This window comes from Macaca nemestrina, chromosome 14 (genome assembly GCF_043159975.1).
Source record: "Macaca nemestrina isolate mMacNem1 chromosome 14, mMacNem.hap1, whole genome shotgun sequence".
Classification (NCBI taxonomy): Eukaryota; Metazoa; Chordata; class Mammalia; order Primates; family Cercopithecidae; genus Macaca; species Macaca nemestrina.
In genome coordinates, this window is record NC_092138.1 from 110,191,835 (window position 1) to 110,260,079 (window position 68,245).

Genomic DNA, 68,245 nt, shown 5'->3' on the forward strand with positions numbered 1-68,245 from the left:
GCCATGCTGGTCTCGAACTCCTGACCTCGTGATCTGCCTGCCTTGGCCTCCCAAAATGCTGGGATTATAAGCATGAGCCACCACGCCCAGCCAGATCCTGTGTTAAAAAAAAAAAAAAGAAAAAAAAAATGTCTTAACCTTCAGAAAGTATCAGGATTACTGAGGGCTTGTTTACAATGCATAGTCTTAGAGACCTCCCTCCAGGTTTTGAGTAAGACCTGGGATTGGGTACACTTAACAAATGCCTCAGGTAATTCTTTTTTTTTCTTTTTTCTTTTTTTTTTTTGAGATTGAGTCTTGCTCTGTCACCCAGGCTGGAGTGCAATGGCATGATCTCAGCTCACTGCAACCTCTGTCTCCCAGGTTCAAGCGATTCTCCTCCTGCAGCCTCCTGAGTAGCTGGGATTACAGGTGTGTGCCACCACACCCAGCTCATTTTTGTATTTTTAAGAGAGATAGGGTTTCACCATGTTGGTCAGGCTGGCCTCAAACTCCTGACCTCGTGATCTGCCCACCTCAGCCTCCCAAAGTGCTGGGATTACAGGCATGAGCCACGGTGTCTGCCTCAGGTAATTCTTCAAAGTCCCAAACACTGCCTTAAACCAGGAATAGACTGACTTCTACTGTAAATGGGCCAGAGAGTAAACACCTTTGGCTTTGTGGGCCAGATGTCTCTGTAACTACTCAACTCTTGCTTTGGTGGTGGAAAAAAAAAAAAAAAAAAAAAAAAAAAAAAAAAAGGCCATAGGTTCATAAATGAATGGGTGTGGCTGTGTTCCAATAAAATTTTATTTATAAAAATAGGTGGTAAGCCTGATTCAGTGTGTGGGCCATCGTCTGCCGGTCCCTGTTCTCTTCTATATATAACCAATAAAGACACAGAGATGTATGTATAAAAAAGTGATATGTCTTTAATTTAAAATTATGACCTGGAAATAACTAGTCAGTTTAAGTGATCCAGACTTCCTCTTCATACCCAAATGGAACAGACACAATATTGGCTCAGATTTCCAACCCCAGAACAAAACCAAACCGAATCCTTGGGAAGTCCCTGCAGTGACCTTGCTGGGGCCATCAGACTGCACAGAGTGCAGGCGTCCAAGCTCCTGGGCTGCTGTTCTCCAGCCACACTGAGAAGAGCTTTCCCTCTTCCAGCAACTCCCTCGCTGGGTCCGATATCCCCCGTCACCTCCCTTTTAGCTGGCACTGCACGAATGCCTCCACAGAGAGGCTGACACTACAGCAGTCACTTCCAAACTGTCTTCGGTGCATCTTCAGGGCCACCTTCCTGTGGTCACAATAGAGGAGCTGAGCATTCTAAATGTTCCTGCCCAGGAGGGCGGCGTCTTCACTTTTTAGCTGAGGTCTGGAGCCCTGAGTTGTAACCATTGGTCACGTGTGGCTGAGGCACCGGCAGCAAATCGGCAAACTTGGGAAACGATCTGGGGAGATGTAAGGGCCTTGGTAATTGATGGTAAGTCTGAAAATGAAACAGACAAATGGCATCTGGGTAAAATCCTTACAGACATGTCAGAAGAGAAAGTGTAAAATGGAACAGGGAACAGCACCTCCTTCAGCACTCCAAGGCTCTGCCTGCTCTTCCCTGAGCACAGAATCCAAAGGGTCCCATTTCTGGTGTGTGTGTGTGTTTTGTTTTGTTTTGTTTTTGAGATGGAGTCTCGCTCTGTCGCCAGGCTGGAGTGCAGTGGCGCGATCCAGGCTCACTGCAACCTCCGCCTCCTGGGTTCAAGCGATTCTCCTGCCTCAGCCTCCTGAGTAGCTGGGATTACAGGTGCACACCACCACGCCCAGCTAATTTTTGTATTTTTCGTAGAGACGGGGTTTCACCATGTTGGCCAGGATGGTCTCGATCTCTTGACCTCGTGATCCACCCGCCTCGGCCTCCCAAAGTGCTGGGATTACAGGCTTGAGCCACCGCGCCCGGCCAGGGTCCCACTTCTTAGGTTGGCTTCGCCTCTTCCTCATCCTACATTCAGGGTCAAGAATGGCTTTGGATTCGCTCAGCCACTCAGAGAGAGTCTCAAGAGAACAGGAGGCACTGAGGGCTGTGGCAGGGGAAGAGTCCAGCGTGTGATGCTCAGCAGGGCTTTTTTTGCTGAATTTTGGAAATGTGGAGTCAGCAGAGGAGGAAGGGTGTGGCCACAGGGCGGCCCTCCTGGAGGCCTTCCTAGGAGGGGTTCACACACAGAACAAATACAACTGGCTAGAAGCAAGCCTCCGCGCAAAGCCAACAGGTCACTCAGACCCACTGCAGTGGGGCAGCAAGCTTCCACACTAGTTGGCTTTCTCGAAAATTTACAGCATCCAAAGCTTGACCTGAGTCAAAAGCTCTAGGGGCAAACCACCAAAGGACTACCCAGAGATGCTGTGGAAATCCAGAGAGTGGCCAAACCGTCCTCATCACACACAGTATTCCTGAGCCAGACTGGCTGCACACTGCATGCATTACGGAGGCGTCCCAGCGCAGTACTTAACAAGGGCCTGTGCTGTGCCTGGGGTGGGGTCAGGGGAGAGCACAACAGTCATTGGAGTCCCCTGAGAACTGAGGCACAGTGAGAAGGAGAAAAGGGTGGGGTTTCCTCCTTAGGCAAAGTCACACTGCCTCCCAAGGGAGGAAGATATTATTGCTCAACTGCCAGCACCAGTGACATGACCCTACTTGAAAGGATGGCACCTGGGGTAGGGCAGCTCAGGAGAGACCCAGGCTGGGCGACAGCCCCCAGTGACAGCCCGCTGTGTTGTTCCTTACAGTTGTCCAAGACCAAGGCTGGGTCATGTCACAAGCCTGGGGTCGTGACAACACGTGTCCCATCACATGCACCTGTGACCCCCAGCTAACCAATCTTCTGGGTCTTAGCAAGGCAGCTCAAGTAGGGGGAGTAAGAGTTTGGGTCCCGGGAGCCCAACAAATTCCTCTTCTCAAAAACAGTGCAACCCCTAAGCGTTTATTAAAGAGGGAGCTGTGCACATGGCCGGCCTAAGGCCAAGGCCAATCACAGGACCCACTTACAAGACCATGGAGTTTTCATCCCATCATGGCAGAAGGCTGGCCTGACCCCTGCCCTCACTGGATGATGCTGTCTGGCTGCCCATTCTGGGCCACCTGCCCAGGGTCAGAGGTGGGGGCCGGGTTAGCTGTGTTGCTCTGCAGGTAGCGGCGGAAATCTTTGATCATGGGCCGGAGGACCTGGATGAGGACGCTCAGGGCAGCCTGTGTGCCCTCCATGGCCTGGGCCTGGCGCTCCTGGGCACAGGCCTGCACTTCCTGGGAGCGGCGGATCATCTGCAGTAGGTCATTTTGCTGCTCCAGGTGCTGTGCGATCTCCTTCACATGCAGGTTGGTGACCCGCTGCTCCTGTATCAGCTTGGCGGAGTTGAGAGCAATGCGGCTCTTGAGCGCTTGCGGCTTGACCGATGTGTCTGCATGCTGGGCCATCATGTCCACAGGGGCCTCTGGTGGCAGCGGCGGGGGCGCCTCAGCCGTGCAGTACTCCACCACGCCCTCCTCCAGCGTGTGATAGGTAGTCTCTGTGGGGACTGCGGGGTAGAAAGAACAGAGGCCAAGGGAGGTCACTTTCTGGAAGGAATACAGCTGGCTGTATAGGGTGGGGAAGAGGCCATAAAGTCCTGTCCTGGAGGGACATAAAGGGAAATCCAGGCCATCCCTGGCTGCATAGCTATTCAGTTATAAATCTAGAATCTAAGGGGTTCAGAATCTTAATCTACTTGGTAATCAAAGGGCCAGCCCTGAATCTGGCAAAAGCAAAGATGTTGATCCTAATACTAGCAAAACTTTTAGAGCAACTACCACATGTCAGGCACTTTGTACTCATTAGCTCAACAAATCCTCAAAATGACACCAAGAGGTCGGTGCTGTCATCTTCATCTTCCAGAAATGAGAAAACAGACCAATAAATGTAGAATGACTTGCTAAGGTCACAGAACTTATTCAGCAGAGCCAAGAGGCAAACCCAGGTCTCCCTAACAGCAGAGCCCAATGTGCTCCTGACCTCCACGCTGGGCTGCTCCTGGCTAAGAAAGGCACCCCCTGCCGGGCGCGGTGTGTCACACCTGTAATCCCAGCACTTTGGGAGGCCGAGGTGGGTGGATCACCTGAGGTTAGGAGTTCGAGACCAGCCTGACCAACATGGAGAAACCCCGTCTCTATTAAAAATACAAAATTAGCCAGGCGTGGTGGTGCGTGCCTGTAATCCCAGCTACTTGGGAGGCTGAGGCAGGAGAATCGCTTTAACCTGGGAGACGGAGGTTGCAGTGAGCCGAGATCGTGCCATTGCACTCCAGCCTGGGCAACAAGAGCGAGACTCCGTTTCACAAAAAAAAAAAAAAAGAAAGGCACCCCAGAGGCTGGGTCACATGCTCTCTGTGGTACCAGTGAAGCAGGCATCTTGGGTGGGACTCTACACATGCTCTTTGCAGCCACATTAGTCCTACCTCCTTTGATGCTTTCTGGTTTTTTTGTTTTGTTTTGTTTTTTTGAGTCGGCGTTTTGCTCTTTGCCCTGTCGCCCAGGTTGGAGTTCAGTGGCACGATCTTGGCTCACTGCAACCTCCGCCTCCCGGGTTCAAGAGATTCTCGTGCCTCAGCCTCCCGAGTAGCTGGGACTACAGGCGCCCGCCTCCAAGCCTGGGTAATTTTTGTATTTTTAGTAGAGACGGGGTTTCACCATATTGGCCAGGCTGGTCTCGAACTCCTGACCTCAAGTGATCCGCCCACCTCAGCCTCCCAAAGTGCTGGGATTATAGGAGTGAGCCACTGTGCCCGGTCCTTTGATGCTTTGACTTGACTTCCTAGGCCCCTGTGGTCAAGCAGAAAAGGAGGTGGGAATGGGGCAGCGGTAGCTTAAGTGCCCAGTCAATGTCTCCCTGTCTCTCATCATCTGGGTCAATGGGATACTTAAACGTTTACCCTTCCTGTTCCAGAGCAGCATCTGACTTGGACCCGTGTTTGTCCCCCTTACCCTACCCCAGTGTATTCTTGAGAAATACGCATTGCAAGGGGATGGCACTCACACATCCACCCAACTTCCCCAACCCTCACTGAGAACCAGTGAATGATCCAGCTCACAGCCATCACAAGCGAGCAGAGGTAACAGTCACGGGTACAAATCCTTCTCTGAACTAAAAAATCCAACCAAAGTTAGCTCTGTTGTCATTCCTAGCTGAGAACCTTGGAAAGGATCCTCGCTGGGCTGTTTGGGCCTCCACACATGTGGGAGAGGTCAAGCTCCTCCATCCTTCAATGCCAATGTCAGCTATGTGTCCCCACGCCACCAAGAAGCCCCCTTCCTCTTCTGGGGCCTTAGATTTTCCCAACTGATGGTGAAGCTATTCCTATATGTGTCATCTCTGTCCTACTAGAATATAACTGGCCTATATTTTAGACAACTTGGTAATCCCAGTGCCCAGCACAGGGTTTGGTACAGAATAAGTGCTAATGTTTGATGAATGAATGAATGAATGGAGTAGATTAACACCAGGAACCAGGAGGCTCCCAAGCAGCACCTGATCAAAGATCCCCCGCACTGAAAACAGAATCCAGATGTTGTCTCACTTGGGCAGTGTTATTCCCATCAATTTTTTTAACAAATATGGCCTGGCTGTCTACTACAAGCTGAGCCCTGTGAAAATCCTCTGGGGATACAGACACGGTCTCTTGTCTTCAAGGACCACCCAGTTCGGCAAGTGGAGGTAAGTCATGGACAAACATGGTGGCAATGCTCAGTGGTGAGCTATCCAGCACATCAGAAGTCCAGCCCACGTGCTGAGGAAGTCCCAAAGAGAGCAAGATCACTTTTGTCTGGGGTGCTGCTCTTGGAAGGCCTCATGGTCTTCCAAGACCCCCATCTGACCTCTGACCCTTGGCAGCCAACCTTCCCCAGGCCACCCCAGAGCTTGCTGACCCTTCCCACTTATGCACGCCGCCTGGGCAGGAGAGGTCACTCACTCTGTGTCAGGGTGACCGTGGCTGCGGCTGCGGTGGCCGAGGGTCCGAGGGCCACAGGGTGGATCTCTGTGGTGCTGGGCAGGCTGATGATGGTGGCCTCGCCCAGCAGGTTGCAGATACGTTGTTGCATGGGGGTCAGCAGCACTGGGGCTACAGCTGGGCCACCGCCGCCACTGCCACCGCCTGTCCCAGGTCCCCCAGCTCCGTCCTCCTCAGTGGACCCCGGCGCCTCACCACCCTCCACGGCGGCCCGGACCTGGGCAACCTTGCGACGGACCTCAGTCTTGAGGTCAGACCACTTCTTCTTGACCTCAGGCAGCTCCCTGCGGCAGGTGGCCACAGCGTTGACCCTTCTCAGGATGCCGTGCCAGGCCGCGCTCTTGGCGGCCAGGGGGACCCCGGCGTTGAAGTGGTTCACCAGCAGGTGCTTCTTCAGCTCCAGCTCCTCCACGATGATCTCCACCTCCCGCTCCGAGAAGTTCATCTTCCTCTTCTTGGCTGGGACGGCCATGGCCTCTCCCCTTCCCTCTTTTTAAAGAAATTATAATCCCCTCAAGCGCCCCAATTCTCCTTCTCTTCTCCCTCAGCCTCGCCCCTCACCCACCCCCTACAGGGGATAGGCCAGGCTTGCTCGAGGCCAAGCACTAGGCCTTTGGTAACCCCCCTCGCTACGCAAAGTGCGTAGGGCCCAGCCCCAACCGGCCCGGCCGCTGCCAGCCAGCGGCGTAATGGCTTCCTGAATCTGCCTCTTCCGCCGAGGTGTGCGGAGATCCGCCCACTTCCCCTCTTCCCGCCTCCCAGCGCTTCTCCGGGAGAACCCGCCTTCCCGGTTGGTAGAGGCTCAAATATCACGTCGATCACTGGTTCTTTCGGTCTGTCGCTCAGCTACAGAGCACGCCCACTTACTGTAATTCGCCTGATCATTGGTTTAAAATTGTGTCTGTCGCCCAGAGCGCCCCGCCCACCTAACCTTTATTCACTTCCATTGGAAAATCATTCTGTCGTTCAATTATCAGTATTAAGACGATTAAGCCGTTAAATTCAGCTATTTTATTGGTGGTTTAGGGAGTTAGATTACCAAAACCCTGCTTCCTGAGGATACTTCGTGCTTTTGGCCGTGAGCCATGAGTCAATTTTAAATTCCTCCCACCGGCACAAACTCTGCCCCGCAACTGCAGTTCATAAATGCTCTCACACAAATCCTATTTCCCACCGGAGGCTACGATCTCTGCGTACACGACCGCTCCTCCCATCCTTAAGATCCTGCAGTCTAAACAGAGTTAGTTCATCAATGGAAACTGGACACGGGGCCTTCCGCCTGCCAATCACAAGATTCCTGCCTATCGCTGCGTGATTTTCTCTCTCTTGGCCCCCGGCTCAGCCAATCCCCGCCTCCCTCAGTTTGAATCGGCCCCAGGCGGAACAGGGTGACCCAGCCCACCCCATTGATCCGGGTAGTCCGGGGCGGTGTGGGCTGCCCTTAGGCAGGCTCCGCCCCTCCCGGCTCTCCATCCGAGCCTGTGATTGGCCTTCGGTGCGCCAGGGGCGTGGCCGGTGAGGCGGGGCGCGAAGGGGCGGGGCTCCCGGAAGCCGCCCCTCCCGCCAGCTTGCCGGCGTTTCAGAGCCCGCGCTCGCAGCTCCAGAGCGCCTGGCGTGCCTTCCGCACGGTCCACGCCGGCCGGCCGCCCCAGCCCCCGCCAGCGCCCGGAGCCCCTGCCTCGCACCCGATGGTGAGCAGTGTGTTGTGCCGCTGTGTGGCCTCCCCGCCGCCGGACGCCGCCGCCTCTTCGTCTGCCTCGTCGCCGGCGTCCGTGGGGGACCCCTGCGGCGGCGCTATCTGCGGGGACCCGGACCACCGGCTGCGCCTGTGGAGACTGTTTCAGACGCTCGACGTCAACCGGGACGGCGGCCTGTGTGTCAACGACCTGGCGGTGGGGTTGCGGCGCCTGGGACTGCACCGCACGGAGGGCGAGCTCCGGGTAGGCTGCGCGCATCCTCAGCACCGGCGGGGAGGGAGCCCCTCGAGGGCCGGGTGACAGGTCTGGGCCGCTGGTGACAGGTCTCGGGGGACGGCCCCTTGGGCTGCGCGGGATCCCTACTGTCCAGAGGAAGGATGCACCCTGACTCACTGAGGGACACCCCACTTACGCCCTGATGGGAGTGGGGCTCTTTCCTGACTTCTTTGGGTGCTTGAGCCGGGTTCTTCGTGGACACAGGTGGGCACCCTCTGGGCTTTCTGATGGGTGAAAAGCCCTTTCTTGCCCGGGCTTTCCCCAGAGTAGAAGGCTCAGGAGTGTGCCTTTGTCACTTCCTGACCTCGAGGCCAAGCTGGACGCTCCCTTCACCCATGGATGGGTTCATCCATCGGTCCCCAGCAGCACCCCCTCCTTTCCCTCTCGTTTCCATGCCAGCCGTGGGCCCTGATCTGGTTCCTCTCAGGAGCATGTGGGAGTTGAAAAAAAAATTGGTATTGGGGTTTCAGGCTGATCCGTGTGGACGTGGGCGGTGAAGACTGACAGTTCTCATGATTTAGGCTCATCCCCATTGCCCTGTTTATCCAGAAAATGGGATCGTGATCCCTGCGGGTTGGAGTGTGGATGAAGTGAAAGAATCTGGAGGAATTTTTTTTCTGAAAGTCAAAGCGAGATTGTTACTGTTGTGGGCTCTTGGCCGAGGTGTGGGAATAGGGGCGCAGAGAAATGGTCATCCCTGGGCCTGCCAGGAAGAGAAGTGCTGGCCTTTCTGTATGAGAACCTCAGAGCAGGGGCTGTTTCTTTCCCTTCTGTCTCTTCCCCTTCAGTCTGACTTGGCAGATGTAGCTGCCATTTTCCCAAGTATTTCATTTACTGTGGCTTAGCCTGATTTACAACCTGGAATAGGACTCCTGAGTACTTTACCTAAGAACCTGTTTCTCTGCTGAGTTAGTTTGGTCTATTTGTACACACGACAATTAGAGAATCTCACAGCCAAGTATGAAGAGAATCTGGTAAACCGCCAATGAATTAAATCAATTTGTTGGGTGGGTGTACATAGGTGTTGTTAACTCATGTACAAGATTATTGGATCAGCATCCAAGGTGTTGAGCCGTAACTATTAGGATCAGCCTAGGAGGACCAAGAGTAACACTACGCAACATAGAATCGTTGAGTTAAGTCCAAGAGATTTAGAGACAAGGTTTTTTTTGTTGTTTGTTTTGAGACAGAGTCTGGTTCTGTCTCCCAGGCTGGAGTGCAGTGGTGCGATCTCAGCTCACTGCAGCCTCCGCCTCCCGGGTGCAAGAGATTCTCCTGTCTCATCCTCCCCAGTAACTGGGATTACAGGCACATGCCACCATACACAGCTAATTTTTGTATTTTTAGTAGAGACGGGCTTTCACCATGTTGGCCAGGTTGGTCTCGGGCTCCTAACCTCAGGTGATCCACCTGCCTCGGCCTCCCAGAGTGTTGGGATTACAGGCGTGAGCCACTGCACCCGGCTAGAGACTAGTTTAAAAAAAAAATGTTTCCAGTTTTACACAAAATAGTGTTGTGAACTAGAGATTTTCCTGTATGTATCTGATGAATACTCACTTGAAAAGATAGAATGGCTGGCTGGGCACAGGGGCTCACGCCTGTAATCCCAGCACTTCCTGGGAGGCCGAGCTGGGTGGATCACCTGAGGTTGGGAGTTTGAGACCAGCCTGACCAACATGGATAAACCCTGTCTCTACTAAAAATACAAAATTACCTGGGCGTGGTGGCGCATGCCTGTAATCCCAGCTACTCGGGAGGCTGAGGCAGGAGAATCGCTTGAACCCAGGAGGCAGAGGTTGCGCCATTGCACTCCAGCCTGGGCAACGAGAGTGAAACTCCATCTCAAAAAAAAAAAAAAAAAAAAAAAAGAAAGAAAGAAAAGGAAAGAAAAGATAGGAAGGCTAAACCCAGAGGGTTTCTGTGTCAAACCTACCCACTTGGCATTGCTGCCAGGCACATTGAGAACATCTGGCTGTGGGAGAATGTTAAATGTTTACACCATGCTTTGTGCCTCAACTAGAGTCACAGCGTTCTCGAGATTCGAGGCACATCTGATATTGATCCTAATCTGTTTTTTTAGTGGTGAATTTCTCGGGGCAAATAAGGAGAAAGTGATCATTTTTCTTTCTGGTTTTGAAAGAAAACTTTTGTTAACCAGAGAGCCTAGCCCCTTGGGGTCACTTTGGCTCTAAAATCTTTGACTCTGTGACAGATCTAAGTTCTCTGATATGGAGCATTTCTTCTTTATTCTTTTGGTGTGTGGGTTTAGTATAGAGTGTATTTCATTTATTTGTCTATTATTATTATTATTATTATTATTATTACTTTTCTGTGATGGAGTTTCACTTTTGTTGCCCAAGCGGGAGTGCAATGACACGGTCTCGGTCTCAGCTCACTGCAGCCTTCTCCTCGGGGGTTCAAGTGATTCTCCTGCCTCAGCCGCCTTCGGACTACAGGCACGCTGGGACTACAGGCGCGCGCCACCACACCCGGCTCATTTTTTTTTTGTATTTTTAGTCGAAACGGGGTTTAACCATGTTGGCCAGGCTGGTCTCAAACTCCTGACATCAGATGATCCACCCACCTCGGCCTCCCAAAGTGCTGGGATTATAGGCATGAGCCACCGCACCTGGTCTATTTATCTATTTTTTTTTTTTTTTTTTGAGTTGGAGTCTCGCTCTGTCACCCAGGCTGGAGTACAGTGGTGTGATCTCACTGAAACCTCTGCCTCCTGGGTTCAAGCAATTCTCCTGCCTCAGCTTCCTGAGTAGCTGGGATTACAGGCACCTGCCACCATCCCTGGCTAATTTTTGTATTATTAGTAGAGAAGGAATTTCACCATGTTGGCCAGGCTGGTCTCGAACTCCTGACCTCAAGTAATCTACCCACCTCAGCCTCCCAAAGTTCAGGGATTACAGGCGTGAGCAACTGCACTGGGCAGTATAGACTGTATTTCTACAACTTTTTTAGCTTTTGAACAAATTCAGTTGTTATACAGCTTTGAGATCAGAAATAATTTATTAGGTCATTACCTGTAAAGGAGCACATGTTAGTCCTGTGGGGAATGTTTGAAGTATTGGAGAGAAGATCTGCCTTTTTGTAAATAACTGGGCAACAGGAAGACACCCTGCCTCTTGTGCTCCCGTACCACTTCCTGTTGAATTAGTATTAACTGCCTACAGAAAAAGCATTAGTATTAACTGCCTACAGAAAAAGCAGTGCTGTGGCTTTGCAGAGCTAGCTGGAGCCGAAAGAGAACTCTGGGGCCCTTTGGGTCAAAATGGGTCATCTGCCGCGGGAATAGATGTTGAAGAACACATCAGACTTTGGAAGATGCTTCCTATGGCCCATATGAAACCAGTGTGAGATGCTTGGGTTTGCAAAGGAATCAGCTGTGAGTGCTTATCAGAGGGTGATGGGTAAATCCAGGCCATGTGACTTCACAAAGCCTCTTAGCTTATAACAGTCTGGGTCAAGTTTTCTTTAAAAGTAAACCAGCAAGTTTTGCCGTCTGCCTTTGTTTGAAAGGAGATGGGACAGTCATAAAAAATTGCTTAAAATGGAAGTGGGCAGAGAAACCGATGGCAGCCAGCCAGGGAAATTTTCTTTGTAAAGGGCATGTAAGCGAGAAGCTTGTTCTGGGACAAAAAAAGGGAAGAGTTCATTAAAGAAGAAAGCAAAAAGATGACGACAACAGTAGTGACTTGGGGAGATGAGACTCAGCCAGAGCTAATTATAGATTGCCTATTTAAGGCATTTTCATGTGACCAAATAAAATCTGGGTCTTAAAACAAATTTAAAACATAGGTTAGAGCTCAGGCAGCCAATTAGAGGAAGAAAGCAAGCTGTGTTACATGTAAACAGTTGTCTCTTCAGCTGAGGCTTTTGGGCTCTTGTAAGGGGCTGGTGTTTATTGCAGGTGAGGTTCTAGATGAGCTGCAGTTTGTTCATTTAGAGACTGGCATCCACACCATCTCGTTTGAGCCTCACAAAAACCTGTGAAGTAAGCAAGTCAGTAAAATGATTTTTACTCCATGTTACTAGGGAAGGAACAATGGTTCAAAAAGACAATGGAACAACGTCAAATATCATTTGATTGCTAGGAAGTTGGACCAGAGAAGGAATTGGAACCATCTTCTGATTCCTGCTCCTCTCCTCGTTAACGCAGTTCTTTTCAGGAACATGAAGAGAATTCTCAAGTTCTTTTGGGGGAACTTGAGAAGGAGGAGGAGAGATCACTTAGAACCACTTATTTTGCTCCCAAAGTATAGGCTTCAAGATTATCCACAGTTGACCCTGTCAAAGAACAAGAATCCGCTCCCCTGTTTCTCTCCCGGACCTGAGCAATGCACATGAGGCAATCCCTATTGACTTGAAATTATTGAATGGAGATCAGTAATGTCAAGTTGGTATTGCTTAATCAGACAGACTGTTGAACTCTATACCTTTTAAATGTTTGGCCATTTGTGGATGTTTATCAAAAGAGCCAGACTTAGATAAGATAGTCTACAGAAGAAAGCTCCTTTCCAAGAGATAGACATTATTTGCTATAATGTAATGGCCCTTTAAGAAAAGAAAAATGCTTTTCGCAGATTGGATTAAATTCATGTATTAAACTAATTGTGTTATATTGTTGCATAATCGGTCCCTGGCTCAAAGTCATAATCATCAAGTCAACTAGAATACTTTTTTTTTTTTCAAGACAGAGTCTTGCTCTGTCACCCAGGCTGGAGTGCAGTGGCGTGATCTCAGCTCAATGAGACCTCCACCTCCTGGGCTCAAGCAGTTCTCTGCCTCAGCCTCCCATGTAGCTGGGATTACAGGCATGAGCCACCATGCTTGTTCTTGAGAAGATTTTTTTTTTTTCCTTTTTGAGACGGAGTCTCGCTCTGTCGCCCAGGCTAGAGTGCAGTGGCGCAATCTCAGCTCACTGCAACCTTCACCTCCCTGGTTCAAGCAATTCCCTGCCTTAGCCTCCCAAGTAGCTGAGATTACAGGCGCATGCCACCACGCCAGGCTAATTGTTTTGTATTTTTAGTAGAAACGGAGTTTCACCATGTTGGCCAGACTGGTCTCGAACTCCTGGCCTCAGGCAATCCGCCCGCTTCAGCCTCCCAAAGTGCTGGGATTACAGGCGTGAGCCACCATGCCCAGCTGAGAAGATTTTTTTTTTTTAAATGAGTTGATATTTGGAAAGATGCAGTCCCATACCCTGATCCTAAAACCAAGTAACAAATAAGAACAGGGCCAGGTGCGGTGGCTCACATCTGTAATCCCAGCACTTTGGGAGGCTGAGGCAGGTGGATTACCTGAGGTCAGGAGTTCACGACCAGCCTGGCCAACATGGTGAAACACTGTCTCTATTAAGAATACAAAAATTAGCCAGGCATGGTGGCACACACCTGTAATCCCAGCTATGTGGGAGGCTGAGGCAGGGAATTGCTTGAGCCCTGGAGACGGAGGTTGCAGTGAGCCAAGATCGTGCTGACACATGCCTGGCCAACAGAGCCAGACTCTGTCTCAAAAGAAAAAAAAAGAATATACGAAGCTGGCCACAATGGCTCATGCCTATAATCCTAGCACTTTACGAGGCTGAGGTGGACAGATGGCTTGCACCCAGGAGTTCGAGACCAGCCTGGGCAACTTGGTGAAACCCTGTCTCTACAATAAATACAAAAATTGGCCGGTCACAGTGGCTCGTGCCTGTAATCTCAACACTTTGGGAGGCTGAGGCAGGCGCATCACCTGAAGTGAGGAGTTCAAGACCAGCCTGGCCAACATGGTGAAACCCTGTCTCTACTAAAAATATAAAACTTAGCCAGGCGTGGTGGTGCATGCCTTTCTGTAGTCCCAGTTACTTGGGAGGCTGAGGGAGAATTGCTTGAACCTGGATGGCAGAGGTTGCAGTGAGCTGAGATCATGCCACTGCACTCCAGCCTTGGAGACAGAGTGAGACTTCATCTCAGAAACAACAACAACAACAAAATTAGCTGGGCATAGTGGCCCACACCTGTAGTCTAGCTACTTGGGAGGCTGGGGCAGGAGGATCACTTGAGCCTGGGAGGCTGAGGTTGCAGTGAGCAGAGACTGTGCCACTGCACTTCAGCCTGGGTAACAGAACAAGACCCTGTCTCAAAATAGATACAAATAGAGAGTGAGAGAGCACAAGCCTGTCTGATCTGGAGCTTCAACTGGATGAATTTTTTTGATGTTCAAAGAATTATTACTGGCCAGATACAAAGGCTCACGCCTGTAATCCTAGTACTTTGGGAGGCCAAGGTGGGTGGATTGCTTGAGCTCAGGAGTTTAAGACCAGCCTGGGCAACATAGCAAGACCCCATCTCTGTTTTTTATAAAATTAAAAAAAAAATTTTTTTAAATGAGGGTTTGAGTGTGGCAACTCACGCCTGTAATCTCAGTGCTTTGGGAGACTGAGGCGGGCAGATTGCCTGAGGTCAAGAGTTCAAGACTAGCTTGGCCAACATGTTGAAAACCCGTCTCTACTAAAAATACAAAAAAACTAGCCGGGCCAACACCTGGTGGGCACCAGTAATCCCAGCTACTCAGGAGGCTGAGGCAGGAGAATCACTTGAATCCGGGAGGCGGAGGTTGCAGTGAGCCAAAATCGCGCCACTGCACTCCAGCCTGGGCGACAGTGTAAGACTGCCTCAAAAAAAAAAAAAAAGAAAAAAAAAGAATAGTTATTACTTGTTGAAGTCTCACATCCCCACAAGGGAATGATAGAAACAAATATTTCGCTGGTATTCATGCCTATTCCAGCTGACTCTTGAATTCCTGGGCTCAAGCAATCCTCTCATCTCGGCTTCCCAAAGTGCTGGGATTACAGACCTAAGCCACTGTACCCAGCCAACTTTTTATTTTACTTTATTGTGCCTGTGACACAGCCTCAGGGGTCTTGATGACATTTGCCCAGCAGCCAAGTTTTTATTATTTACGTATTATTTGAAACAGGATCTTGTTCTGTCACCCAGGCTGGCATGCAGTGGTACAATCACAGCTCACCACAACTTTGACCTCCCAGGCTCAAGCGATCCTCCCACTTAGCCTCCCAGGTAGCTGGGATTACAGGTGTGCACCACCATGCCCAGCTAATTTTTGTATTTTTTGTAGAGGCAGCATTTTCCCATGTTGCTCAGGCTGGTCTCAAACTCCTGAATGCAAGTGATCCTCTTGCCTTGGCCTCCCAAAGTGTTAAGATTACAGGCATGAGCCACCATACCCAGCCTTTTTATTTTTAACCATTAATTATACTAATGTGAATTTGGCAGAACCATAGAATTAAGTCTTGGAAGGGTCACGGGCCATCATGGTCACTAGCCAGCCTTCCACCCAACATGGGGATAAGCTCTCCCGGAGCATCCCTTGCATATGGTCATCCGCCCTTTCTGTTGTGGACCTAATTGGAGTCACTGAGTTCTTTGTCATGTCAGACTGAAATCTCTTTTTTTTTTTTTTTTTTTTTTTGAGACGGAGTCTCGCTCTGTAGCCCAGGCTGGAGTGCAGTGGCCGGATCTCAGCTCACTGCAAGCTCTGCCTTCCGGGTTCACGCCATTCTCCGGCCTCAGCCTCCCGAGTAGCTGGGACTACAGGAGCCCGCCACCTCGCCCGGCTAGTTTTTTATATTTCTTAGTAGAGACGGGGTTTCACCGTGTTAGCCAGGATGGTCTCGATCGCCTGACCTCGTGATCCACCCGTCTCGGCCTCCCAAAGTGCTGGGATTACAGGCTTGAGCCACCGCGCCCGGCCTGGACTGAAATCTTGTATGTGCTGCTGCCCATTGCCCCATGTGTACTTTCAGGAGCAAGACAGAAAAGTGATCCAAGGGTCCTTTATCTGAAATCTGTGGTCTTATCTTCCTATAATCTCTGCTGCTGCTAAAAAGAGGTATCATCATGCACTTCTCACGTGACGTACTGTCCATACCTCTTACAGTGCCCTTAGCTGAGACAATAACCCATGGGGTTTATAGTACAGACTTTCCTCGGAAATGTTACGCTGAGTGAAAAAAGCCAGTCACAAAGATCATGCACTGTATGTTCCATTTAGGTGAAAGTCCAGAATGGAGAAGTCTATAGAGATAGAAAATTGAGAAGTGCTTGCCTACCTGGGAGTAGGGTACTGGCGGGTAGAAAGATAGGAAGGTGATAAGGAAGAGAGATGAGGTTTTTTTTTGAGGTGATGAAAATATTCTCAAGTTGACTGGAGTGATGGTTGCACATATCTGTGATGATACTGAGAACCACTGAATTGTATACTTTAAATGAGTGGTTCATGCCTGTAATCCCAGCACTTTGGGAGGCCGAAGTGGGCGGATCACCTGAGGTCAGGAGTTTGAGACCATCTGGCCAAGATGTAGAAACCGCATCTTGGCCGGGTGCGGTGGCTCAAGCCTGTAATCCCAGCACTTTGGGAGGCCGAGGCGGGCGGATCACAAGGTCAGGAGATCGAGACCATCCTGGCTAACACGGCGAAACCCCATCTCTACTAAAAAATACAAAAAGCTAGCCGGGCGAGGTGGTGGGCACCTGTAGTCCCAGCTACTCAGGAGGCTGAGGCAGGAGAATGGCGTAAACCCGGGAGGCGGAGCTTGTAGTCCAGCCACTGCACTCCAGCCCGGGCAACAGAGCGAGACTCCGTCTCAAAAAAAAAAAAAAGAAAAGAAACCCCATCTCTACTAAAAATACAAAAATTAACCAAGCATGGTGGCATGCATCTGTAATCCCAGCTACTCGGGAGGCTGAGGCAGGAGAATTGCTTGAATCTGGAAGGTGAAGTTTGCAATGAACCGAGACTGCGCCACTGCACTCCAGCCTGGGCAACAGAGTAAGACTCTGTCTCACAAAAAAAAAAAAAAAAAAAAAAAGAGGGTGATTTGTATGGTATGAGACCTGGGTTCAAATGTTCCTTCTCCTGCTTGCCAGCTGAGTGACCTTGAGCAAATAACTCACCCTCTGCCAGTCTGTTTCCTTATCAGAAACTTGTTATGAGGACCTTCTGTGTAAGGGAGATGTGTGGGTTAAATTCGATAGAGCATAGAAAGAGCCCAGGACTGGGTCTGGCACATATTCACCAAGTGACTTCCTCATTGGTTCTTTGAAAATAAGATGCCCAGGATTGGTCAGAATCACCTATGTTTTGCACCTAGTTTGCTTAGGTGAAAAGTGAAAGGCAAGGGAGGGCAAAGCCTGGGGATATCAGCTTTAAAGGGTGTGTGGCATCCAGGGAGACATAGCCCCACCCCAGCAACCTGGAGAGGGAGAAGCTTCCATAGTGTGGAGGGGGATGTCCGCTGTGGGAAACCTGGGCTCTGTGGACATCAAAATGAGCAAATAAACAATAAAAAGTTGTAGTCGCGTCACTCACTCTATCAATACACAAAAAGATGTCTTTGGCCCGCGTGTTTTCCCTGGACAGAAACGGGACCTCCTCATCTTGCAAGCCTGTTGCCCTCTCTTAAGCCATGGATCGTCTTTCCTAAGTACGGAGTTGACCTTGAAGTTGTAAAAGTGGAAGCTCAAGTAGAGCTTACTTCAAAGCTTTGGAGATTATCTCACTAACCAGCATTACTTGGCAGAAGTGGGACTAAGGCTTGGAAGCCGGGTTGCTTGGAGGCCAAGCCGGTTCCAAAATCCAGGATTTTGACTCTGCCCCATTTAGTTCAACACAGTGCCTCCTTCCTTCTTTGACTGTGGACACTTGCCTTTAAAACTTGGTCACAATGGCTGGGCGCGGTGGCTCACGCCTGTAATCCCAGCACTTTGGGAGGCCGAGGCGGGTGGATCACGAGGTCAGGAGATCGAGACCATCCTGCCTAACACGGTGAAACCCCGTCTCTGCTAAAAATACAAAGAAAAAAAAAAAAAAAAAAAAAACTAGCCGGGTGTAGTGTCGGGCGCCTGTAGTCCCAGCTACTCAGGAGGCTGAGGCAGGAGAAGGGCGTGAACCCGGGGGGCGGAGCTTGCAGTGAGCCGAGATCGCGCCACTGCACTCCGGCCTGGGCGATGAGCAAGACTCCATCTCAAAAAAAAAAAAAACAAAAAAAAACCCAAAAAACTTGGTCACATTTATTTTCATAGTTGATGACATTGACATACCTGTGCATAATACTGTCTCAGCATTTTAAGGCCCTGGTGGTGCACAGGAAGCTGTGACTAAAATGATAGCTACACTGTTCCTAATATGGGATATAAAAGACTCAACACCATACCTGAAAAAAGAAGCTGTTGTCTTAAAGATGCATCTTCCTTTAAAGTAAATGAATAACAAAGGTAGGCCATAAGGAGCTGCTTATCTACTTTAAGCCCTTGGCTGGCTTTTCCAGGAAGTTTGAGGAGATGAGTCATGACTCATTTTCCGCAGGGTCAATGGGGAAACTGGAGAGGTGGCTGTCCCTGTTCCTGCCGGTGCCTGAAGCTTTCAGTGTTATTCCATCAACCTCTCTGGCTCCATACCTTTCCTCCTGTCCTCCCCTCCCTCCCAGTTGGCTGGAGTCTGATGTGACACTTCTTCCAAAACACGAAACCGCCTACATTGTGTGAGAAGACTCTCAAAAACCATTGATTGAAATGCTTCTGATGCAAAAAAAAAAAAAAAAAGAAAAAACAAGTGGAGAGAGGGTAGTTTAGATCACCAAGAATAAGAACCAACTGGCTGGGCGTTGTGGCTCACGCCTGTTATCCCAGCACTTTGTAAGGCTAAGGCAGGTGGATCACTTGAGGTCAGGAGTTTGAGACCAACCTGGCCAACTGGCGAAACCTTGTTTCTACTAAAAATACAAAAAAAAAAAAAAAAAAAAATTAGCCGGGCCTGGTAGTGCACGCCTATAATCCCAGCTACTGGGGAGGCTGAGGCAGGTGAATCACTTGAACCTGGGAGGCGGAGGTTGCAGTGAGCCAGGATCATGCCACTGCACTCCAACCTGGGCGACAGAGTGATATCCCATCTCAAAAAAACCCAGGAGGTGGAGGAGGTTACAGTGAGCTGAGATCGTGCCCCTGCACTTCTGCCTGGGTAACAGAGTGAGACTCTGTCTCAAAAAAAAAGAACCAACTGTCTGTTGAATCCTTATCTATAGAGTAGATTGGACACAGTGGAATGGTCCTGTTGGTTAAAACCAGCTATGGTGCACACCTTCATCAATCTTGTTGGCCTTTTTTTTTTTTTCCTCTTTTTTTGAGACGGAGTTTTGCTCTTGTCACCCAGGCTGGAGTGCATGGAGGCATGAAGTAGCTGGGATTACAGGCATGCACTACCACGCCCGGCTAATTTTTTTTTTTTTTTTTGTATTTTTAATAGAGATGAGGTTTCACCATGCTAGGCAGGCTGGTCTCGAACTCCCGACCTCAGGTGATCTGCCCACCTCGGCCTCCCAAAGTGCTGGGATTACAGGTATGAGCCACTGCGCCCAGCCATTGTTGGCTTTTTCTATCCCACTTGCCCAAAACCCTGTTGTTGCTTTTGGTTAAGGCTTTTAGATTGAGTTGGAATCCATATAGTGTTAGAACTGGAGCATTTTCAAGGTTGTTCAGTTCACTCCCTACATTTTACAGGCCGAAGAAGTTAAACGATTTGTCCAGTGTCCTATAAAAGCATTGTAGGGGGGATCTTAGGGAGAAAGACAAGGTTCCTCAGCACCCCTTAGTGATGCATTTATGGACACAGTTAACTTTTTTCCTTTTTTCATTCATGACTTGGGTGTATTTTTTGTTTGCCAGAGTCTCTTCCTCTCTAACCTATAGAAGAAGGAAAAATAGGATCTAAGGGTAGATAGTTCTATAGCTAAAGAATTCCTAGCCGGGCGCAGTGGCTCACGCCTATAACCCCAGCACTTTGGGAGGCTGAGGTGGGTGGATCACAAGGTCAGGAGTTCAAGACCAGCTTGACCAACATGGTGAAACCCGCCTGACCAACATGGTGAAACCCCATCTCTACTAAAAATACAAAAATTCGCCGGGAGTGGTGATGCACACCTGTAATCCCAGCTACTTGGGAGGCTGAGGCAGGAGAATCGCTTGAACCCAGGAGGCGGAAGTTGCAGTGAGCCAAGATCGTGCCACTGCACTCCATCCTGGGTGACAGAGCAAAACTCCGTCTCAAAAAAAAAGAAAAAAAAAAGAATTCCTTTTAATAACTGGTTTAAACCAAGCCAGCTCTCCTAAACAATTCTCAAAAAAAAAAAAAAAAAAAAATTGTTTAGGAGAGCTGGCTTGGTTTAAACCAGTTATTAGCCAGCATTCTCCCAGCTGCCCTCCCACCCTGAACAACTGTGCTGCATGTAAGGCAGCCCAGGGAGGGTTTCACCCCCATGACCTCTCTTCTGCCTGCGGTCCTTGTGCAAAGTAGAGCAAGCAGCTGGTGAGAGTTAAGTTTGTGTTGATTCAGACCATCTCAGTGTGAGCGTGCAATCCTGAGATCAGTTTCCAGAAACTAAAAACATTTTGTGTTGCTTTAGTAATAAATGTGTTGGTTTGCTTTTTCACACGGGAGAATGAAAGGAGAGGATAAGGACAGGGTGGATACAACAAGTAGGCTCACATGGACGAATTGCGTGGCTCCCTCTGGCCCGTGCTGGGTTGCTTCAACATTTTTTGAACATTTTAGGTGATTGGGTTGTCACATGCTGGCCTCCATACCTTATTCACCCCCTGCTCCTTACGCTTGGTGCACATGTCTAATCTAAAGAAGAATCATGCTCTTATAAGAGCAGAAAAAGAAGAGAAATTAGGCCGGGCATGGTGGCTCATGTCTGTACTCCTAGCACTTTCGGAGGCTGAGGTTGGATGACTTCTTGAGGCCAGGAGTTCGAGACCAGCCTAGGCAACATAGGGAGATCCAATCGCTACAAATAATTTTAAAAAATTAACCAGGCATGCCTGTGGTCCCAGCTACTTGGGAGGTTGAGGTAGTGAGGCTGCAGTGGCCATGATCACACCTGCACTCCAGCCTGGGTGACAGAGCCAGACCCTGTCTCAAAATAGAATAAAATAAAGTAGAAATGCCATGTTTCCACGCAGAGTCTTGCTTCTGCAGAACTTGACTTGTTACATCTTAAAATCCTACATTTAGGCCGGGCGCGGTGGCTCAAGCCTGTAATCCCAGCACTTTGGGAGGCCGAGACGGGCGGATCACGAGGTCAGGAGATCGAGACCATCCTGGCTAACACGGTGAAACCCCGTCTCTACTAAAAAATACAAAAAACTAGCCGGGCGAGGTGGCGGGCGCCTGTAGTCCCAGCTACTCGGGAGGCTGAGGCAGGAGAATGGCGTAAACCCGGGAGGCGGAGCTTGCAGTGAGCCGAGATCGCGCCACTGCACTCCAGCCTGGGTGACAGAGCCAGACTCCGTCTCAAAAAAAAAAAAAAGAAAAATCCTACATTTAGAGTTGTGTAAATTTTGTATGCCTCTCACTTTCTTGTAGAGAAAAGAAAAAGACGTCTTTAATAGGCATTCACTTGAACTTAGAACCTTGAGGGGGACTGGCTTTTCACCAGGAGTAAACAGAAGCCATCCACAAGACAGGGTTTTCGTGCCAGACTTCTCTTTTCCTTCCACAGCTACAGGAGTTTTCTATAGGGAGTTTTTGTCAGAGCTAGATTTTCCAGTTCTATTTCCTGAAATGGAAATAGATCACAGATTTCCTTTTTTCATTATTGCAATTCTGTCATCTGCCATACCTTAGTTTCATTGGTGCCAAATGAGGTGAGTTGTGGCTCTTCATTGTCCAATTGTTGCTGAGTCACACCAGGTGGGTGTTTAAGAGTCCTGCCTTACAGCCTGAAACTCCAGCCGCCCAGTGCAGGCAGCACCTAGGAGCTGAGTGTTTCCGTTGGCTGATTGGTTCATTCCAGCAGAGACTGACATTCACCTGCTACAGTCCTGCCTCTGGAATAGACTGGCACTACCATGTATCAGTATATAAAAGAGAGTCTTCAAACTCTTGCCTCCTGTACCACCCAAAAATAATTTTGAAAACAGCATATCCCCTTGCACATTTTGTACATCTGCTTTATTATTTTTATTTTATTTTATTTTAAGACAGAGTCTCGCCCAGGCTAGAGTGCAGTGGCGCAATCTTGGCTCACTGCAACTTCTGCCTCCCGGATTCAAGCGATTCTCCTGCCTCAACCTCCCAAGTAGCTAGGATCGCCACTCCCAGCTAATTTTTATATTTTTAGTAGAGACGTGGTTTCACCATGTTGGCCAAGCTGGTCTCCAGTTCCTGACCTCAGGTGATCCATCCATCTTGGCCTCCAAAGTACTGGGATTACAGGTGTGAGACACCGCACCCGGCCTGTACATCTGCTTTGAATGTTTTTGTTTGAGGCCGGGTGCAGTGGCTTACGCCTGTAATCCCAGCACTTTGGGAGACTGAGGTGGGCAGATCACAAGGTCAGGAGTTCAAGACCAGCCTGGCCAACATGGTGAAAGTCCATCTCTACTAAAAAATACAAAAGTTAGCTGGGCATGGTGGCAGGCACCTGTAGTCCCAGCTACTCAGGAGGCTGAGGCAGAAGAATCGCTTGAACCCAGGAGGTGAAGGTTGCAGTGAGCTGAGATCGTGCCATTCCACTCCAGCCTGGGCAACAGAGTGAGACTCCGTCTCAAAAAAAAAAAAAAAGTTTTTGTTTGTTGGTCTTGGTTTGGGTTCTGGTTTTGGTCAAAATCTTAGAGCTGCAGATTTGACTCATTTAATTCATGGAAAAGGCTTTCTATATGACCATATTGGCTGTGCCAGTCCTCATCAAATCAGTCAGCCTAATCATTCTGACTTTCTGTCAAATAAAATCCCACTTCATCTGTTAACTTTCTAAAAAGTGTTAATACTCTTCCCTCTCATGGCTTCTGAGTGTTTTAATGTTTCTCTTTTTTTCTTTTTCTTCTTCTTTTTTTTTTTTGAGATGGAGTATTGCTCTGTTGCCCAGGCTGGAGTTCAGCGGCGCAATCTCGGCTCACTGCAAGCTCTGCCTCCCAGGTTCACGCCATTCTTCTGCCTCAGCCTCCCGAGTAGCTGGGACTACAGGCGCCCGCCACCATGCCCGGCTAATTTTTTATTTTTGTATTTTTAGTAGAGACGGGGGTTCACCATGTTAGCCAGGATGGTCTCAATCTCCTGACCTTGTGATCCGCCCGCCTTGGCCTCCCTAAGTTCTGGGATTACAGGCATGAGCCCCTGTGCCCGGCTGAGTGTTAATATTTCTAAGATGAGTACTAGGCAGTTAAGCAAGGAGGTGAGGAGACTTGGAGATTGCTGTGGAGTCGGTCAGTGGTGAGAACTCGCTTTCGCTTTCTGCATTGTTCTTCTAAGACTCCCCTGGGATTCTCCCATTGTCTTTGTGTGTGGTACTCCAGGCGCCTTTGTACTCTGGGCATTTTATCAGGGTAATTTGGAATAAGTCAAGTGTCCATGTTTCGACTCACTACTTCCCTCTAGAGGTGTATTCCATTAGAATCTGTTCTCTGAAAAGTACCGATTCTAAGCTCCACCAACCAACTGAATGGACCTCAGTGGGCTAAGGGCATTCCAGGTAAACGCGAAAAACTAATTCAGGCCATGATGGGAAGGGAGGGACATGCCTAATTATACCCTCCTCTCTGCAATTCAGGCACAAGCAACCAGCATTAACATTAAAACAGATTTTTTAGGCCGGGCGCGGTGGCTCAAGCCTGTAATCCCAGCACTTTGGGAGGCCGAGACGGGCGGATCACGAGGTCAGGAGATCGAGACCATCCTGGCTAACACGGTGAAACCCCGTCTCTACTAAAAATACAAAAAAACTAGCCGGGCGAGGTGGCGGGCGCCTGTAGTCCCAGCTACTCCGGAGGCTGAGGCAGGAGAATGGCGTAAACCCGGGAGGCGGAGCTTGCAGTGAGCTGAGATCTGGCCACTGCACTCCAGCCCGGGCGACAGAGCGAGACTCCGTCTCAAAAAAAAAAAAAAAAAAAAACAGATTTTTTTTTTTTTTTTTTTTTTTTGAGACAGTCTCACTCTGTCACCCAGGCTGGAGTGCAGTGGCGCCATCTTGGTTCACTGCAACCTCTACCTCCTGGGTTCAAACGAGTCTCCTGCTTCAGCCTCCCAAGTAGTTGGGATTACAGGAGCCCACCTCGGCCTCCCAAAGTCCTGGGATTACAGGCGTGAGCCACCACGCCTGGCCTGACACTCCTTTTTATTGATTCCAGGTCTCTAGATAATAACCCTGTCAACCCCAGTTGCCAATCAGAAAATTTTTGAGTCCAACTATGATCTGGAAACCCCCACCTTCAAGCTGTCCCACCTTACTGGGCTGAACCAATGTACACCTTACAGGTATTGACTGATGTCTTCTTGTCACTTCTGTCTCCCTAAATGTATAAATCAAGCTATAACCCAACCACCTTGGGCTCGTATTCTCAGGACCTCCTGGGACTGTATCATGGGCCTTGGTTACTTATATCTGGCTTACAATAAACCTCTTTAAATATTTTACAGAATTCGACTCTTTTCATTGACACCATCAAGCCTCTATTGTCTAGATTCTTAGAGCAGTGGTTATTTCTGCAGGTATTAACCTCCTCTTAACCGGGTTCTATTGATGTTTGTAAGCTACTTTTACAAGAAGGTTACACTTGGCAGTCTGTCCCTGAATGTGGGTGATCCATCCTACCCAAAAAAGCTAGATGTGAAAGGAAAGAAATGTACTATATTAACCCACAAGGAAATCAAAGACACAAGAAAAATGTTTTAAAAAATATATATTGGGCCGGACACAGTGGCTCACACCTGTAATCCCAACATTTCGGAGGCCAAGGTGGGAGGATCACTTGAGGTCAGAAGTTCGAGACCATCCTGGCCAACATGGTGGAAACCCCATCTCTACTAAAAATATAAAACTTAGCTGGGTGTGGTGGCGGGCGCCTGTAATCCCAGCTACTCGGGAGACTGAGGCAGGAGAATCACTTGAAGCCAGGAGGTAGAGGTTGTAGTGAACCAAGATCACACCACTGCACTCCAGCCTGGGCAACAAGAACAAAACTCCATCTCAAAAAAAAAAAAAAAAAAAAAAAAAAAAAACTGGGACAGGTGGTGAATTACATCTGTAATTCAAGGTGAGGAGGCCAAGATGGGAGGATCACTTGAGCCCAGGAGTTCAAGACCAGCCTGTGCAACATAGCAAAACCCTATCTTTACCTATATGCAATATATATATTTAAATACATATAGACAAGATATGCAGTGAACACATTCCCATCGATTCCTGTCTTAGGTGCTGGTCTAGGGAAGTTTAAGATAAATAAGACATGATTGCTAACACCTATTTTTTTTTTCTTCTACTTGCTTTAGGTTTAATTTGTTCTTTTCTGATATCTTAAGTTGGAAGCTGAAGTCACTGATTTGAGACCTTTCTTTTCTAATATAGGTATTTCCTTCTAAGTACTGCTGTGGCTGCATCCTACAAATTTTAATATGTTGTGCTTTCTCATCATTCAAAATACTTTCTAATTTCCTTTTTGATTTCTTCTTTGACATATCACATGAATCATGTACAGTTGTGTTATTTAATTTCCAAATATTTAGGTATTTTCCAGATACCTTTTTTTTTTTTTTTTTTTAAAGAGACTGGAGCTTGCTATGTTGCCCAGGCTGGTCTTGAACTCCTGGCCTCAAGCAATCCTCCCACCTCAGCCTCCCTAGTAGCAGGAACTACAGGTGCGTACCTGTCATTTTTTTCCAATTTAATTGCACTGTGGTCAAAGTACATACTTTGTATGAGTTGAATCCTTTGAAAGTGATCGAGACTTGTTTTATGGGTGGAATATGTTCTGAGTGCACTTGAAAAGAATGTGTATTCTGCTGTTATTGGGTGGAGTATTTTGTAAATGTCCGTGTGGTCAAGGTGGGTGTTTTTTTGTTTGTTTGTTTTTTTAGACAAGATCTCATTCTGTTGCTCAGGCTAGAGTGTGTGGTGTGACCATATCTCACTGCAACCTTGAATTTGTGGGCTCAAACAGTCCTCCTGCCTTACCCTCCCGAGTACCTGGGACTACAGGTGTGAGCCACTATACTCGGCTAATTTTTTTTTTTTTTTTTTTGAGACCGAGTTTCGCTCTTGTTGCCCAGGCTGGAGTGCAATGGCGTGATCTCAGCTCACCACAACCTCTACCTCCCAGGTTCAAGCAATTCTTGAGTAGCTGGGATTACAGGCTTGCACCACCACACCTGGCTAATTTTGTATTTTCAGTAGAGACGAGGTTTCTCCATGTTGGTCAGGCTGGTCTCAAACTCCCGACCTCAGGTGATCCGCCTGCCTCAACCTCCCAAAGTCCTGGGATTACAGGTGTGAGCCACTGTGCCTGGCCACTTGGCTAATTTTGCTATATTTTCTAGAGACAGGATCTTACTTTGTTTCCCAGGCTGGTCTCAAACTTCTGACTTCAAGCAATCCTTCCGCCTCAGCCTCCCAAAGTGCTGGGATTACAGGTGAGAGCCACCATACCTGGCCTAGTTTTAGAATCTTAAACAGTATACTTTCATTTCTATCCTCCCAGCCTTTGAGCTGTGCTTCTCATGCATTTTACTGTTACACATATTATATAATCCCCCAGTGTATTGTTTTATTTTTGCTTTAAATAGTCACTTATCTTTTAAAGATACTTAAATAGACTGGAAATAGTAGCTCATGCCTGTAATCCCAACACTTTGGGAGGCCAAGGTGGGTGGATCACCCGAGATCAGGAGTTCAAGACCAGCCTGGCCAACATGGTGAAACCCCATCTCTACTAAAAATGCAAAAATTAGCTGGGCATGGTGGCGGGTGCCTGTAATTCCAGCTACTTGGGAGTCTGAGGCAGGAGGGCAGGATAATTGCTTGAACCCAGGAGGCGGAGGTTACAGTGAGCTGAGATTGCACCATTGCATTCTAGCCTGGGCAGCAAGAGCAAAACTCCATCTCAAAAAAAAAAGATGCTTGGCCGGGCGCGGTGGCTCACGCCTGTAATCCCAGCACTTTGGGAGGCCGAGGCGGGCGGATCACAAGGTCAGGAGATCGAGACCACGGTGAAACCCCGTCTCTACTAAAAATACAAAAAAATTAGCCGGGCGCGGTTGTGGGCGCCTGTAGTCCCAGCTACTCGGGAGGCTGAGGCAGGAGAATGGCGTGAACCCGGGAGGCGGAGCTTGCAGTGAGCCGAGATCGCGCCACTGCACTCCAGCCTGGGCGACAGAGCAAGACTCCGTCTCAAAAAAAAAAAAAAAAAAGATGCTTAAATAATAAGAAAAAGGTCCTTCATTTATCCACAAAGTTAGCATTTCTGGCGTTCATTTCTTTGTATAGACTCAGTTTTTATCGAGTATCATTTTTCTTGCACCTGAAAGACTCTCTTTAACATCTCTTGTAAATGCAAATCTGACCTGCAGGTGATAAATTCTTTTTCACCTTTTGCATGTCTGAAAAAAATCTCTTAATTTGCTTTTCTTTTAGAAGATATTTTTCTGGGAATAGAATTCTGGATTGACAATTTCTGATGGGACATCCCCAGTCATTCTTAATTGTTTTTTTTGAGACAGAGTCTCACTTTATAGCCCAGGCTGGAGGTGCAGTGGGGCGATCTCGGCTCACTGCAACCCCTGCTGCCCGAGTTCAAGCGATTCTCCTGCCTCAGCCTCCCGTGTAGATGGGATTACAGGTGCCTGCCACTGCACCCGGCTAATTTTTGTGTTTTTAGTAGAGACGGGGTTTCACTATGTTGGCCAGGCTGGTCTTGAACTCCTGACTTTGTGATTCACCTGCCTCGGCTGCCAAAAGTGCTAGGATTACAGGCATGAGCCACTGCACCCAGCCTATTTTCTTTTTTTGTTTTGTTTTGTTTTGTTTTGTTTTGTTTTTTTGAGATGGAGTCTTGCTCTGTCGCCCAGGCTGGAGTGCAGTGGCCGCATCTCAGCTCACTGCAAGCTCCGCCTCCCGGGTTTACGCCATTCTCCTGCCTCAGCCTCCCGAGTAGCTGGGACTACAGGCGCCCGCCACCTCGCCCGGCTAGTTTCTTGTATTTTTTTAGTAGAGATGGGGTTTCACCTTGTTAGCCAGGATGATCTCAATCTCCTGACCTCGTGATCCGCCCGTCTCGGCCTCCCAAAGTGCTGGGATTACAGGCCTGAGCCACCGCGCCCGTCCTATTTTCTTTTTTTTAATTCATCACCTATATTTTGGGCCGGGCGTGGTGGCTCACGCCTGTAATCCCAGCACTTTGAGAAGCTGAGGTGGGTGGATCACCTGAGGTCAGGAGTTCGAGACCAGCCTGGCCAACCTGGTGAAACTCCATCTCTACTAAAAATACAAAAATTAGCCAGGTATGGTGGCTTACACCTGTAATCCCAGATCCTCAGAAGGCTGAGGCAGAAGAGTCGCTTGAACCTGAGAGACAGAGATTACAGTGAGCCGAGATCATGCCATTGCACTCCACCTAGGACGACAGAACAAAACACAGTCTCAAAAAAACAAAATAAAACAAAAAAGTCACCTGTGTTTCACTCAGGAACCCAGTCATTCTTTTTTTTTTTTTTCCTCCCAAGGCGGAGTCTCGCTCTGTTGCCCAGGCTGGAGTGCAGTGGCTCAATTTCATCTCACTGCAGGCTCCACCTCCCGGGTTCACGCCATTCTCCTGCCTCAGCCTCCCAAGTAACTGGGACTACAGGTGCCCGCCACCATGCCTGGCTAATTTTTTTTTTTTTTTTTTTTTAGTAGAGACGTGGTTTCACCATGTTAGCCAGGATAGTCTCAATCTCCTGACCTTGTGATCCACCCACCTCGGCCTCCCAAAGTTCTGGGATTACAGGAGTGAGCCACTGCACCTGGTCATTCTTTTATTTTCATTATTTTATTTTATTTTTATTTATCTTTTTATTTTTTTGAGATGGAGTCTCGCTCTGTCGCCGTCTGGAGTGTAGGGCAGTGGTGCGATCTCAGCTCACTGCAACCTCCACCTCCCAGGTTCAAGTGATTCGCCTGCCTCAGCCTCCTGAGTAGCTGGAACTACAGGCATGAGCCACCACGCCCAGCTAGTTTTTGTATTTTTAGTAGAGACAGGGTTTCACCATGTTGGCCAGGATGGTCTCGATCTCCTGACCTCTTGATCCACCCACCTCAACTTCCCAAAGTGCTGGGATTATAGGCATGAGCCACCGCGCCTGGCTGGAACCCATTCTTTTTTTTTTTTTTTTTTTTTGGAGACGGAGTCTCGCTCTGTCACCCAGGCTGGAGTGCAGTGGCCGGATCTCAGCTCACTGCAAGCTCCGCCTCCCGGGTTTACACCATTCTCCTGCCTCAGCCTCCCGAGCTGGGACTACAGGCGCCCGCCACCTCGCCCAGCTAGGTTTTTGTATTTTTTTAGTAGAGACGAGGTTTCACCGTGTTAGCCAGGATGGTCTCGATCTCCTGACCTCGTGATCCGCCCGTCTCGGCCTCCCAAAGTGCTAGGATTACAGGCTTGAGCCACCGCGCCCAGCTAGAACCCAGTCATTCTTATCTGTACGTAATGGGTCTTGTTTTCTCTGTCTGCTTTTAAGATTTCCTCTTTTTTTTTTTTTTTTTTTTTTTTTTTGAGACGGAGTCTCGCTCTACCGCCCAGACTGGAGTGCAGTGGCCGGATCTCAGCTCACTGCAAGCTCCGCCTCCCGGGTTCACGCCATTCTCCTGCCTCAGCCTCCCGAGTAGTTGGGACTACAGGCGCCCGCCACCGCGCCCAGCTAGTTTTTTGTATTTTTTAGTAGAGACGGGGTTTCACCGTGTTAGCCAGGATGGTCTCGATCTCCTGACCTCGTGATCCGCCCGTCTCGGCCTCCCAAAGTGCTGGGATTACAGGCTTGAGCCACCGCGCCCGGCCAAGATTTCCTCTTTATCACTGGTGTTCCGAAATTTAGTTGTGATGTGTCAGAGTTAGTTTTTTTGATGTTTCTTGTGCTAAGGGTTTGTTGAGCGCCTTAGATATGTAGATCTGTGGCTTTCAATAAATGTGGAGAAAAATTTGGCCATTATTTCTTTAAATTATGTTTTCAGCCCCCTCCCCATGGACTCCAGCTATGGGTGTTAACCTGTTTGGGTCATCCCACCGCTCACCAATGCTCTGTTTTGTTTCCTCTGTGTTTTATTTTAGGAAGTTTCTATCGCTGTGTCTTCAAGTTTATTAATCTTTTCTTCTGCAGTGTCTGATCTGTTAAAATCATTTTTCATCTGAGACATTGTAGTTTGAGGTGGGGCTTTTTAATCTGCGGAGTCTCTACATGACATACTTGATCTTTCCTTTACTTTCTTGTGCATAGGAAGTACAATTATGATCATTTTGAATGTCCCTGTGTCCTAAGTCTATCATTTCTGCTCAGTCTCTATTGATTTCTGTCCTCATTATGGGTCTTTTCCTGCTTCTTTGTAGTTCCTATTCATTTTTTTACTGGAGTTCACCCTCTTGGGTGCTGGTTATTAGTGTATTCCTATGAGTATTCTTGAGCTTTATCTTGGAGTAGTTTGACCCTTGCAGGGCTTGCTTTGTTGGGCGGAACAAGGACAGCATTTAGCCGAGGGCTGGCTTTGCCTCATTGTAGAGGCAAAATCCTCTGAGCGCTCTTTCTAAACCTCCCTGTATTCTGAGGTTTTCCACTCTGGCTGACGGGAACGGGACTATTCCCAGCCCTGTGATCCTTTGGGATGGTTCTTTTCCATGCTCAGGTAGGTTCCTCCCACCCATGCGCTGTGACTCCCTGGGGACCCTTGGGGGAGCTCACCCCCTGTGCAGCTCCCTCCTCTCCAGTGCTCTGTCTTGCACACTCCAGCTGCCCTGGCCTGGCCTCCCCAGCCTCCCAGCCCCATCTCTTGAACATCAGGAGGCTGCTGGGTTCCACCTGGCTTCTCCGCTCTGCACCTAGACTGGAAGCTCCAGGCAGGAAGCTGGGGCAATGGGAGGCGCTCCTGGCTTCATTTGTACACATTTCTCAGAAATCAGTGTCCTTAGCCTGTTGTCCAATGGCTGGGAAAGATTGTTTTCTATGTTTTGTCTGCACTTGTAGTTATAGGCAGGAAGGTGACTTGGTCCCATCTTGGCTGGAAGCCCTTGAACTCATAACTCAGTTCTGTGGTAGGAGGAAGTGCATTAAACTAAAAAACAGTCATCTAAATAAGGGATTTCTCTTATGCCTGTAGATAGGAGGCCAAAACATCACTATCTCTTCCATCTGGCCAGACTTTCTGTGCCTAAAAACAGGGTTCACATTCATTAAAGGATTGATTGATTTATTTTTGAGACAGGGTCTCACTCTGTCACCCAGGCTGCAGCCTCCACTTCCCAGGCTCAGGTGATTCTCCCACCTCAGCCTCCCGCATAGCTGGGACTACAGGTACGTACCACCATGCCCGGCTAATTTTTGATTTTTTTGTAGAGACAGAGTCACATTGTGTTGGCTATGATGGTCTCAAACTTTGGGCTCAAAAGACCTGCCTTGGCCTCTCAAAAGTGCTGGGATTACAGACATGAACCACTACTCCTGGCCAAAGGATTTTTATTTCCTTAGGGTTTTTGGCTGTGGACTGGCTCTTCTTTAGTATTAAAATGACCTAGTTGGATGACTCACAATCATTTTGTAGATAATAATAATAATAAAATAGCTAATAGCTCCATGTACTGTCCTAAGAGCTTTATATATTCTCTAATTTAGTCTTTAACCCATTCAATGAAGTACTAACCCCATTTTGCACATAAGGATAGTGAAGCACAGAGAGCTGAAGTAACTTAGCCAAGACTACACAGCTAATAAGTGATGGCCAGGATTGGAATTTGGGGTCTGGCTCCAGAGACTGTACGTTTAATCAACATGCAAAACTGCTTCTGGACAAGTTCTGTTTATCTAGTGAGAGGGCAACAGATACAGGTTCCTTCAGCTTTCAGAACAAGCCTTAGGACCCCATCTCAACCATCTTGCTTTCTCTCCATATCGTCTTTTTTTTTTTTTTTTTTTTTTTTGAGACAGGGTCTCACTCTGTCACCCAGGCTGGACTGCAGTGGCACAGTGATGGCTCACTGCAGCCTCGACCACCCACGCTCAAGTGATCCTCCCACCTCTCAGCCTCCTGAGTAGCTGGGACTACAGCATGCACCACAGTGCCTGGCTGATTTTTTTTTACTTTTTGTAGAGGCTGGTTTCTCCACATTGCCCAGGCTGGTTTCAGACTCCTGGGCTCAGGCAGCCGGCCCACCTCCATCTCCCAAAGTACTGGGATTACAGGTGTGAGACACTGCGCTCGGCCTTCTTTTTCAATAATTGTTTTATTTACGTGTGTATGTGTGTATGTCTGGGTCATACATGCTTATGGTTCAGTTTCGCAAGATTTAAGAGGATGGTGAAAACACGTCTCTCATCTGCCTTTCGTCTCTCAAAGCCCCAAGTGCCCTCCCTGCCGCACACCCTCTCTTCAATTTGATTGTCTTTCCGGAGGCCGTCTTCACAAATACAAGCTAGGAATAAATAGCAGCACACAATCCCCTCTCTTCTATACTTTGTCTTTTAACAAGTTGATTTTATGTTTTGTTTTGTTTTTTTTTTTAAATGGAATTTCACTCTTGTTGCCCAGGCTGGAATGCAATGGTGCGATCTTGGCTCACTGCAACCTCCGCCTCCTGGGTTCAAGTGATTCTCCTGCCTCAGCCTCCCAAGTAGTTGGGATTACAGGCGCCTGCTACCATGCCCGGCTAATTTTTCTATTTTTAGTAGAGACGGGGTTTCACCATGTTGGCCAGGCTGGTCTTGAACTCCTGACCTCAGATGATCTGCCTGCCTTGGCCTCCCAAAGTGTTGGGATTATAACCGTGAGCCACCACATCCAGCTTTGTGTTTGTATTTTTAAAATAATGGTTGTGGGGCCATGCACGGTGGCTCACGCCTGTAATCCCAGCACTTTGGGAGGCGAAGGTGGGTGGATCACTTGAGGTCAGGAGTTTGAGACCAACCTGGCCAACACGGTGAAACCCTGTCTCTACTAAAAATACAAACATTAGGCAGGCATGGTGGTGGGCGCCTGTAATCCCAGCTACTCGGGAGACTGAAGCAGGAGAATTCGCTTGAACCCGGGAGGTGGAGGTTGCGTTGAGCCGAGAGCCACCCACTGTACTCCAGCCTGGATGACAGAGCAAGACTCCGTCTCAATCAATCAACCAATCAATCAGTAAAGGTTGTGAACACTATGAGAGGGTCACCGCAGTGAGGGATGACAGTAGCCAGTGCCTTTATCTGTTAGTAAACTAAGAAACAAATGACCAAAGATTAATTCCTTTTTTTTAATGACCTTTTACACAGTTCAGTCTACAGACTTAATCTGTGCCTAGTCCTAGGGGCAGAAAGATCTGTGACTGGGTCCCTGCCCCGAGGCAGCTCATCTTCTGGAGGTAGACGCAGCAGAAGTAGCTGCTGTGACATGGCGTGGGCTCTGTTGGAGAAAACTGGATCTTGAAACAAGGAAAAATGTTTCTAGAATGCTCTTAGGACGTGCTGCCAAGGACTGTTGATGGTGTTGCACTTGATGGTGAATGCCTTCTGGAAGCAACCCGGGTGGAGGACACAGAGTTACTTTTGCTAAGGAGCCAGCTCAAGAGTGGATTCTGTAAGCTGAGCCTCATCTGGAGCTTGAGTCTGCACCTCCCTGCAGAATTGCCGGGCTTCATGCAGGCAATCAGCTGCCTGTGATTGGAGGGCTGGTGCTGGTGGGGATAATGAACTTGGTAGTGTCGGCAGAGGTGATTGGCCGGGCTCTGCTGCAGTGAGAATGCAGACTGGATGCTCGGGTCCTCGGCTTGGGTGATGAGCGAGGACAGCTGAATAACTGGGAGCTCGAAGTTGCTTGCTGCCTCTGGGAGTGGTCTGCTTGGCTGTTGCGTTTTCCTTTTTTTTGTTGTTGTTTTTTAAAAAAGCCAAACGTTTGCTCACCATCACCTGCAGAAGTGAGTTTTTATTGAAGAAGCTCCAGCTGCTTTCTCCTTATTGCCGGCAGCCCGGCAAGGCTCCCTTACAGTGAGCTACTTCTCAGGCCGGGCACGACAGCAGTGCTAGCACATTTGAAAAAGCAGGAAACCGCCCCTGCATGCAGAGCTTCCAGCCTGAGAACTCCCAGGCCAGTCTTCCCAGCAGCTGTGTAGCCAGAGAGCCTTGGTATTGTGGTCACATCCCTCAAAAGTGAACAGTCACCATCGGAGGCGTTTGGAGGAGACTGTGATGTTGCAGATGCTGTGGCATTTCCTAGCTAGCTTTTTCCCCAGGGCTGGGTGCCAAGGCTCCAGAGAGGGGGACGATCATGAAGTCAGAGGCACCCCAGCCCCTGCCCGGACAGACCAGATGGCAAGCTTTTTGGGGAAACAGGACGGAAGGGCTGAGGCCACGGAAAAGAGACCCACCATTTTGCTGGTGGTTGGACCTGCAGAGCAGTTTCCTAAGGTAATGTTGGCCTCAAGAGGACCTCCTAGTTTAGGGCCTGGTCTGGGATCATTTTCCTGGGGAAAAAAACGAGTGTGGGGAGGAAGGGAGAACTCATAACGTTAGTTTGGGGTTCAGGGAGAAGTGGTAGGCAATGAGGAAGCCCACAAATTCAATCTAAAATCTTTCTGTGGCCCCTGTGAAAGCTGCATTACCCACTGCAATCACCCCAGTGTGGCTGTTGAGGGAAGGAAGGTTGTGATAGATTTGCCTTAGGATTTGTTAGTTTGGCTGAAGAAGGCCATTTGAAAGTGAGGGGCAGACTGTGAAAGTGTGCCTTAGCTTATCTGAACAGCTCAGGAAGGGCGAAGCTAAAGGGGCGAGAGTGTGCCTCGACCTTGGAACCCAGTTGCTTGGAGCTGTGGGGGTGGTCTTGGCATCCTGAAGGTCACAGTCCCCTTGCCTGGGTCCGACCCATCTCTTCTTTGGGTCTGGGAGGAAGAGTGAAGGCGTGAGACTGGGTCCGAGGAGAGGCTGGAGTCATGAGGCGCAGAGGCTGGTGCCCCTCTGGAAATGACTGCGGCCGCTGCATGTCTGCCAACTCTGGGGTCTTTCATCCCTCCTGAGCCCAGAGCCTGAGTTACCATCCTCACAAGAGCCAAGGTAAGTGGTAGTATCCCCATTTCGTAGATGAGGAAACTGAGGGGCAGAACGGTTACATTATTTGCCCAGGGTTAAACAACTAAAGAGAGGTGGAGCTGAGATTTCACCCCCAAATCCTTGTCCTGTGCTGCCTGGTTGTCTCCTTAGGAAAGCGGTTTTTAACGAGACTAATGGAGTGCTCAGTATTAGAAAGGAACTCGCCATTTGGCTCAGATTTCTCCTCCCTGCCTAAGGAGTGACCTTGTTCACCTCCTGAGCTTTGGTTATTTTGAATCTTTTTACTCAGGATAAAAATCAGAGAAGAAAAGGAGATTCTGCCCTGTTTGGCACATTGTAGATACCACAGAAATGTTAAGTTGAATTGCTGCATTTAAGAAATAAAAGTTCATTTTGCCTTTGCTACTAGAGACTTTTGATGTAATAACACTTGCAGTCATGTGGGCACTGGGGAGAAGTCTTAGTCTTTGATGGGTTCCTTCTGAGCAAAGCAGCGGGTCTCTCAGAGTCTGTTATGCCTGTGATGTGCGTGCTTAATATGCAAAGAGAGGGTGTCACTTTTTACCTTTTGATTGTTTTAGGCAAGATTGGAATGGCTGTGGCACTAGCTTTGTGAGGAACTTTTATCTGTAGACCTGCTTGCCTTATTACTACCTCGAATGGCTGGCTGCCTTTTAAAATCACCTATTTTTGTCTTTAGCAATTAGCTGCTCTATTTTTCAGCATCATACAATACCCCCTTGCCAGCTCTCCCTCCAGGGACTGCCTCAGGGTAGGACTGTCTGTTCTGAGCAGCTTAGTTCCTGGCCTGCAGAATCAAGAGACCCACACCTTTTACTGGCTGATCCCCACGGAGAGACAGTTCAGCTGGCTGCAGATGGGGGGAGCCCCAAGTGGGATATGGAGCAGCTGGTTGGGTTTGAAGCCAGAGAGAAAGCACATCTGGAAAGGATAGACTCTCAAAGCAGATAGATCAAGAACTGGAGCAACAGGAGCATGGATGCGGCCCGCCTCCTTTTCCAGAGCAGTGCTCTGAAGGTGTTTGGGGTTTGTGATCACTGGCTAATTGGGGCTGGCCTCACCAAATCACAAAAAGGACCCCCAGAATGTTTTGGAAACGTTTTGGAAAAGTTTACTTTAGGCCAGGCGCAGTGGCTCATGCCTGTAATCCCAACACTTTGGGAGTCTGAGGTGGACAGATCACGAGGTTAGGAGTTCGAAACCAGCCTCGAGACAGTGAAACCCTGTCTCTACTCAAAATACAAAAACTAGCTGGGCGCCGGGCTCGGTGGCTCAAGCCTGTAATCCCAGCACTTTGGGAGGCCGAGACGGGCGGATCACGAGGTCAGGAGATGGAGACCATCCTGGCTAACACGGTGAAACCCCGTCTCTACTAAAAAATACAAAAAACTAGCCGGGCGCGGTGGCGGGCGCCTGTAGTCCCAACTACTCGGGAGGCTGAGGCAGGAGAATGGCGTGAACCCGGGAGGCGGAGCTTGCAGTGAGCTGAGATCCGGCCACTGCACTCCAGCCTGGGCGGCAGAGCGAGACTCCGTCTCAAAAAAAAAAAAAAAACTAGCTGGGCGTGGTGGCTGGTGCCTGTAGTCCTAGCTACTCGGGAGGCCGAGACAGGAGAATCGCTTGAATCCAGGAGGCGCAGGTTGCAGTGAGCCAAGATTGCGCCGCTGCACTCCAGCCTGGGTGACAGAGCGAGATTCTGTTTCAAAGAAAAGAAAAAGAAGGCCGGGCGCGGTGGCTCACGCCTGTAATCCCAGCACTTTGGGAGGCCGAGGCGGGCGGATCACAGGGTCAGGAGATCGAGACCACGGTGAAACCCCGTCTCTACTAAAAATACAAAAAATTAGCCGGGCGCGGTTGTGGGCGCCTGTAGTCCCAGCTACTCGGGAGGCTGAGGCAGGAGAATGGCGTGAACCCGGGAGGCGGAGCTTGCAGTGAGCCAAGATCGCGCCACTGCGCTCCAGCCTGGGCGACAGAGCGAGACTCCGTCTCAAAAAAAAAAAAAAAAAAAAAAAAAAAGAAAAGAAAAAGAAAAGTTCACCTGGATTCTCGGGCTTCTCAGCATCCCAGAAGCACTACTTTGTTTTGCTCTCACTTCCCCTGTTTAAATATGTCTGCTAGTGAGTGAGGTTCCTGCAAGCTTTTATTCTAGGAACTGTTCCAGTTTTTCCCTTTATCTTTGTCTTACAGTTAATCTTCAGTTGGAGAAGAAAGCCATTACTCTGGAGTGGGAGGTGCCCTCAGCGGCATGCAAGCTTTCAAATCCTGAGGGGCTGTCTTCTCGGAAGCACAGAGAATTTTGCTCATTGTGTGTGTAACTGCCAAGTGTAGGCAGGTTTCATTGGAAACCGGCTACACTAGGCTGTCATGGCAACCTGATCATCAAATGACACTGTGGCCACAGCCGCCAATGAGGTTTGAGAGCCTTAAGGGTGGGTGGGGCTTGAACGGCTGGATGCTGGCAAAGCTCCCTCACATGTTAATATTTCTGGCTAAGTCTGAGTCATTGCAGAGGAGGGAGAGGAACTTTCTGACCTAATGCTACACTCCCAGAGGCACTGTACCTGCCCTGTTCTTATTCATGGTATTCCAGCCCTTACCTGAAGCACCTCCTTTCTTCGGGCATGTAACATAGTGGTAGAACAAGGAAAACTTTTGGTGGCATTGGCAGATTTGCTGTGAGAAGATGCTCAGGAGAGGAACTGCTACTTTGTAGATTAATTGCAATCTGAATCCTAAGGGTCCTAGTGTTGCTGTCACTGTTTCCGAATACTAGTCATAGGAATGGACGTCGGAGGAGCTGAAACCGATGAGGGTCTGTGCCACACAGTCAGAATAATAAAAAGCAGTGAGGCATCACATACAATGCGCGTTGTGCCCAGATCTTGGAGTGCCAAGCAGGCCGGTGTGAAGCATCAGGGCTAAAACCCGAGGCCTGCTTTAGTTCCTCCATAATCTAGTTCTCATAGAGGCGTTCAGAAGCTGTGACACAAACACCATTTTTGGTTGTATTTAACTAGGGCTCAACTTGCTCAAGTTACACCTTTCCCACACACCTGCCGCCTTCCAGTATGAGGTATCACCTACTGTCATTCCCAGTGTCCGGCTTACCGGCATGCTTTGGGAACTGAATACTAAAATCTGTTTTGGGTGCTGTTTGAAGTGGATATTGTAACAAGAACCCTGGGTGCAAGGCCCTGCCCTGCCATTGACAGGCTTTGGGAATTGGGCAAATCAGGTCACCTCTCCCAGGCCTGTTTGCTTAACTCGGAGATTAAGGGATGATCCCAGAGCCCCTCTAGGCCCCCACAGTCTGCAATTCCAGGACTAGAGCAGTTGTCCTGGGCACTAGCACCTAGAGATTGTCTTATTTGGGTAGAATTCTCCATTTTTATATGAAAATGGAGTCCTGAGTTACCTGTGAAACTCAGTAAGATGGATGATTTAAATAAGCAAACGCCAATTAAGTTTATCCAATGAAGACATTCCATGGGACTCAGTCACAGCAGCAAATAAGTTAGAACCCTTTTAAAAATTAGCCGGGTATGCTGGTGGGCACTTGTAGTCCCAGCTACTCGGGAGGCTGAGGCAGAAGAATCGCTTGAACCCAGGAGGTGGAGGTTGTAGTGAGCCACGATCACGCCACTGCACTCCAGCCTGGGTGACAGAGCAAGACTCTATCTTAGGAAAGAAAAAAGAAGAGCACAGGTTTCACTTTTATTTAGTATCATTTTCAAATCTTTTCTCAGATTTCTTTTGTTAGATACATTATAAAACCCAATGGTACAGTAATATGTGCCATAATTATTTTTAAAATATACTTTATTAGAAAATGAAATCTTCAATTGAATTTATTCGTCAAAATATTTGCTTTTTTGTATTAGAATGACTGCAGTCATCACTAAAATGAGATACTCAACAGATCTGTGTAATTTAGTTTCAGAAGCAAACAATAATTTAACAAAGGAAGACCAGCATTTTTTTGGTAATAGGGCAACATCTCATTTTATAAAATAGAATGAGCATTCCTAAAGACCAGCATTTTAAGGTTCAGCTCTTTTGTTTATAAATGTGAACCTCCTTCAAAATAAAATAATAGAGGCTAGGCGCAGTGGCTCATACTTGTAATCCTAGCACTTTGGGAGGCCGAGGCAGGCAGATCACTTGAGGCCAGGAGTTGGAGACCAGCCTGGCCAACATGGTAAAACCCAGTCTCTACTAAAAATACAAAAATTAGGCTGGGCGCAGTGGCTCAAGCCTGTAATCCCAGCACTTTGGGAGGCCGAGATGGGCGGATCACGAGGTCAGGAGATCGAGACCATCCTGGCTAACACTGTGAAACCCCGTCTCTACTAAAAAATACAAAAAACTAGCTGGGCGAGGTGGCGGGTGCTATAGTCCCAGCTACTCGGGAGGCTGAGGCAGGAGAATGGCGGGAACCCAGGAGGCGGAGCTTGCAGTGAGCTGAGATCCAGCCACTGCACTCCAGCCTAGGCGACAGAGCGAGACTCCGTCTCAAAAAAAAAAATCAGCCAGGTGTGGTGGTGAGTGCCTGTAATCCCAACTACTTGGGCGGCTGAGGCACAAGAATCGCTTGAACCTGGGAGGCAGAGGTTGCAGTAAGCCAAGATCATGTCACCACACTCCATCCTGGGTGACAGAGTGAGAGTCTGTCTCAAAAATAATAATAATAATAATGATACATTATCTTGTTCATTGGAGTATAATGCCCTGACAACTCTATTTGCAGATGCTCAGAAAAATAGGCCTTCATCAAGTATGGTTATGAGTTTGTTTATTGGGGTGTTAGAGGCCCCCTGAGCTAATTCACTCATTGGAAGCTATTCATGAAGCACCTTATTTGATCAAGGCAAAAGGTTAGTTCCAGACAAGGAGGTTCAAGGGTTTGAAGCAAGAGCCTTCTACCTTCAAGGACCCTGGTGGTAGAGATAAGATACGTGTTAAAATAGCCCAAGGCAGAACATTCTGGATTGGGCAGCTTAAGAGACAGCTGAGTGTCATGGATTTAGTGGCAGCTGAGCAGGAATCTGCCTGGATAATCCAGTGTGACCTCATAGGATCCGTCGCTAGGGTAGCCCAAGACCTGTTCTCACAGACTTGTTATCAGATCTTCATTAGAAGGGCCCAAATGTCATATCACTTGTCATGATCTCTGCTTCATAATGTTGTGTGTTAGTATCAACATCTTGTAATACCCTCTTTACAAGTTAACAACAAGCTTTTTAGTGCATTAAGAAGTCCTTTTACTTCTGTGATCCCCAAGTAATAACTATCCATTTTTATCCATCCCGGTAGTGGGAAGATGTAGTCTATATTAGGAAGTGGCGCACTGTAGAAGGAACAAGGGTGAGACTGAGCCTGTTCTCATCTTGGTGACGTGGTCTCTTCCTCCGCAGCACGAATCTGGGGGGAAGGAATGAGTGGAGAATTCAGGCCGACCTGCGGAGAATCGTCCTGCGCCGAAAGAGTCGTTCTCGAGCTGTGTTGCCCAGTGACGTTCCCGTGGTGGCAGAAATGCCCAGTGACCACGTGTGGCTATCCTGGGGAACTGAGTTTGTAATTTCATTTCATTTTAATGAATTTACTTTTTTGTTTGAGACACAGTTTCACTCTGTCGCCCAGGCCGGAGTGCAGTGGCACAATCCTGGCGCAGTGCAACCTCTGCCTCCTGGGTTCAGGCAATTCTCGTGCCTCAGCCTCCCCAGTAGCTGGGATTACAGGCGTGCACCACCACGCCTGGCTATGACTTTACATTTAAAAAGCTTCTGTGTTGAACTGCAAAGTTCTGGCTGTGACTAAGACTGGGCTCCTACGTATTCTGAGTGGACGTGGGCATTGAAGACTGTGGATCTCGTGTGAGGCCTCGGCTGACCCCAGATTGATGCTTCTGGGGGGTCCTTCGGCATGGTGTCCTCTTCCCAACCCCATCGTGTCAGCTCCTGGGCACTCTGGGGCCCCTAGGTGAAGGCTGGTACTCACACTGCAGAATGGCCTGGAAGAGGTTTCAATGCAATGTGGGCTGTGGAGGGCTGCAGGTCCCTGGAGCAGGAGCCAGCTAGAACTGTGCCTGGAGCCGTGTGTGGCCAGGGCAGCTCCCCTGTGGGATACACAGGCCCATGGTGGGGTCCACTTTCCAGGGTGACTGGGCACCTGGCTCTCAGCCACCCCTCAGCCTCCTGTCCTCACAGCTGAACTGGGCCCGTTTTGTGTGGCAATCAGCTCTGTCTCCATCTACTGATTTTTCAGTTGGGAATGATTTACTAAAAGGAGAAAACTGTTGTGTTGTGTGACACGTGTGTTGTGTGACACGTGTGACAGGCCATAAGCTGTTTGTTCATTTGGAGGGGTTGGCAGCCAGAGCCAGAGGGTGAAGGTTTGTTTGGGCTCTGTACCTGGTACCCAGGCAGGCAGAACGCGCCACTGGCCTCTTCTCCAAGAGTTAACTGCAGGGAGGGAGCGGTGACGTCAACCCTCATCTTTGTGCCTCTCACTTGAGCAACCCGATGCCACCTTCTCCCCCGGGCTCTGTGTTCATTGGCTGTTGGCAGGACTTGCCGTGGGAGGGTTTTTTTCTTTTTTTCAATTAAGTAAAAGGGCAGGGCTTAAGCAGCCAATGACAGCTGAGGCCGGGCTTGTCTTATGCAAGTTTCCCTGGGACCGGCAGCATTTAGGGAACTTGCTCCCAGTGGTGAGGGCAGTGGAGCACCCAGCAGGCTGCCAACATGCTCTGTCTGTGCCTGTACGTGCCGGTCATCGGGGAGGCCCAGACCGAGTTCCAGTACTTCGAGTCCAAGGGGCTCCCTGCCGAGCTGAAGTCCATCTTCAAGCTCAGCGTCTTCATCCCCTCCCAGGAGTTCTCCACCTACCGCCAGTGGAAGCAGGTCTGTGGGGTGACCATGTGGAAGGGAGAGGCGCGTTCAAGTGGTATCTGTTGAGTGAATGGCTGAGCATGCATGAACCATCCCCCACCGAGAGGAAAAAATGTCTGAAATGTAGGAGTTTTTTCCCATTGTCATGTGGCTATGGCCGGCACGTGTACGTCACAGTAGTGACTGGTTTTCACGTGACTTCCCGGGAAGGCTGGAATTCTAGCGAAGGCTGTTGTGAGAAATGGACTTTCAGAAAGGAAATTCCTTTTGCTGGAATGAGGCGGGTGTTCCTGAGAAGTACAGAGCCAGAAAGGGGTCTGGGGGGCCAGGCCATAGTGCAAGGAAGGAGAAGGCAGGGAGGCCCAGGAGTTGAGGGTGCTGGTGGGGGAGCTGCCCATCCCTGGTGTGGGGGTGAGGGAGCCTCCCACCTTCTCGACCCTTAGACATCCCTGTGGAGCAGGGCCTGTGTCCGCCCTGAAGGTGGGGAAGCCGAACTGCAGAGTCTGGAGGCCCCTTGCCTCCTCGGCTTCTCTGTTAATCAGTTTCCCTGCTACCCCCAGTGCCCACTGTGCACCGAGGGGGATTTGCAGATCCAAGGAAGGAGACAGAAGGAAACTCAGGCCCCGTGAGGCAGAAGCAAGCACTTTGAGAATGCGTTGAAGCCAGCTGCAGTGAGCACACCCTCTGCTCTGGGTGTCTGTGCGACAGCACCCACCCCAGGGAGGCATGTGGCTCACCCTGGCAGCAGTGCAGGTGGCTGGGTCCCAGAGGGCTCCATGCCTGATGTTCACCTGCTGCCTAAATGGCTTGTCCACTCTATTTCCATTCCTGTTAGAGATCTGGAGCAGTCACTGTATAGGTGATTTATGTCACTCTTGGCTGAGAGCACAGATGTCCACAGGAAGTTAAATGTAACCTCAGATAGAAGATAAAATATGTACCAGCATCTGTCCCACATTCCAGCCACACCCCTCGCATTAGCCTTTTGAGCACGCCAGGTCATGGGGTATCTGTCATGGGGTATCTGTTCAGGCCTCCCTGCCCCTGGCACCCTTGGCAGCTGAGGAATCACAAGGCACCATCAGTAATGTGTCTAAGAGAGAGGTGCGGTGGTGATCCTTTGAGGATGTGAGCTAGCCAGTGGGCCATCCAGTTCCAGACTCCAGCTGGCTGTCCGTTGATTTCTCCCAGTGAGAAAGCCGGGGGACACAGGAAGACTGTACCATCTTCCTTGGGAGAGTCTCGGTTCCAGTTTTGGGTTCTGGATTCAGGGCGTTGCTGAGTTGGGGTGACTCACTTTCATCCCCCATGTTCTGGAGGTTAGCCTTGAGGGTGGTGGCAGGATCTGCAGGGAGGCGGCTTGGGAGGACCACAGCCCGACTTGCATCCCGCCCACCACTTCCCTAGCTGTCTGGCCTTGTGTAAATGTTTAGCCTCTCGGAACTCCTGTTTCCTTCTCTGTAAAATGGGGGAAATAACATTTCCTACCTCCTAGAGCTGTTTGCGAGGGGTTAGTGGGTTGCTAAAAGTAAAGCATTTAGCACGCCCTGTGGCCCGCGCTAGGTGCTGGGGAAATGTGCGCTCTCATGGCACAGTCCCAGTTGCTGGGCATCCACAACCATTAACAACTGCTGAACAAAGCCCACCTCCTGGGAGGTAGGGGTGGAGGGATTACTTTTGGAACCTCATTGCCAAGGAACAGTCTCTCAAAGCCTTCTTGGGACACTAAAGTGCTTTTCAGTGACAGACTGACAGAGCCAGGGCGGCTCTATCACCTGGCTTCCCTGAGAGCAGGGACTGGCAGTACCATCATACACATGCCCTTGGCTCCTTATACTTCCCCGGCCTCGGGTGCTGTGGCAGAGTCTGGCTCTGCCCCCGATTTTCACCCTGCCCACCAAATTCTTCTTGGACCAATGCCAGTTTTAGGAGGGAAACAGCGAGCTGCAGAATTCCTGTCGGAAAAAACTCCATGGCCATCCCCACGTCTCACCAGGGAGCATGTGTGGTTGAAGCCTGGGTCCAGGGACCCAGGGACGGCACTGCAGCAGAGCCACACTGCTCACCCTGGCTGTGCGGCACGCGGGTCTTCAGACTGACAAAGTGCCCAGCTGTCCCTGTTGGCCTCTGTCCAGAGGGCTCTTCCTGGGCTGCTCGTTTCCTCTCTGCTTGGGAGGGAGACAAGATTGGCGCTTGCCTGGGTTCTGGCCAGCACTTGGGGCTCTAGGTGGTGGCTCTGGCATGTGAGTCAATTGCCATAGTGGCTCTGGGAGTGGAGCAGAAGCATCTTGGGTCCTTGGGGCCAGCTCTGCTCACGGATTAGTGCAGTCATTGCCTGGGGACGGGGCCCCACAAGGGACAAGGAAAGGCTGGTCCAGGAGCCAAAAGACAAAACCTTACTTTTCTTTTCTAGAAAATTGTACAAGCTGGAGATAAGGACCTTGATGGGCAGCTAGACTTTGAAGAATTTGTCCATTATCTCCAAGATCATGAGAAGAAACTGAGGCTGGTGTTTAAGAGTTTGGACAAAAAGAATGATGGTAAGTGTTGCCTTCAGAGCTGCAGCCGGTCCAGCCTTGGGCCTCCCTGTGCGCCTGGCTCCGCTCATGGCCTCTTTTCTTGTAGGACGCATCGACGCACAGGAGATCATGCAGTCCCTGCGGGACTTGGGAGTCAAGATATCTGAACAGCAGGCAGAAAAAATTCTCAAGAGGTGAGTGCTCAGCCAGCCTCTGTGTTTGGTTTAAGTGTGATGAAAGGAAGGCTCTGAGACTAACCCTGCGATGCCATTCCCTATGCTGACCCTGTTTCTCTGAACTTGGCCTTCTCGTGGTTTGAAAGGATGAATAAGTAGGCCGGGCACAGTGGCTCACGCCTGTAATCCCAGCACTTTGGGAGGCCGAGGCGGGCAGATCACGAGGTCAGGAGATCGAGATCATCCTGGCTAACACGGTGAAACCCCGTCTCTACTAAAAATACAAAAAAATTAGCAGGGCGTGGAGGCGGGCACCTGTAGTCCCAGCTACTCAGGAGGCTGAGGCAGGAGAATGGCGTGAACCCGGGAGGCGGAGCTTGCAGTGAGCCGAGATGGCGCCACTGCACTCCAGCCTGGGTGACTGATCGAGACTCTGTCTCAAAAAAAAAGAAAAAGAAAAGAAAGGATGAATAAGTAACCCCTGCGGGAGGCCAGCCCCTCCCCCAGCGTTGCAGGCCAGCTTTCATTTGAAGAATCACAGATCACCTGGAATGCTGCCCATCGGCCAGCATTTCCCATGAAGGGAAAACTAATTTGGAGGTGGTTCAAGTAGGTAAAAGGCCAGCAAAGAGCACCTGTGTGTGGTGGGGGCAGGGCAGGGGGCTCCCACTGCAGCCTCCATCCCAGGTGAATTTCTTCCCCATGCTAGTAACTTGCACTTAACAATTTAGTCAGAGGCGCTGCCCCACAAGATAGCTCCCTGGTGAGGGGTGGCTGCCAGGAAATCTCACGGAACAGCCCTGGGAGTTGCCGTCTGTCCTGGCTGGACCTTCCCAAAACCCTGTGGACCGAACGCTGGCTGGTCCTCGGGGAAAGCAGCCCCGGGCTCAGCTGCTGTGGGGCTCGTCTCGTGCCGTGCTGTGCCCACGTCTCTGGGTGTGTGCTTGCTTCACTAACATGGCTCCGAGCACTTATGCGTGTTGTTTCTCCTCTCTCCTCCGCATCCTTTGTCTGTCTGTCAGAATACGAACGGGCCATTTCTGGGGCCCTGTCACCTAGTAAGTATCCGTGTCGCTCGTGACTGCCTCCCTTGACTTCCATGCCTGATCAGAACGGGGTTCTTGTGGGCCATTATATTGCCATTGTTGTGCTGAGTGGGGTGTGCAACCCCCTGCTCTTTCACCTGGGGGCAGAGGCGCCTCGTGTGGTTTCTGGGCATCCGAGGTGCCTGCCCTCGGCTCGCTGGGAGGTGGGGGGACGCAGCTGGCGGATGGGCAGGTGGGCAGCCTCGCCTCTGTCTCGCAGCATGGATAAAAACGGCACGATGACTATTGACTGGAACGAGTGGAGAGACTACCACCTCCTGCACCCCGTGGAAAACATCCCCGAGATCATCCTCTACTGGAAGCATTCCACGGTGAGCCCCACACACCCGGGGCCCTCACCTGCTCCCAGGGCCTGGCCCCGAGTCACCCAGTTGTCCCCATCCCAGAGTGCAGCTAGGGCTTTCCAGCCGCCGCCTCCTCCACAGGAGATTGTCCCCTCTTCTGCCAGGTGAGGAGCACCTCTGGCCTCCCCTCCTGGAGCGGATGGTCCAGGGGGACAGGACTGCACAGCAGGACTCAGAGAGGGAGAGTAGAGCTGTCCGCATGTTCCCCCTGTTCTGGCCACTGGCGGCCTGAACAGCCCCATTGTTCACACACACGGGGGTCGTCTTCCAGGAACACCCTCCGTCCCCACGTGCTCCTGCTCATGGGCCACTTCAGACACCCTTCCCATGATGCTGCTTGTTCTGCCAAAGCTGGTATGACCCTTCCCCCTGGTGGGAGGGGGCCGAGGCAGCAGCTACTCTACAGAGAGCACCTAGGCAGAGCTGTGAGGTGTCCCCACGGGCACACACTTGCTGCCCTTTCACCGCTGCCCCCTGTGGTTTCATGTTCGGAAATGTGAGTCTGTATTGGTCTCTGGCCCTGAGCCCCTCACACTTGGCATGTCCCTCTCTGAGTCCTGGTGTGCAGTCCTGTCCCCCTGGACAGTCCCCTCCAGGAGGAGAGGCCAGAGGGGCTCCTCACCTGCCTCTCACAGTGCCAGACCAGGGCTTGTTGGGTGAAATTAAGTGGACACCTCCAGGGGTGGGAGCAGCTGGCCCAGAGCTCTGGCCTTTAGCCCTGGGATCAGAGCAGAGGTGGCTCTAATCAGCCCTAATGCCACCCGGAGAGAGGTTACGCAGGGAGCGAGCCCTCGTGTTTGCTGAGGCCTTGCATAATGTTCTGCCAGCGTGATCTGGTTACACATGAGGTTTCAGACGGCTCTTACCCCAGCTTGATCCCTTCAGTGCAGCCAGCCTGGCGATCTCACACAGGCCTGTGAGCTGTTCTTAAGGAGCTCCCTGGAAGCTTTGCAAAGGGCCGGTGAATGGTTTTGTACCTGGCACCTTCCGGCTGTGTTCCGCTGAGGTTCTCTCCAGGCCCCCAGCTGGGGTGAGAACTCTGCTACCTTCAGAGTGAAGGGGAAGGCCCCAGTCCACTTCCCACCCAGGATCGTTGGCCTTCTCCCTGTCCTATGGTCCCTGGCCTGGAGCCATGCTGGAGGGTAGAAGGCGACAGGTGCCAGCAGCCTTGCCCCGAGGGTCCTGAGTCAGGCTTATGCCATCTTTCCTCACAGATCTTTGATGTGGGTGAGAATCTGACGGTCCCCGATGAGTTCACAGTGGAGGAGAGGCAGACGGGGATGTGGTGGAGACACCTGGTGGCAGGAGGTGGGGCAGGGGCCGTATCCAGAACCTGCACGGCCCCCCTGGACAGGCTCAAGGTGCTCATGCAGGTATGTAGGGAAAAGGCCCCAGAGCCCTGGAGGGGCCAGTTTCCACTTGGGGGATGCTGCTTGGCTAGTTTTCCCTTTCTCTGGCTGGTGCCTGCTTTGGGCCCAGACTTTTCTAACCCCAATAAATTAGACTGGAATTATTGCTCAGACAGGGGGTACCAAAATGTCACTCTAGGTGACATTTTGTGCAGAGCGGATCTAATTTTATCTGAGGCATCACATTACAGGGGCATAATGTGGACAGGTGAAGCTACCGAGACTGGGGTGAGGCAGGAACCAATTTCTGTAAGCACGTCTTGTGTACGTTACCCCACAGTGGGGTCAGCAGAGCCTCACCTGACCCAGATGCCAGTGGGAAGCCACACCATTACCTTGGCCAGGTACGCAAATCCATGTCCACACAGCAGAGATAAGCTGGGCTGATGTCAAGGCAGAATTGTGAAACGCACACGACAACACTGGTGGACTTTGATGTCTGAATGGTGACTGACCACCACCTATCCCCTTGCTCGTACCTAGTACTTCTTGTGCCAGGAGCCCAGCTTGGACAAGCTGCCTCCTTTCCTTCCCCCGCCTGCCTTGCTGGGCCTCCCTGTGTCGCACGGAGACAAAGGAAGCAGGTGGTTCAGGGCAGAGTGCCTTGGGCTTGGACTCTGCCCAGGGCACCACCACAGCGGCCTCCCTTCCTCTTGTGGCCTTGAGCAAACCCCTTTCCCTCGCAGGACTTCCCCTCCTCTGTGAAAACAGGGGCTTGAACAACTGCCTCATCCTTTTGTTTTTTTAGCAGAATTGTCAGGGATGTTGTAGAGATTGAAAGCAGGCCTTGGGTGAAATCAAATGCCTGGGATGTGCCTTTAAACCAGCATGGGTGGGGCAGCAGGAGAGAGGTTGGCTGTGGTTTGATCATTGTTTTAATATGTTTTAAGGTTTTTTTATAATGAAAAATTCGATTTTAAAAAATTATTATTATTGTTATTTTTTTTTTTGAGACAGTCTTTCTCGGTTGCCCAGGCTAGAGTGCAGTGGTGTGATCTCGGCTCACTGCAGCCTCCCCCACTGGGTTCAAGCAATTCTACCACCTCAGCCTCCCTAGTATCTGGGATTACACCCACACGCTACCACCCCTGGCTAATTTTTGTATTTTTAGTAGAGATGAGATTTCTCCATGTTGGCCAGGCTGGTCTGGAACTCCTCACATCATGTGATCCGCCCACCTCAGCCTCCCAAAGTTCTGGGATTACAGGTGTAAGCCACCAAGCCCAACCTTTTTTTTTTTTTTTCCCCCTCTAAGATAGAGTCTCACTCTGTCACCCAGGCTGGAGTACAGGGACACGATCTCGGCTCACTGCAACCTCCACCTCCTGGGTTCAAGCAGTTCTCCGTGCCTTAGCCTCCCAAGTAGCTAGGATTACAGGTGCCTGCCACCACGCCTGGCTAACTTTTGTATTTTTAGTAGAGACGGGCTTTCACCATGTTGGCCAGACTGGTCTCGAACTCCTGACCTCAAATGATCCACCTGCTTCGGCCTCCCAAAGAGCTGGGATTACAGGCATGAGCCACCGCACCCGACCTTGATTTTTTTTTTTTAAGTCATCTTTATGGAGATGTTCAGGACAAGGCTGGCAACCAATAGATACCCAGTACAATGGAGCTGAACCTCACTGAGCCGTGTTGGGTTACTTTGGTCTTGTGATTCCAAGCTCATCTTCAAAACTCACAGAAGAAAGAGCCTTCGCTTTGGCCACAGCCAGTTGGCCAGCAGAGGCTCTTGGCCGGGTGAGGCAGCCTATGGCCCCCCCGGGTCCGTCTAACTGCTTGGTCCTCCCTCCCAGGTCCATGCCTCGCGCAGCAACAACATGGGCATCATTGGCGGCTTCACTCAGATGATTCGAGAAGGAGGGGCCAGGTCACTCTGGCGGGGCAATGGCATCAATGTCCTCAAAATTGCCCCCGAATCAGCCATCAAATTCATGGCCTATGAGCAGGTGAGGACCCAGCTCCTCAGGGAGGGTCACCAGCCAGTGGCTATTCACTGTCTGGACTTGCTGGCTTTCCCTGGACTGAGCTCCCTGATACTTGGAGCCAGCCATGGTACCCCAGGGACAGCAGGGCGAGGCGGGAGGCCCGGGCTCGCCACCAGTTCCTTACATTTCTGGGCAGCATAAAATGTGCCAGGGACTCCAGGGCTCAGCTGAGACTGCCTGGCTCCAGGAGGAAGGGAGGGGCAGCAGCAGGTGCCTCAACCTCTGGGTATATCGGGTGGTTTGTTTGCTCCTGGTTCTAGATCAAGCGCCTTGTTGGTAGTGACCAGGAGACTCTGAGGATTCACGAGAGGCTTGTGGCAGGGTCCTTGGCAGGGGCGATCGCCCAGAGCAGCATCTACCCAATGGAGGTGAGGGGCCACCTGGGTCCTGGGCCGGGCAGTGGGCACGGGACTGGGGAGAGGTGCAGGCTGTGCTCACGCTTCCCGCCGCTCCTGTTGTGCAGGTCCTGAAGACCCGGATGGCACTGCGGAAAACAGGCCAGTACTCAGGAATGCTGGACTGTGCCAGGAGGATCCTGGCCAGAGAGGGGGTGGCCGCCTTCTACAAAGGCTATGTCCCCAACATGCTGGGCATCATCCCCTATGCCGGCATCGACCTCGCAGTCTATGAGGTGAGGCCCAAGAGGGCTGAGGCCCCGGCCCAAGCCGGACAGGTTTAGAAACCCCCTCCCAGCACACCTCCGCCTGCTGTCTCTCTCCTTGACGGACGCATGCCTAGTGCAGGACACTGCATCAAAGACTGCGTCTCCTTCCGGCTCCTGTGTTTATTGCAAGCTTTCCTTCATCCTGCCTGCCTCTGGCAGCCCCTGTGAGCCCTGCATCCAGGCTCTGCGTCCCCAGGGGCTCAGCAGGCAGATCCCCAGAGCAGGGTGGCCCCTAGGGGCTTGCAGGCCCCAGCACACTCCAGACAGACCCCAGAAGTCAGCCCTTCTGTGTGGGGTAGGCGGTGTTCCCTCTACCTTGTCCTGGAATTCCCAGTGACAGCAGAAACAGGACAGCCAGGCTAGGAGTCCAGCCAGGCCCCGGGCCCGGCAGTTGGGTTCCAGTGGCCTGAGGACCCAGTAACAGCCCCCTGTTTCTTGCTGCCTCGCTAGCCCTTCCTGGGGCTTATCCCATGCTCCCTTCCCCTTCTAGACGCTCAAGAATGCCTGGCTGCAGCGCTATGCAGTGAACAGTGCGGACCCCGGTGTGTTTGTGCTCCTGGCCTGTGGCACCATGTCCAGTACCTGTGGCCAGCTGGCCAGCTACCCCCTGGCCCTAGTTAGGACCCGGATGCAGGCACAAGGTAAGGCTGGCCCTGGGCAGTCCCCTGGGAGTTCGGAGGGTGCGGAGAGAAGCATCTGACTGGTGGCCTCCCTCCTGCAGCCTCCATTGAGGGCGCTCCAGAGGTGACCATGAGCAGCCTCTTCAAACAGATCCTGCGGACCGAGGGGGCCTTCGGGCTGTACAGGGGGCTGGCCCCCAACTTCATGAAGGTCATCCCAGCCGTGAGCATCAGCTACGTGGTCTACGAGAACCTGAAGATCACCCTGGGCGTGCAGTCGCGGTGACGGGGGGAGGGCGGCCCCGCCGTGGACTCGCTGATCCTGGGCCGCAGCCCGGGGTGTGCAGCCATCTCATTCTGTGAATGTACCAACACTAAGCTGACTCGAGCCAAGCTGTGAAAACCCTAGATGCACCCCAGGGAGGGTGGGGAGAGCTGGCAGGCCCAGGGCTTGTCCTGCTGACCCCAGCAGACCCTCCTGTTGGTTCCAGGGAAGAGCACAGGCATTCCTTAGGGTCCAGGGTCAGCAGGCTCCAGGCTCACATGTGTAGGGACAGGACATTTTCTGCAGTGCCTGCCAATAGCGAGCTTGGAGGCCGGCTTCGTTCTTCCATTTCAGCTGCTGGCCACGGCCCCTGCCCTCTGGCCTGCCGTGCATCTCCCTGTGCCCTCTGCTTCCTGCCTCTCAGCTGATGTAATAAGGTGGGAGGAGGGCTGCAGCCCACATCCCACCCCCTCATCCAACCCCGTAGTCCATGGTGAAAGGTGAGGTCACGTGGCCTCCCAGGCCTGACTTCCCAACCTAAAGCATCGACGCCAACTTGGCTGTGCAAGGAAGAGGAAAGGGTCTGGCCTTGGCGCTTACTGGCATCTGAGCCCTGCTGATGGCTGGGACTCCTGGGCATGCATGGGAGTGCATGGGGCTCGGGCTGCCTGGCCTGGCTGCACAGAAGGCAAGTGCTGGGGCTTATGGTGCTCTGAGCCGGCCCAGGCCCCGTCAGGATGGGCACCACCTCAGAACCAAACTCACTGTCCCCACTGTGGCACGAGGGCAGTGGAGCGCCGTGTTTGAGGGCGAAGGGCAGAGCGTTGGCGTGTTCTGGCAAGGGAAGGAAAAGGTGTTGGAGGCCTTAATTATGCATTGTTGGGAAAAGGGTTTTGTCCAGAAAGACCAGCCAGACAAATGAGCGACTTCTGTGCTTCCAGAGGAAGGCGAGGGAGCAGGGAGCTTGGCTGACTGCTCAGAGTCTGTTCTGACGCCCTGGGGGTTCCTGTCCAACCCCAGCGGGGGCGCAGCGGGACCAGCCTCACATTCCACTCGTGTCACTGCTTGGAACCTATTTATTTTGTATTTATTTGAACAGAGTTATGTCCTAACTATTTTTATAGATTTGTTTAATTAATAGCTTGTCATTTTCAAGTTCATTTTTTATTCATATTTATGTTCATGGTTGACTGTACCTTTCCAAGCCCACCCAGTGGGGTGGGAAGAGAAGAAGAAGGGGGACCTTGGGCCGCCGCAATCACGTCTGTCCAGAGAAATTCCTTATGGGACTGAAGGCAGAAAAGCGGCCAGAAGGCAGTCCTGGGTCCTTTCCTTTGGCAGGTTGGGGAAGGGCTTTCCCTAAGCCTTAGGATTTCAGGGTTTGACTAGGGGCCTGGAGAGAGAGGGAGGAACCTCAATAACCTTGAAGGTGGAATCCAGTTATTTCCTGCACTGCGAGGGTTTCTTTATTTCACACTTTCTGAATGTCAAGGCAGTGAGGTGCCTCTCACTGTGAATCTGTGGTGGGCGGGGGCTGGAGGAGAGGGTGGGGGGCTGGCTTCCTCCCTCCCAGCCTTCTGCCGCCCTTGCTTAACAATGCTGGCCAACTGGCGACGTCACAGTTGCACTTCCATTCCACCAGAATGACCTGATGAGGAAATCTTCACTCTTCAATAGGATGCAAAGATCAATGCAAAAATTATTGTTATATATGAACATATATAGTTATAACTGGAATCGTCAAAAAGCAAATTAAGAAAGAAATGGAAGTTGGAAGTTGTCATTTAAAGCAGCCTTCTAATAAAGTTGTTTCAAAGCTGATCACAGAGCCAGTATTTTTCTGACACCCCGGACCCTGTGTGGTCCAGGGCTGTTGACATGTTAGAAAATGAGTGCAAAGTTTTCCCCTCTGGAGCCTGGGTGGCGCCCCCTTTCGGCTTCTTAGAGGCACTCCCTCTTTAGTGGGTGTTTGTTCGATTTGGGGTGCTCTGACAAAGTCACCAGTGCCCTGAGTTGCTGTAGGGTTGTTCCTCAGCCTGTCTCAGGCGGGGGGTGTCTGTCCCTCCGCCAGAAGTGCCGTCTTCACCGAGACACCAAGGACATCGCTGGGCTTCTCTCCCCTCCCCCCAGCTGCCCCTCCCAGCCTCACCCCGCTCCTGCCTCCCCACACCCTCTCAGTAACCTCATCTCACTGAGGATTACCTTCAATATCTATATTTAGATGACCCTCCTTTTATACTTGAACCAATTCCAGCTTCATCAGTACAACTGTGAAATCCGTATCCACTTAAACAGCACATCCAGTTCAGCGAGTCAGAAGCCAAACCCTTCATTTTCCTCCCAAAATCTGCTTCTCCATTTTCCTCATGCCAGCAAATGGCAACTCCTTTCTTCTATGAACTTAAGCCAAACACCTTGTAGTCAACCTGACTCTGTACTTCCCTCTGGTTCCAGGGCAGTCCAGCAAATACCGTCAGCCTCACCCACAAAATAGATCTGCTCTCTGGCCACTTCTCCCAACCTCCACCCCTGCCACCGGTCACAGGCAGTGTCATGTCTCACCTGGACTACTGCAAGACCTAAACTTCCCCCTGCTTCCCTTCACTCTCCACCCCAAGCCCGAGGGGCCCTTCAAAAACCTAAGTGGATAACCAGGCGTGGTGACAGGTGCCTATAATCCCAGCTACCCTGGAGGCTGAGGCAGGAGAATGGCTTGAACCTAGGAGGCAGAGGTTGTGGTGAGCTGAGATCACACCACTGCACTCCAGCCTGGGTGACAGAGTAAGACTCTGTCTCAAAAAAAGAAAACTTTAGTTGTTCATGTCACTCAAATCCTCCAATGAATAGAGAAGCTGGCCGGGCACGGTGGTTCACGCCTGTAATCCCAGCACTTTGGGAGACCAAGGTGGGCGCATCACCTGAGGTCGGGAGTTCAAGACCAGCCTGGCCAACGTGGCAAAACCCCATCTCTACTAAAAATACAAAAATTAGCCAGGCGTGGTGGTATTCACTTGTAATCCCAGCTACTTGGGAGTCTGAGGCAGGAGAATCGCTTGAACCTGGGAGGCAGAGGTTGTAGTGAGCCAAGATCACGCCACTGAACCTGGGTGACAGCGAGACTCCATCTCAAAAAAAAAAAAAAAAAAAAAAAAAAACGAAAAAGACAAGCCACAGGCTAGGAGAAAATCTTTGCAGTACATGTAATCTAACAGAGGATCTGTATCCAGCATGTATTAAGTGTCTTAACGCAAAAAGAAGAGGACAAGCCAGTTAACAACTGGTATTTCCTTTTTTTTTTTTTTTTTTTTTTTTTGAGACGGAGTCTCGCTCTGTCGCCCAGGCTGGAGTACAGTGGCCGGATCTCAGCTCACTGCAAGCTCCGCCTCCCAGGTTCACGCCATTCTCCTGCCTCAGCCTCCCGAGTAGCTGGGACTACGGGCGCCCGCCACCTCGCCCGGCTAATTTTTTTGTATTTTTTAGTAGAGACAGGGTTTCACTGTGCTAGCCAGGATGGTCTCGATCTCCTGACCTCGTGATCCGCCCGTCTCGGCCTCCCAAAGTGCTGGGATTACAGGAGTGAGCCACCGCGCCCAGCCAACAACTGGCATTTCCAAAAGCAAGATGACTTAATGGCCAATAAACGTGAAAAAGAGCTTAACTCCATTACTTGTCAGGGACAAGCAAAACATTGAATGAGGCCCAGAGCAGTGGCTCACACCTGTAATCCCAGCACTTCAGGAGGGTGAGGCTGGAGATCACTTGAGGCCAGGTGTTCAAGACCAGACTATGCAATACAGCAAGGCCCCATCTCTACCAAAACAGTTAAAAGCATTTAATAAGATACCAGTGCGTACACACTAGAAGGACTAGAACTAAAGATGTCAGCACTGTAGTTTGATGAGAATCTGGGAGCAGCCACACTCCTCAGACTCTGCTAGCACAAGGTAAAATGCCAATCATTTTGGAGAATTCAGCCTGGCCATACCTGAATTTTTTAAAAAGGGAAGCAAAAACCCTCTAGTATTTCCTTTCTCACCAGAAGACAAAAGTCCCCATGTGGCCTTCAAGCCCTGAATCACCAGCCTACCCCCAGCCAGAGGTGGATTTGCCAGAAAGCAGTAAAGAAATTTGGGTCACCTTAGAAATAGAGAAGCGAGGCCAGGCACGGTGGCTCATGCCTGTAATCCCAGCACTTTGGGAGGCCGAGGCGGGTGGATCGCCTGAGGTCAGGAGTTCAAGACCAGCATGGCCAACATGGCGAAACCCTGTCTCTACTTTAAAAAAAAAAAAAAAAATTAGCTGGGCGTGGTGGTGCACACCTATAATCCCAGCTACTCGGGAGGCTGAGGCAGGAGAATCATCAAAGCCGGGAGGCGGAGGTTGCAGTGAGCTGAGATCGCACCATTGCCCTCCAGCCTGGGAAACAAGAGTGGAAAAAAAAAAAAAAAGAAATAGAGAAGGGGCCAGGTGTCATTCTCCATCCGTCTTCTCTTTCTCCCCTGCACTTTTCAAGTCATTACACTACTTATTTTCATTGCTGGGTTTCATCTGTTCCCTCGTCCATGAACGTGAACTTGAGGGTGGAGGTGTCTGTTGGCTTTGTTCACTGCTGCTCCCAGCACCTGGAGCCTGAACAGTGTTCAGTGAATGCTTAACATCCAAGTGTTTCTTGGTGTTGTCGACAGAATTATGCCCCCACCACAAGATGTCCGTGTCCTAATCCCTGGAAGCTGTGAATCCCATTACGTGGCCGGGAGAATGAAGGAGGCAGATGGAATGAAGGTTGCTAATCAGCTGACCTTCAAACAGGGAGATGGATTATCCTGGGTCACTGGGGGGCCAGTGTGATCACAAGGGTCCTCCAGTGTGGAGGAGGAGGCAGGAGAGAGAACAGAGAGATGGCATGAGAAGGACTCAGGTCTCCGCTGCTGTCTTGAAGGTGGGGGAAGGGGCCACGAACCAAGGAACGCAGGCATCCTCTAGAAGCTGGAAAGGCACAGACTGGATCCTCCCTTTCCTCCCCTGGAGCCTCCAGAAGGAACACGGCCCTGCAGACACCTTGATTTTAGCCCCATGAGGCCCATTTCAGACTCCTCTGACCTCTAGTGAGATTATAAACCTGCATTATTTAAGCCACTTCCCACCTACTGGGCCCCTGGTGGAGATAAAATCCCCTTAGTCAGGGTTTACAACCAGAGTCCTGGGCAGGGGAGGGCACGGTGGGAGCAGGGGGCACATCTCAAAGTCTGACTAGAGGCACGGTGCTCCTACAGACCCACCTGAGTCCGGCTGGCATGGTAGCTCCAGGGGAGCGCTGGGGCCGGGGTGGTGCAGGTGGCTGGCAGATCCCTCCTCGTCCTCCAGGAAGCCCAAGCTCTGTGGGGCCCCCTCAGTCACTCAGGTCTTTGGGGACACAGTCACAGGTTCCTGTCCTCCGCGAGGGGCCCAAGAGCCTGGAGCTGTGCCACCCTGGTCCAGGCAACAAGGGGTCAAGGCAACAGCGGTGGGGCACGTGGTGGGTCAGGACAGCTGCAGAGCGGCTTCCCATAAACAGACTGGGACAGTGGGTGTCCCTGTTCCACAGCATCCAAGCTGAGTGACCTTGGGCAAGTCACGCCCCCTCTCTGAGCCTGTGTGCTTGTCCACTGGATGAGAGCAAGACGAGCCAGGCAGCGCTGTTGGAACATTGACTTGAAACGAGGCAGGAAATGGGATGCAGCCGGGCCTAACGGCTTCATCTCCCAGCTGCCCTAATTCCTCCGGCATTCAGTCAGTAATCCCGCCTTAATCCTCTCGGGCCTGGGATCTCAGGCACCTGCGAGGAAATCCAGAGCCACTTGAGCCGTGTGGTCCGGTGGGTCCTCCTCGCGGGGGCACTGCCCACGCAGGACTTTACTTAGCAATCAGCAGGTGTAGGAAGTGCCACTGCCGCCAGGTCCCCATTTCACAGACAAGGAAACTAAGGTTTAGGAGGGGAGGGGACTTGCCCAGGACCTAGGATGCAGCGGACCCCAACTGGCAGGCGGCACGTAGGGGAGTGAAGCTGGGGTGGGCTCTGCTGGGGCTGCCCACCAGGAACTGGGGGGAAGGCAGAGAGCTGCTGCCCACACCAGACCCTGCAAGCTGGAATCATGCCACAACCCACCCGTGGGACCTTCACCAAGTTAGACGTGCCCAAGGGACGGGCACTCTGCCTCACCTCAGAAGGGTGGCACCTGGTCCCTGGCTGCCTCCTTGCAGCCAGGAGGCCACAGAGAGCCTGGGAAACATGGGGCAGGCCTGCGCTTGAATCCTGGGTCCCGGCGGTGTGATCTTGGGCAAATCTTCTGCCTCTCTGAGCCTCAGTTTCCTCACTAGCAAGACAGGCACGACGCCTTCTGACAGCTCGCGGGGGAAGCGACTGTTCTCGTTCACATAAAGGGTCAATGTGAAACAGATTCAAACCAGCTCTGTTGACACGGAAGCCCTGTTCTCACCTGGGGCTCGCCCTGTGCCGCCCTAGTCCAGATTTCACCGGTCTGAGTGCGTTGGAAAGTAGGGGAAGGGTGGGAACAGGTGGGGCGGGTGTGCTGGGCCCAGCCCGCCCAGGTGCGGACCTTGCTCCCTACAGCAGCAGCAGCAGCAGCAGCAGGCCGCATGGCCTGGGCTGGCCAGGAGGGGGCAGCAGGGAGGGCATGCTATGATAGAACCTCCATCCTGCAGATGGGTAAACTGAGGCCAGGGAGGGCCCCAGGCCTGCCCCAGTTCCCCAAAGGGCAAGATAAACCTAGGTCTCCTGCTCTCAGCTCCTCCGAACTCAGGGGCTGGCCAGGGAACAGCCACAGGACATGGCTCTCTTGGTCATTTGCTATCACCCACCAGCACAGCCCCGTGGCCCAGGAGGAGCCGTTATCTCCCATGGCAGCTGTTGAGGCTGATGATTGGTGGAGCGGGCCCCACCCATGCTAGACAGTACGGGGCACCCTTAACTGAACTGAAGAGCCCAGCCTCCCACCCCATCTTACAGATGAGGACACTGGCACGGACTGGAAACCCTGGGACTTCCCAGGTCACCACATGCCCCATCGCTGTTGCTCTTCCCTGACTACACCTGGCTTAAATCTAGGTATTGGTGTCCTGGGGCAGCTGTGACCAATAACCACACACTTGGTGACTTCAAACACCACAAATGGCTGGGAGCCGTGGCTCACTCCTGTAATCCCAGCACTTTGGGAGGCTAAGGCAGGCAGATCGCTTGAACCCAGGAGTTGGAGACCAGCTTGGGCAACATAGTAAGACCCCATCTCTACAAAAAATACAAAAGTTAGCCAGCGTGGTGGCACACACCTGTGGTCCTAGCTACTTGGGAGGCTGAGGCCGGAGGATCACTTGAGCCCATGAGTTGGAGACCAGCCTGGGCAACACAGTGAGACTCTATATCTTCAAAACATTAAAAAAAAATTCTCCAGGCATGGTGGCACGTGCCCATAGTCCCAGTTATTCAGGAGGCTGAGGTGGGTGGATCACTTGAGCCTAGGAGTTCAAGGCTGCAGTGAGCCATGATCCTGCCCCTGTACTCCAGCCTGGACAACAGAGCAAGACCCTGTCTAAAAAAAAAAAAAAAAATGAACAGACACACAAAAGCAAACCAGCACCCTCCCCATGAGCTCACTCTCCCCAGGGAGGAGGGAGCTTGCTGTTCTCAGGACTCTTTCCATTCTTACTTCCTGGAGTCCTTGACCTTGAGCTCTTGGAGCCAGTGGGGAACACAGCAGGGCGTGTGTTCTGAGAACAGACAGCAGACCCTACCAGCTTCATAAAAGCACGCCCTCTGCGTATCGGAGGTTTACGGATGCCATTTCCCAGTCGGGATGGGGCTTGCCCCAGGGCACAGTGGGCAGTGGCCAGGTCCTGAACTCAGGTCTTCTGAAGCCATCAAGACCACAGGGAACGGTGAATGGTGGCTCACACCTGTAATCCTAGCACTTTGGGAGGCCACGGAGGAAGGATTGCTTGAGGCCAGGAAGTTAAGACCAACCTGGCCAACATAACAAGAACCTGTCTCTATTTTTTTTTTTTTTTTTTTTGAGACGGAGTCTTGCTCTGTCGCCCAGGCTGGAGTGCAGTGGCCGGATCTCAGCTCACTGCAAGCTCCGCCTCCCGGGTTTACGCCGTTCTCCTGCCTCAGGCTCCCGAGTAGCTGGGACTACAGGCGCCCGCCACCTCGCCCGGCTAGTTTTTTTGTATTTTTTAGTAGAGACGGGGTTTCACCGTGTTAGCCGGGATTGTCTCTCGATCTCCTGGCCTCGTGATCCACCCGTCTCGGCCTCCCAAAGTGCTGGGATTACAGGCTTGAGCCACCGCGCCCGGCCCTGTCTCTATTTTTTATTATTTATTTGTTTAGAGATGAAGTATCCCTCTGTCGCCCAGGCTGGAGTACAGTGGCACAATCTCGGCTCACTGCAGCCTCCATCTCCCGGATTCAAGCGATTCTCCTGCCTCAGTCTCCCGAGTAGCTGGGATTACAGGCATCCACCACCACACCTGGCTAATTTTTGTATTTTTAGTAGACACAGGGTTTCGCCATGTTGGCTAGGCTGCTCTCAAACTCCTGACCTCAAGTGATCCACCCGCCTCAGCTCCCAAAGTGCTGGGATTACAGGCATGAACCACCGCTTCTGGCCTTTATTTATTTATTTATTTATTTATTTATTTATTTATTTTGAGATGGAGTCTTGCTCTGTTGCCCAGACTGGAGTGCAGTGGTACAATCTTGGCTCACTGCAACCTCCCTGGCCTCTTTTTTTTTTTTTTCTTGGCCTCTATTTTTTTTTTTTTTTTTTTTTTGAGACGGAGTCTCGCTTTGTCGCCCAGGCTGGAGTGCAGTGGCCGGATCTCAGCTCACTGCAAGCTCCGCCTCCCGGGTTTACGCCATTCTCCTGCCTCAGCCTCCCGAGTAGCTGGGACTACAGGCGCCCACCACCTCGCCCGGCTAGTTTTTTGTATTTTTTTAGTAGAGACGGGGTTTCACCATATTAGCCAGGATGGTCTCGATCTCCTGACCTCGTGATCCGCCCGTCTCGGCCTCCCAAAGTGCTGGGATTACAGGCTTGAGCCACCGCGCCCGGCCATGGCCTCTATTTTTTAAACAAAGAGAGAAAAACAGACCACAGAGACCATGCTGTGACCTGAGGATGGCACTAATGGGGCATGGAATCCTGGCTTGGAGCCCATTCCTAAGAAGAGGCATTTCTTCTTTCTTCTTCTTTCTCCTTCTCCTTCTCCTTCCTTCTTCTTTTTTTTTTTTTTTTTTTTTGAGAGGGTCTCACTTTGTTTCTCAGGCTGGAGTGCAGTGGGGCAGTCATACCTCACTGCAGCCTCAAACTCCTGGGCTCAGGTGACCCTCCCACCTCAGCCTCCTGAAGTGCCGGGCTTACAGGGATGAGCCACTGTCCCCATCCTCAAGAGGTATGTTTCTTCCTAGCCACTCATCTTCGGACCGTTACAGCTAAGCCCATTTTCATACAGATGGACAGAGTCGCTGGGTAATGAGGGTGCCGAGATTCATTCCTGGAATTGGCCGCGAGGTGGCAGCAGCAGGCCTTGTTTCCATCTCCTACGCGGCTTGGCGGGGCTCTGGCGCCCTCTGGTGGCTATGGAAAAACACGCCAAGAGGTGTGACGGAGAAACATTGGGGAAACTGAGGCAGAGTTGTTACCTCTAGGGAGAGAGATACTCGCGGGGAGAAGTTGGGCCTAAGTGGTGTCCCGCGGTGGCCTCAGTCTGACTGGCCATTCTCCAGCCTGTCAGGTCTGGTTAGCACAGTCCTGGACCCTTTCATCAAGGTGAGCACTCGGGGGAGGAGGATGTAGGCTCCTCCCCAACTGCAGCGGCCCCGGGGAAAGAGCCCTGGTCCAGGACTCAGGCCCCTGTTCCCAGCGCGGTTTAGCTGCCAACCAGATCTCCTTCTGCAAGAGGAGAAACAGAAGGAAACTTCATTCCTGAGTGTGTGGAGCCAGGAAAAGGGGCAATGCCTGGTGGCTGGGGCCGGATCTACATCCGGGGCCTCCTAAGTAAGACCAGGACCTCGAGGGGAGGCTGAAGGGAGGAGCCACAGCCCGCAGTCACTGGGCTGAGCAGGAGGAACATTCAAAAGGTCTGGGAGCACACGGTGGGGTCCTCAGCAGTGAGATCCTCCCCCGGCCTCCGTGTCATGGACAGAAGGTGGACGCCTTGTCATGAGCTGGCCACATCAGATGCTCTCTTTCGGGACTTTGGGACTGAGAAAGAGAGAGGTGAGTCAGCCTCCGTGTGCAGCTGGAAAGGTATCAGGTAACCCTGGGCAGGGTGTGAGGATGGCAGGAAAAGCCTGTGTGTGAAGGGAAGGGAAGGGAAGTGAGAGTGGGGAGCAGGGATGGAGGGATGCTGGGATGGAGGATGGAGGGTACAGGGATACAGGAATGGAGGGATGGAAAAATAGAGGGATGCAGGAATGGGGGGATGAAGAGGTGCAGGGATACTGCGGTGGAGGGATGCAGAGAACAGAGGCATGGAGGGATGTGCGATGGAGGAATGCAGGGATCGAGGGATGGAGGACGTAAGGGTACAGGGATGGGGGATGGAGGGGTGCAGGGATGGAGAATGGAGGGGTACAGCAAAGGAAGGGTGTGGAGATGGAGAAATGGAGGGGTGCAGGGATGGAGGGATGCAGGGATGGAAGGATGGAGGGGTTCAGGGATGGAGGGGTGTAGGGATGGAGGGGTGCAGGGATGGAGGGATGGAGGGGTACAGGGAGGGAGGGATGGAGGGATGCAGGGATGGAAGGATGGAGGGGTACAGGGATGGAGGGATGGAGGGATGCAGGGATGGAAGGATGGAGGGGTTCAGGGATGGAGGGGTTCAGGGATGGAGGGGTGTAGGGATGGAGGGATGCAGGGGTACAGGGATGGAGGGGTTCAGGGATGGAGGGATGGAGGGGTTCAGGGATAGAGGGATGGAGGGGTACAGGGATGGAGGGATGCAGGGATGCAGGGATGGAAGGATGGAGGGGTTCAGGGATGGAGGGGTTCAGGGATGGAGGGGTGTAGGGATGGAGGGATGCAGGGGTACAGGAATGGAGGGGTTCAGGGATGGAGGGATGGAGGAGTGCAGGGATGGAAGGATGGAGGGGTACAGGGATGGAGGGATGGAGGGATGCAGGGATGGAAGGATGGAGGGGTTCAGGGATGGAGGGGTTCAGGGATGGAGGGGTGTAGGGATGGAGGGATGCAGGGGTACAGGGATGGAGGGGTACAGGGATGGAGGGATGGAGGAGTGCAGGGATGGAAGGATGGAGGGGTACAGGGATGGAGGGATGGAGGGATGCAGGGATGGAAGGATGGAGGGGTTCAGGGATGGAGGGGTTCAGGGATGGAGGGGTGTAGGGATGGAGGGGTGTAGGGATGGAGGGATGCAGGGGTACAGGGATGGAGGGGTACAGGGATGGAGGGATGCAGGGATGGAAGGATGGAGGGGTTCAGGGATGGAGGGGTGTAGGGATGGAGGGATGCAGGGATGGAAGGATGGAGGGGTTCAGGGATGGAGGGGTGTAGGGATGGAGGGGTGCAGGGATGGAGGGATGGAGGGGTACAGGGATGGAGGGATGCAGGGATGGAAGGATGGAGGGGTTCAGGGATGGAGGGGTTCAGGGATGGAGGGGTGTAGGGATGGAGGGATGCAGGGGTACAGGGATGGAGGGATGGAGGGGTTCAGGGATGGAGGGATGGAGGAGTGCAGGGATGGAGGGGTGCAGGGATAGAGGGAGGGTCCTCCCTCAGTGCCCCATGGTGTTCCTGGCCTAGTTCCTGCCCTGCTGAGGGAGACACCCTGGGTCCCTGGAGCAAAGGCCCCTCAGGACTTTAGGCCTGGCCAATGACGTGGAAATGCTGTTCTGGACACAGTGGTGGCTCTGGGTGCCCTGACACCTGCTGGCCTCTCAGAGGCGGCTGCTGTGACTCCTAAGGCCACAGACGGGTACAGCCTCAGGCCTGGCCGCCTCCTCTCCCCTGCAGCCCAAGTACCTGGAGTTAACACCCACAGAGGGCACACGGTGGGGGCTGGCTGATGGACTGTGGTGCAGCCAGGCAGCAGGGCACTATGTAGCCGTGAGAACAAGTCAGTGTGACATATGTTGACAGGGAGACGCCCAGGATGGGGATGAGAACAGAGCCGGTGGCAGACCAGCCCCGTGGGAAAAACCGAGGTCACCAGCCACACAGCCACCTGCTTCCAAATGTCACACTGGCTGTCTCGAGCGCTCACTTCTACCTTACTCAAATGTTCGCTTTTATGGGAAACTTGAGTTATTTTGTTTTTAAAATACTAATAAAATAAAACTTAAAAAAGTTTCCTGGCTGGGCATGGGGGCTCACGCCTGTAATCCCAGCACTTCGGGGGGCTGAGGTGGGCAGTTCCCTTGAGCCCTAGAGTGCAAGGTCAGCCTGGGTAACACGGCAAAACCCAGGATCTATAAAATATAAAAAATTAGCTGGGCGTGTTGGTGCGCACCTGTGGTTCCAGCTACTTGGAGGGTGAGGTGGATCACTTGAACCTGGGAGGTTGAGGTTGCAGTGAGCTATGACTGCGCCACTGCATCCCAGCCTGGGTGACAGAGCGAGACCCTGTCTCAAAAAAAAAAGTTTCTCAAGAGGGTATGAGGACGCTGTCCAGTCCCCCCAATCGGAAGGACCCAGTGGGTGGAGTTGGGCTCACTGGCCTCTGGAGGGCCCCTGGCAGGCCAGCCCACCTCAGTTAAGTCAGGGAACTGGGGAGCCCCATCCTGGGTGCTCTGTGCAGGAAAGGGGGTCCCACCTGCAACCCACATTCACCCTGGAAGGCAGAGTCTCTATTTCCATAAAGGCTGGCCCAGCCTGGCGCTGAAGCCCGGGGCAGCCATCTGAGAGGGCTTGGTCCTGTCTGTAGAGCAGGGGTCTGAACAGCCCGGTGCCCTGGACCGGGTGCCCCTGCTCTGTGCACTGGACCTGCTCCTATCACTGAACTCCCCCACAAGGCAGGGACAGACGAAGAAACTGAGGCTTGAAGAGGGACCCCACCGCAGAGTCCCACCGTGGGTAGGCAGGCCCCGACCTGCACGCTGGCTGCTGGGCTCCATGGCCCGGCTGTGTGCCCTGAGTGGTATCCTGGGGACCATGGCATACAAAGTCTGCGGAGCCATACCATGCCTGCCACCTGGGAAGCACCAGGCCGGTGGTTAGTTACCACCAGGGCTGGCATAGCCCAAGCCTGATGCCTCCCTTGACCGCCAGCCCCACGCAGCACTCAGTCACACACAGCTCCACGAGATGCCTGCCGCGACAGGCGCCACAAACCTTTCCTTTATTGCAAACATGTCCCCATCCCGGGAGGCTTGGGAAGAGTGGGAACTAGGGGAACCCAGGGATGGGATTCCACCGAGAACGAACCGTCCTGCTGTCCTGTCGATGACCCCCCACCCACAGGATGTAGCCACGGGACAGCCACTGAGGCTCTGGGAGAGGGGCGGCAGAGCAGGGAGGCAGGGACACGGAGGGGTCGCCCCAGGGCAGGCGCAGGGCTGGAACTCGTCCCTAGCATCCCTGGGCCCCAGCAGGTGCCCTGTGTTAGGAGCAAGAGGGCTGGTGGGGGTGGGTAGACAAGGGGCAGAATGATGCTGCCCCCGCCAGCATCGCCAGGCCCTGGCAGCTGGCGTCTTCCGCTGCCTTTCCCGTTCTGGGCGGGGACATTCAGTGCGCTGGGGAGGCCTCGGTGATGGCCCTCTCCACCCGCAGGTACCAGGGCTGGATATGCGTGTGCTGCATCAGGTCATCGAAGGCATCCAGCCCCTCCATCACGCGCAGCACGCCATACACTGCCTGGGGCGTGAAACAGAAAGGCTGGTTTGACAGGCATCCAGACCTCCTTCACTCCCTGCCAGCTGTGTGCCCAGCTCCCATCCCCTCCCCGCTTGGAGCTCGTGACCTACTCAAGGGCCAACAGCACAGGTGAGGGTTTGAACAAAGCATGTGGGATGGCTGCAGGTCTCGCCTGCTTCACGCCTGTACCCCCTTTTCTGGGCCACAGATCCCCACCAGCAAGTTTCCTTGGGATAAATGCCCTCCCCCCTTCTCAGGTCCTGAGACTGGGGAGAAGAGACCCCACCACCCAGTTTCAAGACCCAGGTCACCCAGGGGCAGGACAGTTTTAAAAATGAGCAGTGGGCCAGGCACGGTGGCTCACGCCTGCAGTCCCAGCACTTTGGGAGGTCGAAGTGGGTGGATCACCTGAGGTCGGAGTTCGAGACCAGCCTGGGCAACATATTGAAACCCTGTCTCTACTAAAAATGCAAAAATTAGCCAGGCATGGTGGCACAGGCCTGTAATCTCAGCTACTCGGGAGGCTGAGGCAGGAGAATTGCTTGAACCTGGGAGGTGGAGGTTGCAGTGAGCTGAGATTGCACCACTGCACTCCATCCTGGGTGACAGCATAAGACTTGGTCTCAAAAACAAAAAAAAAAGGAAAAAGGGCAGCGAAGCCAGGCCAGTGAGATGCCATTTCACTGGGTTTTGCTGGGAGAAGCCTGGAGCACCGGACCCAGCCCGCCTGGGGCCGAAGCGCACTCCAGGGAGGGCCGTGTTGACGGCGACAGGTAGAGCCCGGGCCCTGTTACCACCACCTGGGCCTCTGGATCCAGCAGGGCCTGAAGCCAGCCCGTTCCCTGAACTTGTCAGTTATGTGAACCAAGGCGGTTCCTGGTCATCGGTTTCTCTCCTGGAGCCACTTCGAGGCGAGTTTCTGTCTGTGATGGCAGAGAGAGGCAGGCTCCTCTGGCACGATGCAGGCACTGCCCGGGCTTTCCCTTACAAACCTCCCCCACTCTGAGGACAGAACCCTTGGTCCAGGCACCACCTGCCACCACCACACTCACCAAATCAGCGAGATTCGGCTTCTGGCCCCCCATGAAGGGCCGGTCCTTGCCCACAGCAGCCACCCACTTGTCGGCAGCCTCGTAGAGGTCCTCGCGCACGTTGTCCTGGAGGCGGTGCCTGGGCGGGGAAGGGAAAAGCCCCTCAGGAGAGCCCCCACTCCCAGCCCAGCAGGGAAGAGGGGTCTCCTCTGGGGAGCAGGGGGGAGGCGTGGAAGCCAGGGCAACACCCCAGGTGACAGCATCACATCTGCAGATGCCTCAGGGAGCATCTGTCCCAGATGGGGAGGCTGTGGCAAGGGCAAGAGACCAGGCCAGGGAGAAAGCCACAGAGAAGGTGCCAGTCAGGTCCCAGGCTTCTGGCTTCAAGGCCGGCCCTGCTGCCCCCAGGGAGGTGAGCAGGAGCTCTGGGTCCAAGTCGCAGCTTGGCCAAGGGACCCGTAATCCATAACGCTTTCCCACCTGCCCAGGCCTCAGCCTCCCGCTGGTCTCCTGAGGGGTGTGATGGGATCACCACTGCTCGTGGCACCGGAGGCTCAGGGACAGCAGGCCCCGGATGTGCACACACACTTGCCTGCTCTTGAGTCGCTTGCTGATGAGGTACATGGCCGCTGCACCCATGTACTTGGCCACGGCTCCCTCCACGGCTCCGAACTTGCCCTCGCGGACAATGTAGTCAAAGGATGCCAGAGCCTCGGTGGGTGTACGGTACACATTGGGGGAGATCAGGTGGACCAGCCAGTCGTCTGCCCACTGCCGCCACTTCATCTCCTCCCTGCGGGCACGGGAGGAACTTCCTAAGCCAGGACCTGGGCTGTGTTGGGAGCAGGCTGCGTTCCCTAGAACATACCCACTGCACAGGTGGGAAGCTGAAGCCTGAGCAGGAAGGTCTTTTTTTTTTTGAGACGGAGTCTGGCTCTGTCACCCAGGCTGGAGTGCAGTGGCCGGATCTCAGCTCACTGCAAGCTCCGCCTCCCGGGTTCCCGCCATTCTCCTGCCTCAGCCTCCCGAGTAGCTGGGACTACAGGCGCCGCCACCACACCTGGCTAGTTTTTTGTATTTTTAGTAGAGATGGGGTTTCACCCTGTTAGCCAGGATGGTCTCGATCTCCTGACCTCGTGATCTGCCTGCCTCGGCCTCCCAAAGTGCTGGGATTACAGGCTTGAGCCACCGCGCCTGGCTTTTTTTTTTTTTTTTTTTTTGAGACAAAGTCTTGCTCTGTCGCCCAGGCTGGAGTGCAATGGCACGATCTCAGCTCACTGCATCCTCCGCCTCCTGGGTTCAAGTGATTCTCCTGCCTCAGCCTCCCTAGTAGCTGGGATTACAGGTGTGCACCTCCACACCTAGCTAATTTTTGTATTTTTAGTAGAGATGGGGTTTTGCCATGTTCGCCAGGCTGGTCTCGAACTCCTGACCTCAGGTGATCTGCCCGCCTCGGCCTCCCAACATGCTGGGATTACAGGAGTGAGCCAGCACGCGCAGCCACAGAAAGGTCTCTGCTGAAATCCGGCATGGCCCGGCCCCAGCCCCGCTGGTCTCCCACGCTGCTCCCTACTCACGCCATCTTGCTCAGCTTGGTCCTACTCTATAGAAGACCCCTGAGGTCACCACCTTCCCCCGCCAGCCCCAGCCCCACTCACGTCCTGGCCTCCTTCCCGCTGTACACTTGCTGGGCCTCCTTCTCGTTTAGCATGAGCCAGTATTTATTGCCGAACTCGGTCACCTCCTTGCCCTGGTCATTCACAGCCTTCATGGCTGGGTAGTAGGTGATGATCTCTTCCAGGGGCTGCCTTCGGAGAGAGCCACAGTCTCACCCCAACTCCTTCCCTGTCCCGTCCCCTGTGGCCGACCCACCCAGCTGCCCTAGCCCCAGAGTGGAGCCAGGACCGATAAACAAAGGCTCTCCGCACTCCTGCAGTAAGAGGGATGTGGAGGAGATGCCAGGGCTACCTCCCCAAGAGAGAGAGCTGCGGAGAGGACAAAGTGGAGGGCTTGGAGGAAGACGGCCACGGGCTGCTCTGAAAATCTTTTTTTTTTTTGAGACGGAGTCTTGCTCTGTCACCCAGGCTGCAGTGCAGTGGCACGATCCTGGCTCACTGCAACCTCTGCCTCCCGGGTTCCAGTGATTCTCCTGCCTCAGCCTCCTGAGTAGCTGGGACTACAGGCACTCGCCACTATGCCTGGCTCATTTTTGTATTTTTAGTAGAGATGGGGTTTTGCCATGTTGGCC

General features: G+C 51.8%; 3 protein-coding genes and 1 long non-coding RNA gene across 12 annotated transcripts in view; 2 read left to right on the forward strand and 2 right to left on the reverse strand.

Moving 5' to 3' along the window:
• Positions 1-887: 887 nt before the first annotated feature.
• Positions 888-6,741, reverse strand: LOC105463968 (nuclear apoptosis inducing factor 1). 3 transcript variants are annotated; one of them, XR_976612.3, is made up of 3 exons: positions 5,986-6,741; positions 1,569-3,558; positions 888-1,480 (listed from the first exon to the last, which is right to left on the reverse strand). XR_976612.3 is itself a non-coding variant. In XM_011711481.3 (2 exons), exons 1-2 carry the CDS (start codon positions 6,494-6,496, stop codon positions 3,086-3,088), a joined length of 984 nt encoding a protein of 327 aa, XP_011709783.1. In that variant the 5' UTR covers positions 6,497-6,741; the 3' UTR covers positions 888-3,085. The 3 variants fall into 3 exon arrangements, 1 of the variants encoding a protein (XP_011709783.1); XR_976613.3 differs by having other exon boundaries at positions 3,032-3,558; positions 5,986-6,740; XM_011711481.3 differs by having other exon boundaries at positions 888-3,558.
• Positions 6,742-7,614: 873 nt separating this feature from the next.
• LOC105463969 (solute carrier family 25 member 25) lies at positions 7,615-52,919 on the forward strand. Of its 6 annotated transcripts, none has more exons than XM_011711482.2 (11): positions 7,625-7,964; positions 44,421-44,547; positions 44,633-44,720; positions 45,725-45,760; positions 46,008-46,119; positions 47,367-47,525; positions 49,358-49,510; positions 49,810-49,917; positions 50,013-50,180; positions 50,704-50,854; positions 50,935-52,919. In XM_011711482.2, the coding sequence occupies exons 1-11, from the start codon at positions 7,713-7,715 to the stop codon at positions 51,117-51,119; spliced, it is 1,539 nt and encodes a 512-aa protein (XP_011709784.1). In that variant the 5' UTR covers positions 7,625-7,712; the 3' UTR covers positions 51,120-52,919. The 6 variants fall into 6 exon arrangements, with proteins under 6 accessions (XP_011709786.1, XP_011709784.1, XP_011709785.1 ...); XM_011711483.3 differs by lacking the exon at positions 7,625-7,964 and adding an exon at positions 32,965-34,460; XM_011711486.2 differs by lacking the exon at positions 7,625-7,964 and adding an exon at positions 38,920-42,019.
• Positions 52,920-60,486: 7,567 nt separating this feature from the next.
• On the forward strand, positions 60,487-63,463 carry LOC139358225 (uncharacterized). Its single transcript, XR_011612877.1, has 2 exons — positions 60,487-61,372; positions 63,254-63,463. It is a non-coding gene; the product is annotated as an uncharacterized lncRNA (long non-coding RNA).
• A 946-nt stretch (positions 63,464-64,409) lies between these two features.
• The window catches only part of LOC105463971 (prostaglandin E synthase 2), a 7,533-nt gene continuing 3,697 nt past the window's right edge, over positions 64,410-68,245 (reverse strand). For both annotated transcript variants that reach the window (XM_011711488.2, XM_071078381.1), the window contains 4 exons: positions 67,656-67,805; positions 66,590-66,790; positions 66,019-66,136; positions 64,410-64,966 (listed from right to left, as the gene is read on the reverse strand). In XM_011711488.2, coding sequence (XP_011709790.2) covers positions 64,838-64,966; positions 66,019-66,136; positions 66,590-66,790; positions 67,656-67,805 — 598 coding nt within the window. In that variant the 3' untranslated portion in view covers positions 64,410-64,837. The remainder of the gene's footprint in view (positions 64,967-66,018; positions 66,137-66,589; positions 66,791-67,655; positions 67,806-68,245) is intronic.

What these genes read in the sequence shown, in the direction of transcription:
- LOC105463969 (XM_011711482.2), top strand. Translation starts at nt 7,713, where the DNA reads ATGGTGAGCAGTGTGTTGTGCCGCTGTGTGGCCTCCCCGCCGCCGGAC. An exon ending in TTCTGGGGCCCTGTCACCTA is followed by an intron (nt 45,761 to 46,007) that starts GTAAGTATCCGT and finishes TCTGTCTCGCAG; the next exon opens with CATGGATAAAAACGGCACGA. An exon ending in GGCTCAAGGTGCTCATGCAG is followed by an intron (nt 47,526 to 49,357) that starts GTATGTAGGGAA and finishes CCTCCCTCCCAG; the next exon opens with GTCCATGCCTCGCGCAGCAA.
- LOC105463968 (XM_011711481.3), bottom strand. Translation starts at nt 6,496, where the DNA reads ATGGCCGTCCCAGCCAAGAAGAGGAAGATGAACTTCTCGGAGCGGGAG. An exon ending in CACGGTCACCCTGACACAGA is followed by an intron (nt 3,559 to 5,985) that starts GTGAGTGACCTC and finishes TCTACCCCGCAG; the next exon opens with TCCCCACAGAGACTACCTAT.